Below are 72,089 nucleotides of genomic sequence, written 5' to 3' on the forward strand. Positions count from 1 at the left end.
CAGTCTAACACTTGCTTATTGCTCATGGGTCATTAGCCTTGCATCTTCCACTGGCTGGCCTCTTGCTTTGAAAGGAAGGCTTGTGATCAAATGAATGTGTTTGCTGTGCTACTCCATTAGAGGAGGTCTAGTGCCATTGTTTTTATTATGGGAAGAAAGGCAACGAGTGTGTAAACTGCACTTGTGTCCCTTATTAGATTACTTCCTGGTGCAATTGCTTTTGGTAAAAGCCAGGGAATTCTTGTAAGAGGACTCGACATCAAGGAAGAGTAAAAACATTTATCAAATGATAAAGGCCACGGCCGAGACGCAGCGCACGTTCCCCAGTTATAGCTTGGACGCCACGGAAAATCTGCATCAATGAGAGTCAAATGGAGAAGAGTGAAACAACACAGAGGGCTTGTTGTATGTCAGGGCGAAGCTTTTAACATAATGAAGCGAGAGCTTATTTATCATCATGTAGCAAATACATAACATGACACCTTAACTCCAATTTTACAGCTATTTGAAAACACTGTGCTTTCCATTGCACCAATACCTGAAATATATAATACACATACGCACAAAAAAAAAAAAATTATAATGCTGCTCAATCAAAATAGGTGAAATTGATGATGATATATATTGAAGAGCTATATTCCCACTAGCAGATATCTGCAATCATACACAAAATAAGCAAGGCAGCAGAATAAATAAGCATATTCAGGTTCAAAAAATAAAAAATAAAAATGACTGTTTTAATTCAAATTTGAGAATGTCAGGATAGAGAGAGCTTACAAAACAGGAGGAGGGTGGAGGCACGGGTGCAGTTTGGAGTTGTAGTCAAGGCCAGCACCTTTTATTTCTTCTTGAGTTAGCTGTAATTCCAAAAGTACCTATAAGAAAATATTGTCATTCACCTGCAACCTGTGTTTTAGCCTACTCACACTCGGTTCCAACTCTTGACCTTTTGAAAGGGCACTAGATTCCAAAACCATTTCCGGCAATCACATTTTTGTCAGCCAGCTCATCATTATTCAATGAACCTGGGCTGTGAATGAGCCCATTAACCTGGGCATTTTCCTTTGCTAAAAAGGAGGACGCGACGTCGAATCTGCAGAATATGTTCATGTTCTGATGCTTCCTTAATGAGCGCAGTGACGTCACGAGTTCCAAGTGGCGGAAAGGACGGCGTTCTCGCTGAAATCTTCGGGAAATCTCTGACAACTCTGCCACAGCTGCACGTGCCTTCCCGCTGTCTGTTATGGATGAGAGGGCCCGAGCTTTCAGTGGCTGAGAAAACTAGCGGTATTGTAATAAAATAAAACCTTAGCACCATTCTGCCTTGATCTCCTTGTTATATTTGCACATGCATCAGAGAAATTGATGTTAATTAAAGGTGAAAACTGTATAACTATGGCAAAGTTACTGTTATGTTCAAAGCGGTGGGAGGACCTTTGCACTTCCTGACAACAGGGGGGGGCAAATAATGTCCTTTTAAAGAGAAATGTGTTGTGACATTGTCGGACCTAATCTGCAGCACTGTTAAAATGTTTAGTTTTATAAATTAGAGAAGAAAATTAGGCCAGGGAGATTTATGGAAGCAAGGTTTTGCTTTCAAAGGTAGAACACATTGTCCCCCAGAGTTTATTTTTGCAGCTTTTTCTATTTTTTTTAACTTCTTGCCTCCGATTTTCTATTCGTCTTCCCACTTGTATTTTGTTGTATTTTCTGTTGTTAACAACTTGTCTTAATTCATTTGTAAAACTAATGATTAACCTGGGCTGGTTATTAAGTGAACTTCCATGTGTGAACAGCAACATATTGACAGGTTTCATCATCAGTTGCCTAAATTTGAATGAAGGGAGACAGGTCTATCTGGGCTTGAATCCAGAATTACTGACAATGTGTTGGCTGTGAAATTTTAAATTCTAAATTCTAGTTTCAATAATCACACATCAACCTTTAAAAGGCAAAGGGTCACTCTGTCATTGGCAACTCACAATAATTCTCTTTTAAATAAATTGAGGCGATGGGGTGTCAGCTAGAATCACAGACAACATCCATTTAAAAGGGCACACTTATCTGATTAGTGGCCATGATGGGAAGGCCCAGAGAGGGCAAGACATCTTTGATGAAAAGGGTAGAACTGGCAGAAATAATGAAATATCCTCCTCTCTGCCTCCACTGTGTCCAGGTAAGCCAAGTAATGCAATTATGGTTACAAATAAAAACTGCAAACTCTGTAAAAAAAAAAAAAAAAGAGAGAGAGAGAGAGAGAGATTCTGGAGTGGCTTTCATTCACTTCCAAAATTAAAAAGTAATTTAAAAATAAATTACAGAATAATTGTGACCTTTGAAAATTGAAAATAAGTGATCGATCAGTCTTTATTTATATAGCGTCTTTTACATTTAAAATTGTTTCAAGGCCCTTTCCAGAATCCCAGGGCCTGACCCCCAACAAGCAACAGTGGCAAGGAAAAACTCCCCTTTAACAGGAAGAAACCTTGAGCAGGACCAGGCTCATATAGGGGATGCAGATCAAACAAAGTCATTAAACATAACCTGCAAAAAATGATCTTATTTTAAGTGTCACTTCTCCAACTCTTAACACTAATTGTGCAGTATTGTATTGCTGTGAACGTGCATCAGAATACACCATTTTAGATCATTAAATTCTGTAAAATTACAGCCTTATCACAGGTCACATGATTAACACTGATTAACATAAAGTGGAAGAATTCATTTGCTTAACATTTTAATGCAACGTTAATGGTTCCAACATGATGCTCATTGACCTTTTAACCTTTAACCTTTTAATTTGTGGCTGGGCAGCTTTATTGGCACAAGATGATCTACAGTTCTGGTGATTAAACCTGTTGAAGCTGGTTACGTGTCATGGTACAATGTTTGCTATAAGAGATTCTTTTTTTCTTCTAAAAACTGGGCAGAAGACATACGTAATTCAGTTGTAATTGATTTTGATAGAGAACAGAGCTCTATACTAGGCACCTTTTGACAGCTCTCCATCTGATCAACATGACTCCAAGAGAGAGTCGATCATACTGTCTATGACCTTGGATTCATTTCTAAAGATACAGTCGTATTAATGGAATTATGGCTAAAGCACAAAGTTTTGCAAAAAGAGGAAGAAAAAAAACACCATCTGTTGAAGAGAACTGTAATAAAATGACATTTAAGGCTAAATTGAATCATCTCTGGGTAGTTATTGACCAAGAACGATTATTCACATTCCAACAAATTTCCCTCAGTAATTCAGACAATACTTCTTTGCTTTCCTCCTTTTATTCTTCCTCTCTGTTGTTCACAACAATGACAACCAGGTCAAAGATGGCTCCACAGCATCAAAAAATATCTATCCCACGCTAGCATCTGCAGGGGGTTCCATAGCAGGGGGTTCCATAGCATAGGTAGCTCATACAATAACCACCTATGTTACATAGGGGGGGTTCCTTGAGCTCTTAAGTGTGTGCTTGCATTTGCAAAACAATTTTGTTCTACAGATCCTTGGAGCAAAAACTCCAGTGACCACAACCAGACTGTGGTTGTACATTCCCTGCATGTGCACCATTTTCAGCTGCGTTCCTGTTGGCACAGACTTACATCACAACTACTCATCTCTCACTTGATGTCCCTGACATGGACAGTGTTGTGAAGATGCAGTATGTTAATATGGAGAGCATTATTTTGTCCTTCATGTGGCGAACCTCTACAGGCCTGAGCTGCAGGCTCCACCCCTCCACCCCTTTGTGCCAACATGTCAATCAATGGTAATTGCCATCCTGAAGGAACAATATCAGGCTGCGGAGTTCTAACCACACAGATTCATTGCAACACCTAATCTGCTAATGAGCTCAGTGTGGCTATTTTGAGCATTGCCGCAGACATCGTAGCCACTGCCGAGGAGGCTTGGCACGGCTTCCAGTGACAGCAGAGGACAGTTGGCCTGTTGGAGGATACAAAGCAGACCTCAGCCTGCATGCTTAAGGACAGCGTAGTCACTTAAGATCCTGTTCAAAGCAATGTCTGTGGTCCCAGGGCGTCTCATTTGGTGCTTATTAATTACACAGACTTTCAAACTGTCTTCAAATGATGTGTAGTTATGAAGCAGAAAATCAACCTCGGTGTAAAATGTATCATCGACATAAATGATCACATAGCATAAATAAGCCTCGAATAATTAACCCAAAACTATGGGCCGTTTTGCAGCTTTCAGTAAGTTGTGCTGTTCAAGAACAAGAACAAAGTTTTAAAAAAAAAACAACAACACACAAACAATCCTTAATGGAACTGATACAAGAGGCTTTTTAATTATCTAACTCAATCAGCTAAAGACCAGTGGATCAATGAATCCCCATTACGCTCCAGCTCTGTGCCCAGACAGCAGCAGTTTACATCAGTTCAAATAGCGAGGCATGCTACGTCTAAGTGACAGATTACAGGTTGTAGCTAATCTAATGCAGCTGTAGCATTTGTACAGAAAGCTTCTTTCATTCAGACTGCATGCTTTCCTCATTGTGACCATGTCACTTACTAATAGAAACCTTCTAAAATATTTATTGTCCCCTTGGAGGAGATGGACATTTGCGAGTTTGCTGGGAAATTTTTGTCTCTGGAGTCCAACAGCTCAGTTGAGGTGCGCACAGTATAGCATGTTTTGGAATGATGGGTATTAATTTGACATAATTGCAAAGGTTGTGTCAGGTATATAGGCAACAGGACATCATTGTAGAGAAGAGTGACTCAAATGAAGAAGATACAAGGCTAACATGCTAATATTATTATAAAATTAGACCCACTCACATCTACCAATTTGTTTTAATAACGTCAGGCTGTTCTTCGTAGCGGGGCACCAAAAAGTGAACTTTCAATAAAAAGTAGTGTATAACATTATAAAATCTCTTTTAAAATGTGTTTTTTATCCAGCTCAGGAGGTTTTTTTGAAGCACCAATTGTAAAAATCCTTCTCTTTATTGGAATAGTGGTGACTAGATAATGAATGCATTTGAGTATTAGAGTGAAATATCCATTTAAAGCATTCCCCACTCATCAAATAAAGAAACTTTTGACAAGCCACTTGAGATTTCAAGCGTGCCTGAAAAAAACACACACTTTGACACTCCCAACAGATGGAGGAAGGACAGGTTATAAAATTACAGTAAAATATGTCTTTCAGAAGACCATTAGCTGTGGTTAGCATGACTATCAGTGGATACACATTACCAGTGACAACATCAATGTCTGGAGACCTGTTTGGTCCAGAATGTTCTTTGCTGAGGCCCACTGAGCAGCAAATATTTGCACATATAAGCTCATTTATAGAGTATGTTTGGAAGTTAGCTGTAATAAGCTGCTGCTTCAAATGACCCCTGGAGTCTGTTAAATTGAAGGACACGCTTATATTGGAAAGCATCTTTTCGAAATTCAGCCAGTATGTACAACGAGGTGAGCACAAGCATGTCAAACACACAACATGTGCAAGTGAACGCATCACACACTGTCAGGAATGTAAGCTTTGGTTGAAAAGTGAAGCTACATGGGACCGCGGTTAGCGCTGTCTGACATGCTAGGATCTCAACGTGCTTTATTATTCAGTGAGTTCAGAGTGAGAAAGGGCTCCTAATCTAGTTGATTATTGATGGTAGAGGGGCCCAACGGGTTTTATTAGTCTTGAATTTCATTATAAAGTGCTGAGCAGCTACATTGAAGGGGCCTGACCCATCAGTCATGCGTTCCTTTTCAGTGGTAACAGCTTATCGTCCAACCCTTAACTCACTGGTATTAGCGATCAAATCGACTGTTTGGTTTAAATCAGTGACTTTTGATTTCAGAGGATTAAAAAAAAAGATTCCAAAGCCAAACACGAATGTTGCTTTTGTCATTTCTCTTTGTCAACGCAAAATGTGTTCCTCATTTGCAGACATCTGCACATTATTTCGGGCAGCGCCAATTGAATATCTGATTGGGGTTATGAATTCAGGGGATTCATTTCACTGCAACAATGCATCAATTGTTTCCAGTAAGAGACGCAGCGGCTGCGCTGTTCAGTAAACTGATCATACCCTCACAGAGTACTAATGCCTCTGTGGTGGAATCCATTGATCTGCTGTCCCACTGCACACTACTTTCCTAATGATATCTGAGATGCCACTGTTAAAGAAACAGAGAGGAGCATTTCCCCAGCTTTCCAGAGCAATTTATTGTGGGAAGGTAATAATATGTCTATATTTGAAAAAAAAAAAAAATGGACTGGCTGAGCCCCTGTCTGAACGTGGGCTCGGAGCCTGAAACCACAGAGGCTCTTGGTGGCACTGGGAGTCATTATCAATTTTTCTTCAAAAGGAGACGTTCCCAGTAAGACAGCTGTTGTGGTGTTTTATTTTATTCTGCTCTGTTTTCGATTGGAAGTTAAACATTGTCTTTCAAGACATCTGTTTTAAAAAATGACCTTGTTGAATACGATGAAAAAGAATCTTTGTGGTGTACTGCAATTACATGTGTATTTTCTGTCCATTTTGACTGCTCAAAATGTAAATTGTATGCATGAAGTAAAGGTTAAATTAAAATATCATACAGATTGATGTAGATTTTCTGTTTTCCTCCACATCTTGTTAATATCCCGTCTGGATCTTGTCCTGTTAGGGCACCGATATATTTAATTAAACAACTGAAACCACGATGAGTAGATGTATTTCCACCGCCTGGTTTTGTCTCCCCGGGGTGAAGCGTGTCAAGGCTGCAGCATCAGCCACTTTGTGGTAAACATAACACTGAAACAAACCACAGCCAAGTTTCTGGACATTGATCTTCAGTCATTAGCGATGAGCTCATGGCGCCACTCAATGGCCAGCAGGGCTCTCAGGGTAACATAAGCATGAACCTCAATTATTGATCCTCGTTTCGTGTCAAAAACCTTAATACAGGGTGTTGAAAGACAAACAGGTGAAGCAAAGAAAAGCAGGAAAAAACTTGTTTAGTGTCAAATTGTAGCGTTGCTTTTTTGTTTTTAATCTTTATTTTTCTATGAAGTTAAAGAACAAATAAAGAATCTAAATGGCATTTTGGTCAGTTGAGGATTGTTCTTACTGAATCTGTCAAATAGAGTGTTGCAGGCTCAATTATTTCTATTCACTATATGAAGAATAGACATCATTTGTTTTAGTTTAACCTTTAAATCTTTCACTTTTGATGCAGGTCTGACCTACCTGATCGCTCCTCAGCAGGAAAGTTGAGGCTCTCAAAAGGTCGAGAGATGTCAGATGGGCTGAAGTTTTCCAACCTCACAACTGTCAGTGAAAAAGAAAACTAAAGCGAGCTGACAATGCAGTTCAGTTCCAGCAGCAGCTATTAATGTTTGAATTTCTGCTTCACTATCATCTGGTGAACATGAAGCTTGTCCCACTATAAATGATACAATAATACAAACCTTCTTCTAAACGTTGGTTCGCCGTGAAGCCGAAACCCTCCAGAATTTGTGGGGAAAGTAAAACTTAGAGAAATGATGCTTTCAATTAAACACCTACATTAAATTATTTGGGGTTCATCTCACTCAACATTTGGTTCATATAAACAAAAGTCAAATGTGCTAAAAGCAAACTCGTGAATCCTTTTATGGTGATAACTTTCTACCCTTCTCTTCAGATATCTTCATCATTTTAACAGTTGTTGTTATCAAGTAACAAAATGGAATTGTTGTCGGCGCTATATGGACAGGTTGTGTAATTGATAGCAATTTCAGTTCATTAATCTGGTGGAAAATATTATTGGAAAAAGTACAGTTTGGTTTAAATGAGGCCTATATTATTGGGAATTTTTATAGTGTTAATTAAATGCATGATTGTGCTGCTGTTGTGCTCTTAGTGATTTCCTAAATGGAGTTGTGATTTTAACCTCTTTTCATTTTAAATTTAAGTGACCTAAATTGTTACAGTTCAGGCAATTAGTGCCGATCTACCAGTGGAGATCATCTGAGAGCAGCTAATGTGTTTTAGATGATGGGCATAAAGATTTTTTTCTTCTGGAAGGTTCCGACTCTACTTAATCTATTGCTGCTCTAATTCTCACAATTATGAAGACAAAGGAAGCAAAGCAGGGAAAAAAAAGCTCGAGCAGATCATTTCACAAGCCAAACAAGTGAGGGGGGGCGACAAAACCTACAATTACTCTAAAGCTAATAGGGTTCTGCAGCAGCAACTGTTGCTCAAGTCGTTAAAAACATTTTTGTTAAAGCGACAAAGAGAAAGTACAGTGGGACCTCTACTTACGAAATTAATTGGTTCCGGAAGTTGTTTCGTAACCTGAAAATTACGTAAGTAGAGACACGTTTTCCATGTAAATGCCCTAATACGTTCCAAGCCCCCAGAAATTCGGACATATTTTTTTTTTATAAATTATAAAAATGCATCAAAACATGTAACAAATACACGTTACGATTAGATTACCGCACAATAAATGTAGGAATTCAGTGCAAGGCTTCTCCAGGAACAAAATGAACTTTATTACAGGTTAATCTTACATTAGCCGTCATTACTAGCAACGAACGTTAACACTTGTGGTAACACCGCCATCTAATGGACAAACATACAAACACCCACAATAAATCCCGAAGACAACGAAGAAAACGCTGGGATACACACAAACTTGTACATATTGACATCCCTCCTAGCCAATGGGATGACAGGAAAATGCTAGGCGATAGCCAATGGCCCGAGCAGCTACTATCATGTGTGCGTTCGCTAAACTCCGCGAGCTGCGAGTAGCAGCGGTAGCGTATTTTTGCCTTTCGTATCCTGAAATTTCTTTCGCAACAACAGGAAATATTTTCCCGTTGAGACGTTTCGTAACCTGAAAACTTCGCATGTAGAGACGTTCGTAAGTAGAGGTCCCACTGTAAATCTGTTCCAGTCCATCCACTCCGAGATCAAACCCAACTGATGATTGGGAGAAAGCGAGCTTTTGCTTGTGGGGCTGGTAGCGGACTTCAAATGACCACAAACGCACCGTCCCAATTGCAAATCATAGTGGCTGCAACCTTCTATTGGTGGATGTTTCCCAGCAGAGGCGCCTGCATGTCTTATAGAGGTAGACGGAGAACTCTTAAAGAACCTTATACACTTGATCTGGGTTGGTTTGGTTTCATGCTGCATTTATTTTTGCAAGCTTAAAGCTCCATATTTGATACGACACGTGACAACTGCCTACAGATCTGTAAACGTTGGCAGTAACTTGTCCCATTTGAGGGTTTGTTTGTTCTATTTTCTCTCCTATGCCGATGTCTCGTTTCCCTTTTTCCCTGTCTTATTTTTTACTTTTATGTCTACCAAACTGCCATTAAACATTTGGTCTGTGTCTAATGGCTCATTTTCTTTTCCTCGGATTTTTTTGGGCCAGGAAATAAGTTAACTTTCTTGTGTTTGTTAACTTACAGTCACACAAAATCATAGACAGACACACTAATCTAATGCACATAACTGTTTTTATTATTTTAAGAACAAGATTTAGAAGAGGGGGGAAAGCCTAATTGCACCAGTTGTGAAAAACGTTATTTCATGTTTTATAGTTTTAGAAAAATATCTGGAATGGAGACATATCCTGTGGCCTCTTATACCTAGCAAAAGTGTCTTTTGTCACAAAGAGTAGCCTGAGTCTGCATGGGGAGGGAGGGGGGGCACATTCTAAGTATTGTCTCTCCAGAGGACGCTAATGGATTCTGGTGTCATGTGTTTTTCGCTCAACACTTGACACACAGAGCTGTTCAGCTTCAATCACTCCACTTTAATGCCCATTATGATGAGATATGCCAAAGTAGCACACTGACTATTGGTCTCTTAGATTGTCCAAAATGAGAAGCCATTTTTTTAAGATGTCTGGGGGTTTTCTTTCTAAACACTCCACGTTGTACTTCCCTCCACTGGCACTATAAAGTGCTAACATGATAACACTGCACCTAATGTATACTGCATGTTCCCTTTATGACACCTGCACATTGTCAAGACTAAAGAATTGCTACTTTTTCTTCTTCCAAGACCCCAAAAATTGTGGAATGAATCCATTAACAATGTGGGGGGAAGGGAAAGGAGGGACTTTACGGTATTTGGGGCAATAAAAGACCGTCTCCTGAAATACAACTTCTCCTTGTCCGCACCTGGCATAGTTTAAATTATTGCAGCATCCCGGCTAAGTAGGACATACCACACCGCCTAATCCATTAGGCAATTAATTTGGGAACTTAAAACATTGCTGCAGATTTGTGCCGAGTATAGTTCTGCTCAACGGAGAGCACTCGGGGTTAGTACCTGAAACTTGAGTAGATGATTAAGTGCATTTCAGCTCCGGAAAAGAGATTTTGTCTTGTGCAGCAGTTGGAGGATGGTGGGCGATGGTGGAAGTTGGCAGTGGTCGAGCTACATTGAGATAATGATGTACCTGTCCTCAACAATAACGCTAATCATATCTCACCTCCGGGGTGCTGCTTTAAGGTCATAACAAATTCACTACCATACATTAGGCGTTTTAATGAAGGTGCATGGATTTCTGCCACTTCACATTGCTCTTACACCTCCAATACATTGTGTGTATAAATCCCTGCGAATCCTAATTCTCTTCTCAGAGACGAATAACAGAAAACAGCAGACCTCGGCGCTCCCGACATTATGAGTCAGGAGAGTGTGACATATAAGACCACAGGCTAGTTTTTAATGAATGTGAAACCAAGTTTTCTAAAATTAAAGCAGCACCTTTCCTCTCTGTGAGCTCATAACAAGGGCATTTTTCCAAATCCACAGGGCAGCTGAAATGTGCATCTGTGTAGATGCCATGGCCTGATGGGACTTCTGTATAGTCATAGAGATATATTTATGCCCCCCCCCCTCCTCCCCCCATTACCAGAGCTTTAAATAATAAAGTAAAATAAATAGCATCCATTAAACTGATCACATTGTGCTAACTCAAATTGTGTTTATTATGCTAATGGTACATGAAATTAAGAAAAAGACCTTGATGCCAGTGGATTTAATTAATGGGCTCTGGGAAAGGCACTGAGACATAATTCATTTCTGAGTAAGTAAGTCTCATTTGCAGTTCCGTGGATCCTCGTGCTGCTGATTGCCTGAGTTATTCTTGCAGATGTGCTGCTCACAGCATGTCCCTCCATTAGAAATGAACACCTCATTATATAAACTACCTAATTAAACATAATACAGCTCCGTATTGACTCATTAATGCGTAGCCCACTTTTTTTTCTCCCAAGGAAAGATTGTGACGGGAGAAAAGGGGAAACAGTAGCAAAGCAAGCCAATGATGTGCAGAAAAAGAGGGGAAATGCAGCTAATTGTGCAGTCACATCCAAAACAGGACCTCCCCATTTCCAAAAAGTGCTTTCATTGTTAAAATCCCAATAAAATATGCAAGAAAAAATGTACTGCTGGATAGTTTTCCCCGAGTTGCTCCATTCGGGGAACAGTAGAAATCCATTTATTTATTTATTTTAAGTTTTCTAATCAATTTCTGAAAATGAGTGAACGGCGCTGTAAAAATGGATGTCGAAAATATCAAAGCAATATCAGTCAGTAAAAATGAGGCCACCCCCCTCTGCCCTTCAATCAACCCCTAACCCTAAAGCAAACACTGCCTGTGTTAGCATTAATAATTCAGCGTTATTATAAAGACAGCACAATTCTGTAAGTAGTGACTGCTGAGTCATCAGTATTTGCAGCCCTGCATTCATCCTCTTACTTCCAGCTCACATATAAAAGATCAAACTAAAATTTTGATGCTGGAGTTGCTGTCATGTACAGATTCATTTCTTTGAAGAAAATGAGGGTTAAGACATCATCTCAAGCTTAATTTGAAACAGGAAGTGTAACTGAAAATAGGGTGCAGACTAAATTTTAGTTTACTTTTTTAGACGTTCTGCTTTGTACCAAATCGTTGTAAAAGAAAGAAAACATTGCTCAGAAAGGATTAAAAAAGAGCAGGATGAGAAGAACAACAAAACAAATGCTGGTTAAACTGCAGGCGAGCTTAATACAGTAAAACAGATTAATACAATAATAATATAGTGTTTTGTTTTTCCAGTTATCCCGGACGTGTCCAAACCCAGTCCTCATGGGCCATAATCCATCCGGGTTTTCTGTCCTGCCGAGCAGAAAATTCCAGGGTGAAAGCTTTGCCCGCCTGGTAGGATGGAAAACCTGGCTTGCTCGCGCCCTGGAGGACTGGGTCTGGATACTTCTGAAAAGATTTTGACTTTTATCCTTGAATTCTATTGACATCTCTCCTGAGTTCCAGCAGGTCCAGCTCTCCTGACACTGGAACCAATGAAAAGTGGCTGAGTGCTGTGTCACTTTGGGTGCATTGAGTGCTTTGGATGCCTGACCTCTGCTGTCTGTGCCTCATAACTCACACATGTTCTGGCCAGAAATGAGAAAAATATCATGAAACCCTTGATGTGCGTTACAGCTCTTACATATAGAAAAAACTGATGTCTTAGATCGTCTCTCCTTCGACTCCAGAATGAGCTGGGCTGATCTGGAGCGGCATCAGCGCTTCCAGCCTTCATTAAAATACATTATAGACAGATTAAGATCTGAAACATGATGTTTGAATGGCCTGAAATGGTTCAATAGTTCATCCTTCAGTACACTCATAGCAAGCAGGATAAACACATTTTTAGTCTACACTTAAAAATCCAACCAAACACTTGTAACTTGCTAAAACACAAATGATTCTGCTCTCTAACATCACAATGGTTTCTCTGTAACAAAAAGCCCAGCTCTGGCTCTCATATTGCCTGAATGGAGACATACAAAGTCCAAATGTAGGCATTCGTCTTCTTTTTCCCACTTTCCACGCTGTCATACTGTATGTTGCCATTATTAATGATCAGAGTCATTTATCTACTGTCTTTTAGTACAAGGACTTTTTGTTTCGCTAAAATGTCCCTCTGACTGTCCAAATGCTGGAATGATCATGTGAATAATATTTATTAGGGTGTCTTTAATGGCAAATGATGGACGAGCTTGTTATCCGCATGTTTGTGCTCTATAGGAGGTGTTGAGCCCGGGGTGCCTCTGGTCATCGCATGCCAGCCTTTTTAATGTAACGCAAGACCTTCTTGAAACTTTTGAAAGCTGACAGTTCTTGACATGAGCTGTGTTAATTACAGTAATGGCACGCATACTCATTAAGTCATTGTTTACGTATCCCGGGGCCTCGCGGAGTCTGATTGGTCCTCTCGTTTGCTCAGGCACCGCTGCCTCGCTGGTCCGTGTGGCTACGGCCTCGTTATCACAGACAGCTGTTCCTTCCAGCCACGGCCACGGCCGACATGACAAGTGGCGCCGGACACGCGGCTGAACACACCCACAACTGTCAGAAATAGAAATGTCCTACCAGGCAGAAAAATGTCAATGAGTAATCAGTGGGAAAGTGCTCTTTAGGTTCTGATTTTCATCCCCTCATGAAACAGCGTACCCCGTCACGAGATATTGTCCTCTATAAACTGGCGCGGTAGGAGCAGCAGATCTCCACACGATCTGTGGGGTTGGGCTTGAAGCAAGGAAAAGCTAAGGAGGCTGAAAAGACAGGAGATAAAATTGTTCAGGGCCCTTTGACTTCTTTGCCCAATTTAATTTTGAATTTATGCATGAAATTCTGGAGGAGAGTGGGCGAGTGCAGGAGCGTTAAGGCGTCGGATATGTAAGTTGTTGAAGCTGCTTCTTTACTAGCAGTGCTCCTCCCCTCTGCTGTCGAGATTCACTCTCGTTTCTGATTCTTTGGATTATAGATGACTTCAGGTGGAGCGTAATTCAGCCTGCAAAGCCCAGCGATGATGAGAAGGAGAAGGTAGAGGAGAGGGAGCATCATGAAGGAGCAACCCTCTGCACAGCGTGAAGGCTGATAGTGAGAACATCTGTGCTAACTCTGGACCTTCCTGGATCAAAATGGAAGATAGATCTGAGTGTCCTGGAGAATTAATAAGCTGGGATTCTGTGGGACCTTCACCATGACAGCATCATTGGGAGCAAAAAAAAACCAAACAAGCATGAGAAGCATTGAACGTGCGCTCATGAGCAACTCGTTTGAGAATTCTGCCACCGGACTTGCAACTCTTTTTTCCAGATTTTCATTCGAGAACCGTAATATCCCATCAGCTTTAGAGCGTTTATTCAGGAGATAATTTAATTATCAAAAGAGTCGGTGCTTTATCTTCTGTCATTAATCCCTCCGTATGGCTCTGGACTGCTGTAGAGTCGGTGTGACATGTGGACAGCTGGTCATTTAGAACCGGTTTGCCGATGCAGGATGTCAGCATCAGGCCTAATCCTGCTTCCCGGCTCCATTTGCAATCATTTCCCACACAGATTCGACGGACGTGTCTCCAGCCATCACTTTCATTTGGAAAAGTATTCAACGTTTTGAACCCATCAGCATGATCAAGCAGGCTAATCCTGTCCGATTCCCCCCAAAACTAAATGTAACGGTATCAAACAAGAGTTTAGAGAAGCGCATCAATGCATGCTCATTATAGGAATATTAAAAAAGTTCCAATCTCTAATGTCAGAGGAATGTGATGGTTTTAAGACGTGGGGAATGAAATGTCCAGGAAGGCAGCCTTGTCTCTCCTCTGTGTGAACTATAAAAGCTTTAATTTTGCTATCAATGTGAGGATCTACTACCAATCTGTATTCTTTATTCAGGCCATCTGTGTTGCTGCCAGGCAAAGCCTTTGAAAAGCCAGTTCCTGGAAATTAAAGAAAAGAGATTAAAATACCATTAGCGGCTATATAATTGAATGTCAATTTTGAATAAACTTGAAGTTGAGTCCTAGTCTTTAAGAACTGAATCTGAGCTAGTTTTGGAGCCTACAGATGGGAGAAGGAACTTCTAACTCATTAAACTGCGGCGAGTTTGTCTGGCTGCGGCCTGTCACTCCGCTTTGATTCGGGCTCAGAGCGAGAAGATGAGCAGCTGGAGGGAGATCCAATTGAAACAAAGCTGCGGAGAATTGAAGGAAACACGGGCATAATAATATTTATTAATTAAATTCTCAGAAACAATGGCAGCCGAATGAAGTAATCTGCAAAAGTGTGCAAAATCATTTGCATAATTGACAGAGTGTCCCCCCCATTGCACACACACACACACACACGCACGCACACACGCTCCCTCCTGTAAATGAATGATGAAGACAATAAAAGATGTTGCTAAAATTGGGAACAATAACAGCAAAATTTCATCAAGGCCCCCGTGCTCTGATTAATCTGCGTGTGCAAATCAGTGCAGGGCACTGAGAAAGAACCCCAGAAAGGAGGGGGTGGGGGGGGGGGGGTGAGGAGCTGGGGGTGAGGCAGGTGATTAACAACAGCGGGGGCCGCCACAATGGACAACGTGCCCCGGTTTGCTCAGCTCATGGGGCCCCGTGCGAACCCCTCGTACGCAGCTGCTCCAGGCAGTGGCCACTTCCTCCATCGCCTGAAACGGGCCTGAAGGAGCACGGGCGTTTGTGTTGTCGTTAACCCCCGCACTGCCACCACCTTTCAGCTCCACCACAAAAACACAGCGAAACGAGACAAATCTTGGATCAGAGCTCCGTGGGACCCTGAGACAATGAGCGTTTCATTGTTTTACGTCACCTTCCTGAACGATTCTGGTCCAGCTCAGCTAATTATTTGCTATCGCCTATTGTGCCGTTTTTAATTACTCAGACTAAAGGAGAAATATTAAATGGAAGCACAAACAGGGAGAGACCCATTTTATATTCAGGACTTCTAATTAACGGCTTCTCTTCATACACATTTTCTATCTCTCTGATCATTTCGATAACAGCGTTCATCATTCCCGTTTGATGTTTACAAAATACAAAAAAAAGTGAACAGGCATCGTCGTCATCATCATCATCATCATCTAGATTAATGCTGCATAATTACATTTGCATGTACTAGTCAATTAACTTGATTAAATTCATCTTCCAAGTTGGATTCAAGTCCCGTGTTTGCAGGGGAGACAGTTATAGCGGGGGTAAATTAAAGAGCAACTCAGGCAAAGTGATGCAACAGAAAAATGGAGCAAGTGGTGTGTGTGTGTGTCTGTGAGTGTGTGTGTGTGTTGGGGGGGGGGGGGGTTCTATGCGTCAGGTTCCATTATGCTGTAAAACAACAGCAAAGGACAAACAGAAACAACACATTACAGTTTATAGGATGCAGGAGGAACAGGGTCACGACTTTTATGTTGATATTCTATTAGTTCCAATTTTTCAAGACAAGTAATATTTCTGGGATTGTGTCATTTCCTCCACATCCTTCGACCCCTCAACTAATCTGCTCTTTTGGTCCCTTACATCAGCCCCAGAGCTCTCGCTAGCTTGGGAATGTTGCGCGATTACTAGCCTTAACATGCCCACAGACACTCATTTTACTTTAACCTCCGCCGTCCGCTGAACAAAATGTGGGTTGGAAAATGAATGGCAGCCGCTTAAGATAATTAATTATGCGTCCGCCAAGCTGCTGGCCCATGTGCACAGAGCAGGGCTGGCACTAAGAGCCGGGCACACACCGCCATATGGCATGTGTAAGACCGGACATCGTTCGGGGGTGCAGAGGTACACCCCTGAAATTCTCACAGATATTTATTTCTGCCTGGGTCACCGAAGATACACGACATATGTTGTGAAACGCTGCAGGACGAGTCGATTGCGCTGTTCAGATGATTGTTGTTGGGAGATTAGCGCTGCATTTTGATCCATCTGTTATCCCTTGACACACAGCTATTGGAAATGAAAGTGTACTTTTGCCAGATTTGAATGGAAGTGTGACTGCTGTTCAAAATAAAGCCTTTAATTTCATTCTTTTAAGTACTCAGGGCTGCATCAGCATCAATTACAGGTCATTCTGCACAAAGTCCAATGTGTCTGAGTATAATTTATAATCTAACATGTATAATTAAATCTTCAGCATGCACATGGAGCTAATAGGAGGACATTGTGTTCAGGGCATTATTAATATCGCCACCTAGAGGTCAAACAAAACACAACAAGTATTACCTTTGATTAGGGGCACCAATAACCTCAATCCTCCCAAGGGATCAGGACATTACAATATTGGTAGAATGATTATGATCAGCATGAATTATGATGTTATTATACGAACAGACCTCTAAACCGCAGGACTGCATGTGTCCAATAATAGAAAAATGACTGTAATAATCCCGTTTAGGGTTTCCACCGCAGTTATTGTGTCGCCACATTTCCTTTGTTGGCACAGATTTGCACACGCCCACGTGACGGAAACTGAATTTTCAAACAATCAAATGCAAACCATCGTCACAAAGAATGCTTTTTTTTAAAGAATCTTTAATAATGCGGGATGGAGCAGATTTACCGACGCTCGGTGCCACGTCCACAAAGGTCAATTGGGTCTGATGGGAGACAAATGACAACATTTGCACTGCCAATATGTTGCACCAAATCTCCATTACAAGAATATCCCCAGCTGTTTTAGACAACTGTTATGGCTGCACTTCAATCCATTAAAGAAAATATTATCTGAGGAAATTCCCTTATCTTAGCGGCGTCCTGTGGCCCGTGCCATGAAGCTAAGCTGTGGAGGAAAAGAGCTGCTCTCGGAGGAAAACAGAGCAAAGGTGAAGAGGGTTGATGTTGGCCCTCTCCAACCCCCACATTAACACACACATACTGCGTCAGTGTCAAACCCTACAATTATGTAGACTGATAAAGTCGTGGAAAGCAGGTCAAAGTTATTGGATAACAAGAGAAAAAGTAGATCCGCCTGATGGTAGGAAAGATCCATTTTCCTTACATCAAATCCTTGCTGCCACCATGCCCACTGACTTATAGATTTTTAATCCCAACAGAAAGTTGATCCGGCTTGTTGAGCCGCTCTTCTGGTCAACAAGAAAACATCAAATCAGGCCGTTAGTCTCAAAGTGGTTTATTGTGATTTGATTTGATTTGATTTGATTAAATGCTGCTCTTTTATTGAATGCTGGTCTTTCTATCGTTTTAAATGTTTTATTTCTTTCATCAGGTTTTTGTGTGATGGAAGGGGTTTAAGATATGTCTTTGTGTGTGCTTAAATATTTCCTTCAGTCAGAGACAATAAAACTATGTTGTTTCATGTTAGTAATGTAAGATTGTGAGGTCCCAAACACATATCTAGATATGACAAAATTCTAATGATATGGATTCTCCACCTTCATGAAAAACAACAATCATCCCTTTAAATACAATCAAATAACAACATTTAATAAAAAGTTAAAGTTGTACTGGTTTTTGGAAAACACATGTAGACTTTACATGTAGTTATGTTTCTTGTACTTTGCTTCCCCCAAGTGGCCAAATTGGTAAATTACAACCAAATAAATACAAGCGGATCTGAGAATAAAGAATTTTCAAGGTCACACATTAATGCACAGATGGATGTATGTACTGTATCGCCCCCTACTGGAAACAGGAATCACCCATGTGCAGTAACATGAGTTACTCTCTCTCTCTCTATGCTCTCCCTCTGTCACTCAAACCTCATTAAAGTTCAGAGAACCAGGCTGATTAGTGGGTCAACAGCATCTTTTTGGCAATCTTCATGCTAACCAGCTACTATCCTGGTCCTCTTGCCGGTCCCAGCTTTTTACACAAACTCCTGGTGCACCTGCTGATTAAAAGTGCCTCTGGAATTCTATTTCCAGCAGCTGGAGACAAGAGTGGCCTGGTCAGTGAGGCTGCACACGAACAGAAACCAAAACCGTCTTAATGCGATGCGACAACCACCTGCACCTCCACCTCGCTACCCTTCTAAATGACATGGCGGTCTATCGGTTGCTGTCTTTCATCAGGGGCCATGGGAAAAACACCCACCTCATGTCACTTGATGCAGTTTGAAATTCTTCAAAGCTCAGATCGTTATTCCTGATGAATGAAGACACAGATGCTTTCACTTTCCTCCTTCTTGCACCAGTCCAAGAATTTCACCTCTCATGGCACGATACGAATGCCCCCAAATGTCCCTTTTGATCGTGGTCCCAGCTTGGGCTGGACACTCTCCTGGAGTTACAGAGGCTGCTGGCACCGGACTTCAATGGATCCTCGTTAAGGGATCCCATTTAAGAATAGCAATTTGGTCACTAGAGGACTTTGGAACTCTCTTGTATTTTTAATTCAGACCAAACGCCACCTCCGCCAGATGACCAGGGATTGTCTCATGGTCATCTAGAGTTACTGAAGCAGCCTGGGAGCGCAGACTCGTGGGTGAGGGGACAGCCTGGCTGGGTTATGGGTCTGATAATTGAACCCATCCCTGGAGTCCAGCGCTTGGTTGCATAAATTAGCTCTAGAATTATCACAGTAAGTAGAGTGATCAAAGATCCTGTTTGGATTTAATGAGTCGTTTGCAGTTTCCCTTTACTTCCTATGCATGTATGCATGCCTTCACCTTTCAGACAAGCATGTGCTACTGGCACCATCCACCAGGGGGCCTGTGGAGGGCTTTTTGCTGACTCCAACAAGCAAGTGAGGATCCACTTTCCCATCCATCCATCCATCAATTGCAGACAGCAGCAAGGTGGTGAAGTTGGGTATATCTTTAAGAAACGGGCAGCAAGAGGCGTCTCCATTCATGGCACGCTTTACCATTTTAGGCATCCCCTTACATAAGACTCATCTGCACCAGTAAAAAGAGCAGTTAAAAAAAGCACTAAATATGTTGATGGCAGCGATCAAATATGAATAATTTGAAAATATTTTTACATTTAAATTACAAGTTTTTTGAGGTGATGCAGCTCAATTATTAGGTTCTAAAAAAAAAACACTACAACAAATGAATTGTGTTCAATATTCTTTATGTAAATTCGATTATTTCTGCTCTGATTAGTGCGGCCTGGTACATGTGAAAGATTAGCAGCAACATTTGTTTTCATGCATTAGCATTCTTTGCTCTATCAGATATTCCTGTGAAGCACCATAAAAATCAGCCCTAATCATCGCCATCAAATATTTATTGTTACCGTATAGAAGTAATGGATATTTGAAGTCCCATTACGCAGAGATTTGAGACCTTTCTGTTGGAGCGGGACCAAAACTAGTGATTCGAATGAGATTTAATGAGCACGTTTTTGTGCGCAGGGTCTTTAATGCTAGAATGTTAGTTTTTATTTATTTACAATAGGCTAAAAAGCAAAAAAAAAACCACAAATTGTTAGCACCCAAAAAGCCCACAACCTTGCATGTTATCAATGTGCATGAAAAATTCAAAAATATACTAAAAATAAAAAGCCAGAAAGGCACGCATGGACCCATTAATGCACTATTTAACGAGCCCCCGAAGCAACAATAAGAAATACAGGTTTAATAATTAAGAGATCTAGAGCTGCTTTTGCAATGAGGTTTTTTTAATTAGCGATGTTTCACTAAAATAAAATAACAATGGGAAAAAATATGTTTTTAAGAAACAAATTTTAAAAAAACAAAGAAACTTGGAAGGACGAAATGAAGGCGGCTCAAAATGAAAACACAGAACGACTTCAGAAGAGGCACCAATGATTTATTCTCTCCATCCCACAAAGATGCACAAAAACACTTCCTGGTTAAAACAGGGCGCTCGCCGTAGATCTTCTCATAATGAGACGACGCTCCACTGAAAAGGCTGCAGAATCTTAAATCTTCCTCCAGTTTTTCAAGATGTTCTCCGCTGCGTCCAGAGTGCTGTCTTGCTGTTGAGACCCAAAGAAGTGGAGATTCTCACACTCTTTTTACACCACACAAAAGCACCCGACCGCGCCGGGAACATTTTCATCTTAACACTTTCATCTTTACCTTAATGAAGCAAAGCCGAATGTACTTCTCAAACTGCTTCCTGGAGTCTTCACCAACGAATGCCGTGACGGGGATGGCTGCCAGTTTCTACCACACGGAAAAGAGCGCGTAAACACGTAAAACAATAGAGTGGCCGCGGTACGTGTGTGTGTTATCCTGAACATAGATGCAGCTTAAATGTGCAGGTTATACTGGATGTGGGCTGGTTGGTCACATTTGCCAGAATTCTCCCACCCAATTAAAACCGTCACTATTATAAATGCAACTCTTCCAAATACATCGATTCATCAGAATAAATAACAATATATGTTGTCTGAAATCCGTTTTAGAGCCAAACCGCCATGTGAATGACCTTTTCTTTAATCATCCACTTCACAAACTTGTAGTCATATGCCTCATCATCCTCATCGCCCCCGTGGGACAGGTCCACATCTGTAAGGAACACACAAAATGTTGGAATATTACCAGACCATTCTGGGAACACCGTGGAAAACTGGGACATTGCAAATCCCGAGTCATATTAAGACTCACTGAGAGATGAAACATCCACTAGCATGAAGTAGCCTCCCTCTGGGATGACGGGAGTCATTCCCACGTCCTTCAGGATGGCGGCCAAGCGGTCCCTCTTGCCTTCCAGCTCCTCCGGCAGGGAGGAGAAATAGCACTCGGGCTGACCCATCAGATCCAAGTTCTGGAACAAACCTTGGGCCACGGCTTCCTAAACGCTCACAGGTTTTAGACTCAAAGCAGATCGTCGTGGTGAACGAGCCCACGGCGGCGCACACTTGCCTGGATGGGCGTGGGACAGGTGTACAGGGTGTTCTGCATGACGGTCTGAAGGTGCTTGATCAGGTGTTCGGGTCCAATAGACCAGCCAAGCTAGGTGAGCCAACGCACAGCAAACATAACCAGGAGGGAACTGTTGGATATCAGCCGCTACGTCCACGCGCTTCTCACCTTCCAACCGGTGACGCTGAAGGTTTTCCCGGCGCTGCCGATAGTGACCGTTCTGTCCCACATTCCCGGGAGAGTGGCTGAAGGAACGAGAGATCACAATCTGCCTCGACGGGAATCGAGATGTCACCTGAGCAAACTCCGAGGAGGGTCGATCCGTTTCCTAGCTTACAGCTGCCAAGTCACACACTGCTTTGTTTACAAGGTAGTTGAAGTAGCCAGAGGGAACGTGCTAAAGCCCCGCCATGATTACGGTAGTTTAATTTTAGCAACTGGACTGTTGGAGTTTCCTGGAGACTCACGTCTCATCTAGGAGGCTTCATCAGTTCTAAAGGGCTGTCTGGAACTCCAGAATTACAGAACCTTTAAACAACATTAGCATTAACATTAGCATACCGATTTTGACGTGTTGGTGTCCCCTGTAGATGAGCCACTCATAAACCTCGTCACTGAAGCAGAGCGCGTCGTGTTCGATGCAGAGATCCGCGACCATCTGCAGCTCGTCTCGGGTGAAAATCTGCAGGAGGAGGACGGGAATGACTGCAACACCACGTCAGCGGTCCCCCCCCCCATACGTCCACCAGAGGCTGGAGAGACGTCTGCGGCTGTACACTCACCTTTCCGATAGGGTTGTTGGGGGTGTTGATGATTATGGCCTTTGTCTTGGAGTTGAATTTACTGGCGAGCTCATCTGGGTCAAGAACCCAGTCGGCGCTGGTGTTGGAACTTTTTCCAGACTTCTAAAAGTTTTATGAGGGTTCTTAATATCCTCAGGATTTACACTAGTTAGTACAGCATTTGTGAAACACTTACTCGGCGTAGTGGTATTAACACTGGCTTGGCCCCCGCCATCCGTACCATAGGCACATAGCAATCAAAGAAAGGCTCTATGATGATGACCTAGAGGACATTTAATGATGCGGACACTGGTTAAAGCATCTTTTTACTGTCTAAACAGCAGCATTAACCCACCTCGTCCCCTTCCTCCACCAGAGCTTGTATGGTGCTGAAGAGGGAACCGTAACCTCCCACCGTGACCAGGATTTCTTTCAGTGGATCGATCTCCCGTCCATAAATCTTCCCATACACCTGAGAAAGGGCCTTCACCAGATTGGGGTGACCCTTGCAAACCAGGAGAGTTAACTAGTTAGAACACGATGGTGTATTTTTTGGTTTTAGGACATATCGTGGTTAATCAACAGATTCGGGACGTCATTATTTTTAATCATAAACGGAACTCCTGGTCGCTCTTCTACAGTTAATCTGATATAACTACTTAGTTGGTAAGAAATCCTTATTTTTTGGTTGAGGCCAGCCTGGATTTTCTCCATTTGGACTAGAAACTTTATAAAACCTTAAATGAGTCAGTAAAAAGCCTTCAAGTAAGGCTGCAGTGGTTGTGCCACCTGGCTAAAGACAGCAACATGTACTATTGCAGCGTACATTAGTTCTCCTTTAATGAGGGATATTTTTTAAAGCTCCCTTTAGCCGTCAAGCAAACTGCATTTTTTTGTACTTCCTGGGTTCACTCTCTACCCTACCCATCTATTTGGAGTCTTAGGATTTGGACTTGTTAGGTCGTGAGTGTATCTACAGCAGGGGTCACCGGCACAGTGCCCGTGGGCACCAAGTCGCCCGCAATGACCACATGAGTCGCCCGCAAGCCTGTTCTAAAAATAGCAAAACTCGCAAGTGAGGTGAGTCGGAGAAATGTTTTTCTACCGCTATTTTTTTTAAAATCACACCTGCATTTACATAGATTTTAAAATGACAATGTCTTAAAAATAAATAAAAATATGAATAAAGTGAAGGTGAACTCTGGCCTAGTTCAAAGATCAGGTTGTGCACATGAAAGAACCTTTGCGCTTGTGGAGAATTAACTAGCAGGCAGTGAAGTGCAATTTTCGACCCCAAAAACACGGCAAAAAGAAGACATCATTTTCAGAGTGAATGGGAGGAAGAGTCATTTTTTACTACTGTGAAAGGAAGGTGTGTGTGTGTTGCATCTGTGGGGCGACTGTGATGACGGCGAAGCAGCACAATGTGGAGCGACGCTTCACTACGCGTCATGAAAGCTACAATGCTAATGCTAACTACCCACCAGGAAGCATTCTACAGTCAGAGAAGGCCCAGGAGCTAAAATGTGTGTTTATAAAATGGAACAGATTTGGAGCAGAATTGTAGTAGATTTGTTCAGTTAAGATTTATTAAAATGAAAGTTATTTTTTTTAAATGTTTAGTTTCTTATGGTTGAAAGGGTCAGGTGAAAACTCGACATTTTCTTTTCTGATCAAATGTAGAAGTGATCATCTAAACAATTGCTGAGATTAATAATAATAAAGTGTTGAATATTGATCTTTTCTGTTACCCACTCTAAGTTATTGATACACACCCATGACGTAGCTCTTGGTTTCAAAAAGGTCGGTGACCCCTGGTCTACATGTTTAAGGAATCAGGTGACCACAGAGGTCTGACGCTTACAGATGCATTTACAGTTGGTAAAATGTCAATTTTCTATCATTCCACTTGTCTACGAAGGCTGCTAGATTTTTAAGTAACCCACTGATCTAAAGGACGACCACAGGAAGGGAAATAAGATATTTTAGGAGTCTTACAAATCCTCGGGTGTACTGGTTGAGCTTGTCCACCGATGCAGCCTTCGCTAGCGCCTCCTTGACATACGAAGGTGGAGGGATGTCAGGGTAGCCTTGGCCGAGGTTCACGACCGATGGGTCTGCTGCCAGCGCTGTAAAAGAGACCCTAAATTGAAAGAGCGTCAAAACAAAGTGGAAAAAACTGTTTTAGCAACACTGGCGATATTTCCTTGTTTGGCAAATATGTTGTGAAAGTAGGTTTGATCCACTCACAGCAAATGTTAAGAACAAGAATATCAGGTTTTCAAAACATACAAACGTCTTAATTGTTATAATGTTAATGGGAAAAGAAGAACAGTCAGCTCACTGCATCGAGTTCAGAGGAAAAGTCCAGCAGCGTGTGTGCTGGCGCTCCTCTGGCCACCTTGATTATTAGCTTATTATTAGCTTACTTACCAAACATTCTTGTCCAGGCCCTCGATTCTTCTTGTGTTTCTGTGTTGAGACGTCATTGTACGCTGGAAACAAAAACCCAGGATGGGTCACTCCTGTGTTATTGTGTCTGACTAGAACTGGCAGCTGAAACAGCTTCACCTCTGGACGAGGCCAATAATAGTTTTGGAACTGTTCACTCTACACTGTAGTGAACATTTTAAATCAGCCATAAAACTTTTACGACAATAGCTGTAAATCAACATAAGCATTGGCCAATTTAGGATTTTCAATTTCTCTATATCAACTATTAGTAATGCCTATACTTTTATTCTCACACTATTTTAAATAGAATGAAGTATTGATATATTACAGATGCTTATTTTTTAGTTTTCTAATATAATGCCATCCAGTTTTATCAGTACACTCACCTTACAATAACCTATTTATAATAAGTTAAATTAAAAAATATATATTTAGTGAAACGAGACTGAGTAAAACAGAACCACAACCACATAATAACCTATAAAGACATACATTTACAGCAACGTGCTCAAACATTTTTGTGGACTTTTAAACCGCACAAAACAAATACAGGATTATGCAATAACCACTGGATTCAAGTTAAGATTAGCGCACAACAGCATATTATAGAGCAGCCACATTTAGGAATAATTAAGTGGACTCACCTTTCTGCAGTTTATACTCACTGAATGCCGAATTACTTTGAGGCCGTTCACTACTCGCACGATGCTCATACTGCAGAGAGAGAGAGACACGTGTTCCTCATGATCGATGTTTACCTCTGTCTTGTTATTTTCACATTTGGCATTGGTCCGAATAATCGGAACTGACTAAAATAAGTCAGTTATGATATGTAATATAAATGATATCAAGTACAAAACTAGTAACCTTAATCATTTTAAATTATGACTACTTTACTTGCCTTGCCAAACAATGATTTTTAATTGTTTATAAAGTGGATTGATTGGTAATGACCTCTTTCTTTGACCAAGAGTGTGAATTGTATGAGCATGCAAATCAAAACAACGGTTTGGGGCTGTTTAATTGTCCCCGATGATAAATAATTAAAAGTGTTAATTATACTGTATATTGCAGGATATTCTCCTTTAAGCGCTATGCACAATGTCAACGGTAGATGGCGCCATTGTAATACACCACAGACCGTTTATTCCCTATAATTGACCTTGCTCGCTAATATGATGAATTTTGTCGCAGAAAGTTTCTATGTTAATGCCTGTAAGCGACTATCATTTCATCATCTTTATTGTACGCTATGTAACGTCCACACTGTTAGTGTAGATAGTTGGGCGATTATTATAAATGACATGTGCATTACGTGGTCCCGTTTTAGCTAGCTTGGCCTGGAGTGACAACACTGGATAGAGCTGCAGCATGATATATTCACATGAGCTATTGGTTCTTTTTTTTCTACATAAGGACACGTAACGCTGGACGTAAAGATGCCAAAAAGTCAACTTACGTTCAGAGAAAATAAACAACCACGACCAAAATCTTACAGGCATTTCGGGTGAGCCATAACAAGGGGCGGTGCTACGGTGAGTGATTTCATTGTTGTCGGAATTTTTCAACTCTATACTTTTTTCTTACGCTAAACTGTATATGTTGTTTGTGCATCATTTTCATTCTCAATCACAACATTTTTTTAGACAAAGTACAATCACATAACCTGAAAAGAGAATTGGTTTCAATATTCACCTGTTGAGTTTGTTTTGTTTTTATTTTTAAATCGGTGATCTGACAAACATCTGGGGTAAAACAACGTGAACGTAAACGTAGCTCAGCAGCTCATAGCGCCTGGCTTTAAAATGTAATTTACAGAAACAAGACCAAGTCAGCAGTTGATATGGTTTGATCACTAAATGCACAAGAGAAATCATATCTGTAAGAAATTCTGAGGATAATTAACCAAAAATGTTTTGAATGATAGGATTTTACTTGGGGCCTCTGCTCAAGTAACCACTGTCAGATTTGGCTCCCTTCTGGAATATTCATAATTTAAACACTCTATACTATACTACAGATGACTAGAGACTGAAGAAGGGATCAAAATCACAGTGGGAATGAACGACCATATAGAAACCACGAGAGTAACATAGACTCATTTTCAGGATTCTTAATGGAAAGTGGATATCAAAGTTGGCTGCTGTGTCCTCACTTTTAACCAGGACCTATTTCATTAAGGGGGAGGAAGAAATCAGAATTGGAAGTTTTTTTTCTGGGTATCAAGAGAATATTAGGAGTGTGGATTTCATGTACAGATACTGTGGAATTAACAAAAATCAGTATCTCCCCACCACCAAAAAAAAATAAAAAAAAATCCAATGTGTGGATTAATAAAATAAATACCAAACTCATAAATATTTAGTGCATTATAGGAGTAAAATGGAAGTGTTTTTCTGATCGTACCCCCCCTCCCCAACACACACACACACACAGAATAACACACACTTAAAAAATTAAATACCCTGTAATGCTGCTACACTCCATAATTACATGATTGTGTGTTAATATTCCAGTTTTTCTGAATGCTATTATCCTTCTGGTAATAGTCCATTTGATATCACTGTAGTTTTTCTTTCCTTACAGAAACACAGGATGATTTTTTTGTCCCTCACTAACCCTTCCTTCCTTTCTGATTCAGCCTCCTGCCTTATAAAGTACCTTCACCTCGCTCCCTCAGAAGAATGTCTTGTAATAAAACGTTACTGTTATTGTCGACTGAGTTCCTGTGGAGAGCTGTGTGACCATTGTTTTTAAATAGCAGAGGTGTTTAGTTTAGTTCTGTCTCTTATGATAAGCCTACAAGATGCCATCCATAGTGGGAAGTGTCCAGGTACTGTAGTCAAATGTCACTTAGGAAGAATCCTTAAATGTTAAATTAGTGGTTGTTTATTGTGTCAGCTGGTGACACCTTCTAAACAGCGAGCATGTGCTCATGATAGGATAAGAAGCCTCTTTTTTTGTGTGTAAAGGAGATTCTTGTGGCAAGGTTGAACCACCGTCGTGGCCAATCAAACCAAACCCCAAAACATTTTCACTTAAAATAAAGTGGTTAAACTAAAGGAGAGAATGAATGTCTCTGGCCAGCCTCCACAGAGTTTGACAGTTCCCCGTTGAAATGCTGGAAAGATCATGGAAGATTCAAACTTCCAAGATCAAAACCTCAACAATTAAAACTATTAAAATTTTAAAATGGGCGGGGCTGGGGGAGGAGCCACTGACCATGGGCAAATCCGCTGTCATTTACACTACTTGACAAAACACAGTAGGTTGTTTATTGAGTGAAAACAAGGGAGTAAATATTATTTTCTGGCGCTTTGTTCTGAAGTCCCCGCCCCGTTGATGACAGACGGACGGCAGGACGCTGCAGAGAGCGGACAGGAGGACAGCTTCGGACTGGGCACGGAGACAGGCGGACTGGGCGCACCATGATCTGAGGGAATGAGAGATCTCCTCCTTTCGATCCGGCATTTGCTCTAACTCATCAGGTAATCCACAAGCACGCTTATCGGGACTGAACACAGTCTCACCAACTAGTTTAGAGTTATCTGAAAGGTTGGAGGAGAAGGGTGATGTCAGTAAAAGCCTTTAACTTCATCAGAGCATGCCCTCGGTCGTAAGTTAACTTCTAACCGAATGATTCACTGTTGATGCGTGTTGATGGTTTACAAATAGTGGCAGTGGAATCGGACTTTTTATCAGCCTCCGTTTTAAAACCAAGACAAGCTGCCTTCCTTAGAGCTTTTGTGTGTGTGTGTGTGTGTGTGTGTGTGCTTGGGTGTGTGTGTGTGTGTGTGCTTGGGTGTGTTCTGGGATTGTCTGGGATTCAGACAAATTTCCTGTCAGGAAGGGACAGGGATATGGCCTGGTCAGCTTAAATCAAAGGCTGACTCATCCAGTGGAAAGACAGGATTTTTCCTAATAAAATAAGAGTCTTGGAATCTTAAAGCAACCCACCACATCCGCTTCCCCAGGCTGTGTATTTGAAACTCTGCACTTGTATTTACATATTTTTAAAACATCGGTTTGTGCAACTTGATGGGAACTGTTTAGGATCCTGTCGGTAATGTTTGCTGGACTTTGCCGCTCATCAATGGACACATACACTATTTCCATCCCACTCACACCTATATGGACCCATATAGGCACAGGGACACAATAGGAAAGTCTGTATAGAAAGGCTAAAAGACAGAACCAAAGCCTGAAGGCTTTCAGGACACCGTACAAGTGCTTTAGGTTCTGTTTTGTGTTCTTATGCTGTGCTGAAATGTGGAGAAAATTATTTTAAATTTAAGAACACTTACACACAAACCATAGATCAATATTCTAATCATCATCATCATTTTGTTGTAAATGAATGTCAGTTAGAGAAGTGATTTAATAATAATGACACAGTAATAGCACAAACAATGAATAAGTGAGGAATTAAACACTTAAGTTAGTTTGAATGACTGATGCAAATTCAACATTGATCACCGCTCATTCTTTTCAGTGAATTATTTTCTTTAATGTGGATCAACTAACTTTGCTAATCAGCCTGATTTACTAAATATTGATGAGTATTTCTCCAAACAAGAAGCAACCACCACTGGCATGGGTAGCTAGAGAAAAGTGAGAAACATGCCACAATCCCTTGGCAGACTGAAGTTATGCTCCATAAAGTTCTGCCTGTCCACATTTCTACTCTCAATTCCTCCTGTTGTTATAACACTAAGAACCAATACAAGGTGTTATGTCTAGAAAAACTAAAGTGAGACCGTCCAAAGGCTTTCGGTGTTATATTTATCAATACAACACTGCTAAAGTCAAGAATATTGAAATAAAGTGTATGTATATATTATCACTATGTTTTATAGATCTGATGATGATAACTGTACATTATGTTCTGACTTATCTGTCAGTATTCATTATACATTCCTGGATTTTTTTATACGCACATTTTTGCCTTTGGATACATTTTTTCCAGTTTTATCATTCTAAATACTGTATATCTAAGAGCAAGCTGTAAAAACTCACGGATTCTTTCCCTCAGCCTTTATATTTTCCTTTCTACTGCAGATATTCTAATGTCAGACAGTTATTGGAAATAGGACACTTGGAACTTTAGAAAGCAGCTGACAAGGTGACCCCAGGGAGAGCAGTGTTGGAGCAACCTCACATTTCAGTGGGAAACTTTACTAAATGCTAATTTATTCCCTACTGTTCTTTACAGGCAACAAGGACAGCACAGATAGCAATGAGCTTCATAGTAAAATTCATAGTAATTAGAGGAAAAAAGTGACAGACAAAATGTTTTTATAGTTCATTGACAAACCACATTGGGAAATGTAAAAAGAAACAACAAAAGTTTTTTTTTGGGGGGGAAAATCTGAGGTTTGTGTCTCATGTCTGCATCTTCATAGCTTCAAGATGCTGTTGTCTGCTGCGTGTACCTTCACTATAGTGAAGAATGGCTTCAGACCTCGGTGCTGGACCTCTGTCACTCAGTGATGAGGCTCTGGCAGCTGCGTGGAAGGTGTCAGGACTGTTTCCAGCACACTCGAACATTTGTCCAGGGTGATCTGCTCACGTGCAGACAGCTTTCAATTGAATGGGCTCTTGTGATCAAATCTCAAATGCCTCTTTGGTGTGTTTTGGGTGTTTTGTGATCCTTTTGAACAAATGATCATCACGCACTTCGAGTGTGTCAGAGGAATTGAAGTTAAAAGTATATAGAGGTGTTTATTTTAACAGACTTCTATATATAATGTGTCTTAAACTCATTTATAAGGAGAGAGACGTTTCAGATTAAAGCTGATTTGTTGAAATAATGTTAAAGTCATCCTGTTCTACTTTGAAAACGTACTGTTTTTTTTTATTTATTGCTGGTAGTAGTGGGAAACATTCCTGATCCACAGAAATGTGTTTTACTCAGGAACAGGAACAAATGTAACATTTTATCCAAAACCTGTCGCACTTTTTTGAGCTGCTGAATTTTCAAGAGACGTGGTGGTAGTCATAAATAAGACCTACATGTATGCCAATTGCTTTGTCTCTGCTGGTTTTCTTCACCGCTCTGAGTATTATATGTTCTGAAAGTGACGTGACATCATTTTCCGTTGTTTTGCAACAGGCAGCATGATTCCTGTGATGGAATTTCGACAATTCTCTGAACAACAGCCAGCGTTCAGAGTTCTGAAGCCATGGTGGGATGTGTTTACTGACTATCTGTCTGTGATCATGCTTATGATTGGTGTCTTTGGATGCACGCTTCAGGTTAGTAACAATGTCTCAGCATCACATGTCTATATAAGGGAACAGACTGTGACCTCTTTTATAAGGTCGTGCAGCAATTCCTGTCTCTTGTTTTTCCAAATGTGACCGTCTTTGAAAATGCAAATGGAGAAGAACTCTGAAGTCTTCTCTTTAAAAGCTAATGTAGTTTCCAAAAGCAAGGCAGTTCTCTAATGCAGCACTATGGCCCTTCCTTCTTTTTTGGCACCAACTCAAAGCCTCATTTACCCCATTTTACGACGTGAACTGTGTGCAGCAAAGGAAGCATTCAGCCCGTCAGCTAACCAGTGGAAATATTTCCCCACCTAAACTCTCTTCATAAACATGAGACAATGACCCCCTTTGGTTCAACTTAGAGTTGAGCTTCTCTCTGCATGTGAAATAAGATATTTTAGGCCCCTTCTTTACCCTGTAGTGTAAATCCTGAAAATAGCGCCAAATTATTTACAGAACCTAATAGCAAGATGTGAATAAAGTTGTGAACTTTTTGCCACACTGCCATCAAGTGTGTAGGCTAATCTTAAACTGAGGTCATTAATTATACCTTCTCATCAGTAATGCAGTATGCACTTACTGTGGGGTCATATTGGAGCATGCAGGCGTGCAAACGGATGCTACCACTTGTGTTTTGATGCTCAGCAATTGGTTTGTGCTGGGAGAGAGAAGGGGGTCGTCTAGAGGGGTGGGTATAACCCTGCTGGATCAAAGGTCCCATGGGACTGGGTTCTTGACTCCTGCTCTGCACAATAACTAAAAATCAGGCTGTCTAGGGAGTCTTCAAATTTGTAAATCAAATCAATTTAGCAGTAACATCTTGTTTGTTCTTGGTATTTTTAAAAGGTCTGGCAACTCTAAGCAAGAGTCATTTGATGTAGTTTAAATATTTATCCTTCTGGACACTCTACAGAGATTACAAGGTGAACGTTTTAAGCCTGCATTAAATGATGAACTGTTGTTGATGGCAAGATATTTAAGTAGTTGCAGGGTTTACAAATACTTTGTTATTATTATTGTTGTTATTATTAATCATCCTTGTCTGGAATGGTAGGAATGGCTGTTTGATCTAATTATATTGTTTTGCTTTGTTTTTGTAGGTAATGCAAGATAAAATCATCTGCCTTCCTCAGAGAGTAGCGCCGGCAGCAAACAAAAGCGACCTGGAAGTGGCATTGTTTCCAGAGCCTCAGTCCAATGTTCCAGTGGGCACAAAAGAATTGACTGGCTTGAAAACGGATCTGGATCTCCAGCAGTACAGCTTCATCAATCAGATGTGTTATGAGAAGGCTATCCATCCATATGCAAAGTACTTCCCGTACTTGGTTCTGATACATACGCTCATCTTCATGGTGTGCAGCAACTTTTGGTTCAAATTCCCTGGCTCCAGCTCGAAAATAGAGCATTTTATCTCAATGCTCGGTAAGTGTTTCGACTCTCCGTGGACCACTCGAGCCTTGTCGGAGGTGTCCGGAGAAAATCCCGAAGAAAAAGTCCCAAAGAAGAGCACCACCGCTAGGTCCAATGTCGTCATGTCTCCCGAGGAAGAAACTTTGGAGAACACACAGTCGCTACGATCAATCCCAGAAAAAATCCTTGTCGTTGACAAACCGTCTGCAAGCGTGCTGGACAAAAAAGAAGGCGAGCAAGCTAAAGCCCTATTCGAAAAGGTAAAGAAGTTCCGTCTGCATGTTGAGGAAGGAGACATTCTTTACCTCATGTATGTTCGGCAGACGGTGTTTAAGGTGTTTAAATTCCTTCTCATTATTGGCTATAACAGCTCGTTTGTGAATAAAGTTCAGAACAGTGTGCAATGCAAAGTTGATATCCAGGACATGACAGGCTATAACGACTTTGAATGTAATCACACGATGGCTCATCTGTTTTCTAAACTGTCGTACTGCTACTTGTGTTTGGTGGCGGTCTATGGATTAACCAGTCTTTACACCTCTTACTGGCTGTTTTACCGCTCCCTCAAGGAATATTCTTTTGAGTACGTGCGCCAGGAAACAGGCATCAACGATATCCCCGATGTCAAGAATGACTTTGCCTTCATGCTGCACATGATTGATCAGTACGACCCGTTGTATTCTAAACGATTTGCGGTTTTTCTCTCAGAAGTAAGCGAGAACAAACTGAAGCAGCTCAATCTCAATCACGAGTGGACTGCAGAGAAGCTCCGACAAAAGCTCCAGACTAACACCAACAACAGACTTGAACTTCAGCTGTTCATGCTTCCCGGGTTGCCAGACACTGTGTTTGAGCTGACGGAACTGCAGTCTCTCAAACTAGAGATCATCAACAATGTTACCATCCCTGCCTCGATCTCTCAGCTTGAGAATCTTCAGGAGTTGTCGCTTTGCCAGTGCTCTTTGAAGCTACACACCACAGCCGTCTCCTTCCTTAAAGAGAACCTCAAAGTGCTGAGGGTGAAGTTTGATGATAACAGGGAACTTCCAAACTGGTTGTATGGGTTGCGGAACTTGGAGGAGCTGTATCTTACGGGATCCCTCAGCCCAGATGCCTCCAAAAATATTGTTTTTGAGTCACTGCGGGAGATGAAGTGTTTGAAAACCCTCTGCCTTAAAAGTAATTTGACCAAGATCCCCCAGTCTATTGTGGATGTATCCAGCCATCTGCAGCGACTGTACCTGCGTAATGATGGCACCAAGCTAGTCATGCTCAACAACCTGAAGAAGATGTCCAATCTGATTGAGCTAGAGTTGCTGCGGTGCGATCTGGAGCGCATCCCACACGCAATCTTCAGCCTCTCCAATCTGCAAGAGCTTGACCTGAAAGAGAATAACCTTCGCTCGATAGAGGAGATCATCAGCTTCCAGCATCTTCGAAAACTTACCTGTCTCAAATTGTGGTACAACAGCATCATGTATATCCCCGAGCACATCAAGAAGCTGGGTAGCCTAGAGCGCCTTTACTTCAGCCACAATAAGATTGAAATATTGCCTTCGCATTTGTTCCTGTGCAACAAACTGCGCTACCTAGACCTCTCCAACAATGACATCCGATTCATCCCTCCAGAAATTGGAGTCCTTCAGAGTCTGCAGTACTTCTCCGTCACATGTAATAAAATTGAAAATCTACCCGACGAGCTCTTCTTTTGCAAGAAGCTCAAGACGCTAAAACTTGGTAAAAACTCACTGTCCATACTGTCACCAAAGATTTCCTATCTTGCACAGTTGTCATGTTTGGAACTAAGAGGAAACCACTTTGAGGTCCTCCCCCAGGAGCTCGGTTGTTGTCGTGCTTTGAAGCGCAGTGGCCTTATAGTGGAAGAAACACTGTTTGAAACGCTGCCGTCAGACATCAGAAACCAAATGAAGGTTGAGTAAAAGGCCTTGTTGTTGGCAGAATGTTGCCTTTTTGTTCTGCAAAACCAATTAAGAAAGAAATGTTTCATTTGAATGAACTTATAACTACATGCTATTCCAATACTGTACACTTTAAATGTAGCACTGAGCATTAGTCCTTTGATGAAGGCCAAAAGTGCATATTGAAGTATTATCACCAAATGTGTGACATATCAGGGATGCGCCATCAGTTTTGTTGTATTAACGGTTTGTAACAGATATTATACAATGACAAATTCACTTTCTAGGTGATAAAAATACTATCTGTCTCCTATGTGAAAATGCATACTTATAAGCAAAAAACTGAAGGCTACTGAATATGAAAAACCTCATGTTTAGGCCAGTAGTATTATATATGCGATACTACAGGTTATACATGTTTATTTGTTGTCTTTTATACGTGTTTGTATTATCTTCCTGATACAGTTACATAAATGTAATTGCACAAAACAAGTGATGAACTTTCTCGATATCAATATTTGTAGGTATAAATATATATTTTCAAGTGTATAAAACGTGTTTGGCTTTATAAATGTATACCAAAAGACATTTTTTGAAAATCACATTAAGGAGACCAAATAAAGAGTGATGTGGTATTAAGGCAGAGCTTATGTTTTTATCAAAATACTCTGAGCCTAACTTTATTTGAAATGTCAGATAACAAAGAATAAAGGGATATGCAATAAAGAATAATCCTATTAATAAATATACTGTATAGTATTCTTTGGATCACGGATCCATCTGCTATTTGTAAAGAGATTGATGGGCTCTGCAAAAAAAAAGACATCCTCAGTGTATAAAGCATTGAGTATAATGATCATTTTATGTAGCTCGTTTCTCAAGTTCAAATGGTTCTTGTTGTAAAGGCAACTTTAAGATTTACACAAAGAAAATATACAAAAAAAACTATACACAGCACTATTACAACATTCAATCAGTCTGCATGGTCATGGTCATTAGTCTGCATGCTACTTCTAATTATTGTTCCTTAAAAATAGCATCCCATATTAGTGTTAAATAATAACATTTGAAGAAGTTTTCTCCTCCATGGAAGAAGCGTGTTGTGAGCTGATGTTGATGCTGACCGGCTCTCCGGAGCCGACTCTCCCTCCAGCAGCTGGTGCTGCTGCGCTCCTCTCGGAGGCAGAGGACCCGACCATCTGGAGCGGCGTGGGGGTAGTCAGCTAAGTAGCTTACCAACCCGACCGGCAGGCCCCACCATCGGACACATACGAAGAACGCGTCTTTATACTTTCCTAACGAAACATGGCCTATAACCGGAGGAGTTCTCCAGGACAGCCGGCATCGACATAGCAGGATTCTACCCCGCGTAGGTGAGTGTGTCTTGGCGTCAGCGAGTGGAGCTCATCCGCTGGAGCTGCCGGTGTTACCACCGTGCTAGCCTTTATTTTCAAATATGTCAGCGGATTTGCTGATGTAGTGCCGTAACGGTGGGCTTAGAGCGAATGTTCGAATGGAGCCGCTACTCTTGACAGTGAAGGAGACTCCGTTTATTGCTGAACCGCCAGGGTTGAACCCTTCTTTCGTGTCCACGGATGCGTCTCGCCGCTGCCGCCAGCCGGTCTGAACCTGCTCTGGCTGCAGCCTGACTCGACACAACAGTGACCTTCATGTCTCTCATTCACTCTAGAGCTGCAGCCTCCAACACAAACATGATTCTAACTCTGTCCGCTGTCATTAAAAATGGCAGAAACACGCACAATTAACGGGCTATCCTATTATCCGCCCTTTATAATTGATGTTTGCGCTGACGCAGCTCCTCAGGAACCACAATGATGGAGGCGGCTGCTTGAACTGAGAGCGGCGGTTCTGGAGGACCTTATGTCTGCAAAAGTTGAATAAATGTTTGCCTTCTCTGTCACACATAAAGTGCTCCATGTCCCGGTTTGCAGGTTCAAATAAACTCCATAGAAATTGAACTATATATCTATATTGCATGTGGATTTTAGGCGACTCGAGTATCACTTGGGAAGGTAGATAGAGCTTCAATGATTTCATGCAACACCAAACAAAGACCACTGTGAACGCGTTTAATCAAATCCCATGTTCCAATGATATCCTCTTAGTTAAAATGTAAGGGGAATATAATGAATTGGAGCTATGATCGTAATATTTGGTCATGTTTTGGAAGGTATTTTTCCATGAAGAATACCAGATGACCTGTCTAGGACTTTATACAACTTTCTTCCACACATTAAAGGTGACATAGTGTGATATCCATTTCTTGTTTTATATTGGCCATGCACATTTCCTTCCTTCAAGTGACAGTGATATTTGTGCTGATCAGCAGTGCAGTGATGCGTCCATATCTGCCAGTGTTTACGTTCGGTTATTCATCCCCCTCTTGTGGCCGTATTTATAACTACACGCTAATTCACCTAAACCAGGGGTGTCCAAACTTTTTGCCAAGAGGGCCAGATTTGATAACGTGAAGATGCCCGGGGGCCAGTAGATCCTTCTGATGTTTTTTTAACCAGAAAAGTTACATGCAAATGTACACTATTATAAAACAATTTTCATTGTCACAATTCTCTTTATTTTTCAAATGGCAGTGTAACCAAATATAAGCCACTCAGGCAGACGTGAACAACTCTAAAAACACAAATCTGCCTTTAATTCATATCTGGAGAGTCAGATAACATTGAACACTGAACTGTATGGAATACCTTAAATTTCCATGAGTTTGATAAATGTAATGCAAAGTTGTCTGTTATCATTCAAGTTTAAAACAAGTAAATTTTGCTCTTGTCTTTTACAAGATCTACAAGAAAGGAGGAATTACATTTTAGTGATTTATTTAGTCTGTTAGTGCCAGCGGGCCATAAATAATACATTGTAAGACTGAAGTTGCGGGCCGTATGAAATCTTACCGCGGGCCGTGATTGGCCCCCGGGCCGGACTTTGGACATGCCTGACCTAAACCTAAGGATCTTTCTAGATCCTTAATACTCAATTGAATACGATTAAATTTTAAAAAAGTACGTAAAGAGTTAATGTCTGAAAGCTATTATTCTCTTGAAAACCAAGAAATGCTAACAAGCTTTTTTTGTATTTGGAGGAATTTGTTCTAAAATGTTGTGACAATTCCAATGTTTAAATATAATACACAAGAAATCTAACGCATCCATACATGCACGTTTTAACTGTAATCGTTGACGATTTTAAATTTAGCACGACTTTTTATTCATTACTTTGTATATCATGATGGCTTATTAAAAAGACCCCAAGGTTCAGCAGAATGCAGCAATTATCACTATTCCGATAATAATTTTTGCTCTTTTTTTTTTTGAATTTCAGGAATGTTCACCCTCACAGAAGTAGCATCTCTGAATGACATCCAGCCAACGTACCGAATATTAAAACCATGGTGGGATGTCTTCATGGATTATCTTGGCATCGTCATGTTGATGTTGGCTATATTCTCAGGAACCATGCAGTTAACCAAAGACCAAGTGGTTTGTCTTCCAGTTCTGGAACAAGCTCCTGAACCAGTCGGGGGTTTCTTAGAACCCCGACCACCAGCAACAGCTGATAGCTTATGGGACAAAGAAAGTATAATCGGAGAGCAAGCAGCTCCTTTAATGGCTAAAAGGCCTCCTGATAGCATCACCCCTGCAGTTCACCTCAGCTCACAGTCAGGGACCGTGGGCCCCCCTCAGCCCACTGGTGTGAGGACCAAGTTAGACTTTCAGCAGTATGTTTTTGTCAACCAGATGTGCTACCATGTTGCTCTTCCTTGGTATTCAAAATATTTCCCTTACCTCGCTCTAATCCACACCATTGTTTTGATGGTCAGTAGCAACTTCTGGTTCAAGTACCCAAAGACAAGTTCCAAAATCGAACATTTCGTTTCCATTCTGGGAAAATGTTTCGAGTCACCGTGGACCACCAAAGCTCTGTCTGAAACCGCATGTGAGGACTCCGAAGAGAACAAGCAGAGGCTGGCTGGTGCCTCCACCCTCCTGAAGCATCTGTCCACGAGCAGCGAGGAGGGGAGTCCGAACCAGTCCGCCCCGGTCTTGAATAAATCGGGAGTCACGTTTTCTGTGGAAAAGCTTGTAAGTGAAGTTCCCCCCATGACCATACTGGACAAAAAGGACGGCGAGCAAGCGAAAGCCTTGTTCGAAAAAGTCCGGAAATTCCGCGCCCACGTGGAAGACAGCGACCTGATTTACAGACTCTACGCTATTCAGACAGTCATCAAAACAGTCAAGTTCATTTTGATCCTGTGTTACATCATGACCTTTGTGGCATCCATAGACTTTGACCACGTGTGTGAGCCCGAGATAAAGCATTTGACTGGATATACGAAATTCCAATGCACGCACAACATGGCTTTCATGCTAAAGAAGCTCCTCGTCAGCTACATTGCTATCATGTGTGTTTATGGCACCATCTGCATCTACACCCTCTTCTGGCTTTTCCGGAGACCGCTGAAGGAGTACTCCTTCGAAAAAGTCAGAGAGGAGAGCAGCTTTAGCGACATTCCCGATGTCAAGAACGACTTTGCGTTCCTCCTCCACATGGTTGATCAGTACGATCAGCTGTATTCCAAGCGTTTCGGAGTTTTCCTCTCTGAGGTGAGTGAGAACAAACTGCGGGAGATCAGTCTGAACCACGAGTGGACCTTCGAGAAGCTGCGGCAGCACGTGACCCGCAGTCCGCAGGATAAGTCAGAACTCCACCTTTTTATGCTCTCTGGTGTTCCAGACGCTGTGTTTGACCTTACGGACTTGGAAATCCTTAAACTCGAGCTAATCCCAGAGGCCAGAATAACGGCCAAGATCTCCCAAATGACCAACCTCCAGGAGCTGCATTTCTATCACTGTCCCGCCAAAGTCGAGCAAACCGCGTTCATTTTTCTTCGCGATCACCTCCGGTGCCTTCTCGTCAAATTCACCGACGTTGCGGAGATTCCCAGCTGGGTTTATATGCTGAGAAATTTAAGGGAACTCTACTTAGTCGGTAATCTAAACTCGGAAAATAACAAAATGATCGGGCTGGAGTCCATGCGGGACCTCAGGCACTTGAAGGTTTTGCAGCTAAAGAGCAACCTCACAAAGATCCCCACCAACATCACGGATCTCTCCCCGCACCTGATTAAGCTGGTCGTTCACAACGACGGCACGAAGCTTCTGGTCCTGAACAGTCTGAAGAAAATGATGAATCTGGCTGTACTGGAGCTTCTCAACTGTGAGCTGGAGAGAATCCCGCACGCCATCTTCAGTCTGACCAACCTCCAAGATCTAGATCTTAAATCCAACAATATTTGTACCATTGAGGAGATCATCAGCTTCCAGCATTTGAAGCGACTGACTTGCCTCAAGCTGTGGCACAATAAGATCGTCACCATCCCAGTGTCCATAAGCCACGTCAAAAATCTGGAGTGTCTGTACCTCTCCCACAACAAACTGGAGGCTCTGCCCTCTTCGTTATTCACCCTCCTCAAACTGCGGTACCTCGATGTAAGCCACAACTCCGTCGTGGTGATCCCACTAGAAGTAGGCTTTCTGCAGAACCTCCAACATTTCGCAATCAACGGCAACAAAGTGGAGGTGGTTCCGAAGCAACTGTTCAAGTGCGGCAAACTGAAGAGCTTGTGTCTCAGCCACAACTGCATCGCATCCATTCCCGAAAAGATCGGCCAGCTTTCCCAGCTGACCCACCTGGAACTGAAGGGGAACTGCCTGGATCGCCTCCCCCCTCAGCTCAGCCTCTGCCGACTCCTGCGCAGAAGCTGCCTGATAGTGGAGGACCATCTCTTCGACTCGCTGCCCCTAGAGGTGAAAGACAGTATCAATCAGGAAAACACCCTTTCTTTTCCCAATGGGTGCAAGTGTCTGAGTGATGGACGATAATCCGGCAGCGAATGCCGGGCACTTCCCCCCTGGAGTGATTTTATTATCAAACCATGATATTAGCAGCAATAGTTCAGGGTTCACTATTGATGAAATGATACTTCTACAGTATTGATGTATAAAATGAATAGGTCACAGCACATGCACTGGTTAGCACCACTGGGGAATAGAACTGTGAACTGAACAAAACCTATAACACATCTTTACTTTTGTTCTGTCTGTCTCAGTATTTGTGTCACGTTCATTAGATTTGCTACGTAATGCATTGACTTGTGCATTTAAAATCATTTTAGTCGGTATTCCGACAGGAATCTCTGATCTAGACATCTACCAAAAGCCAATTATGTTTGAATGGTTCAATTAAAACCTCAGGGTTTTGACGAGAGCGGACCACGAAAGCTCCACGGAAAACAGTGTAACACCAACTCGAATGCAAATTTCACTGCGAGAGTAAAGGCCGATTATATTTGCTGCACAATTAAACGTAGGGGGAATGTAGGATCAGCCTTGTTTACTCTAAACCATTCCAGTTTGAGGATACACAGGATACAGCCTGTTATCCATACACTCTTCCTAATGTTTTCCACTTCAAAAATCACAATGCCTATTCGTCTGTTATTTATATATTGTTGTTTTCCACGAGTACAAAAATTAAGCGTTAAAGAATGCATATTTTTGTTTGCTGCGTATTCATTTACTGTTTAATTATTCTATTATCATGCTGTTGATGGTACATTTATGATGTGTTTTTGTTCCTTGTATGTATTTATTATGTCTTGTATTATGTGTTCTCTTTGCACAGCACTTTGTCAGTCTAGTTATAAATAAAGATATGAATTAGTAAAAAAAAGGATTTTTATAATTAATAGTAGTAATAAAAGTTGACATCTTGGTCATCGTACACACACACACACACACACACATACATACATGCATTCATATCCGGTATCCAAATTATATGATCATTAATCATATGATACCAGTTTTTCATAACATTTAGTAGAACATTAAGCTCATCATGGGTGTTTCGTGTTTATGTAGAATAGAATAGAATATTACTTTCCAAACTTTGTTTTTAGCTCCTTTATGCAGAGCTATTCTGTTTGTTCTGAATGTCAACATCAATGAGATTTAAAGATTCTTTAGATATTATTAGTTAAGATCATAAAAAAGAAAGAGGTCAAGGTGCATTTACAGTGTTTTAGTATACATTGTTTGGCCTGTAGTGTACACTGAACCCTCCTCATTATAAAAAAGCTACAACAACACCAACAAAATGGTGAATATACATGTACTTACATGTGCACGAGGCTTTCCGAGGACACAGTTGTTAATCTGATGCGATTTCCTGTTTACCTGATAAGTGAAATTCGCAGTAAACATCCTCCGTTCTGAAGAGCAGCTGTAAACATTTATCTATTCCCGGGAGTTCCTTCATTTTTTAGGGACAGATGTGTTTTTCAAACGTATTTCTTGTTTCAGTCCTAAAGTAACTATTATTGGATATAAAGAAAAATAGATAGTGATTTTCTACAGCAAGATTATATATACACATATCAAAAGAATGAAGTGGACACTGAAAAACTAGTTTGTAATGATAATTGGCATCTTTGGAACAATGAATAAAAAGATATCCTTGGCCAAAATATACTAGTGCCATGCTTTGAGGGTTTTAGATAATCACATCTTTTTTTAAAGGTATTACATGACTATAATGGAAGAGTGAATGCTGGAAAACATTTAAATATCAGAAACGAATAGAAATGTAAAGCAGCAGAAATTGGAATAAGTCAAATCAGGTATAACAGCTTTAGCACTCCTAGTGACCTTAACTGTTGGACATTGAGCAGACCAAACGCTAAACAATCCTACGGTTTAAAGATTATTACGCTTGCATTCTGGACTATGGGAGGAAAAGACATGGAGAGTGTAGAGAAAGGATGTTTGAATCTAAGGCAGTCTGACACTGGGATTGTTACAGGAATGCTCTCAGGTGGATAAAATAATCACATTGCCTACAGGAAGTAATTCCTTGGAATCAAGCAACGTCCTGCGCACTCGTCACAAACCCTTTACCCTCGCGGGATGACACTGCCAGCTCCATTTCTATGGAAGGGTCATTGGAAAATCAATGACTGCCAAGAAGAACTACAACCTGGAGACAGGACAAACATCATGTCAATTTAAAGTTTGATTGGCTCTGAAATCTGTGTCTGTGCTTCAGACAGCAGAAGATGAGAGAAGTAATTGCTTTAATGGCCTGCAGACAGCCTGACAATGCTGGACTTGTTAAAGTGCCACAGCAGCATGGGACAGTCAAGGTTGCGACCACTAGGTGGCGCCAAAGTACCCGAGAAAAAGACCGTTGTCAGTAGAGATGTAGGGACGCGTGTTTGTGTGTGTGTGTGTTCACGCACACGTCTGTAAAAATAACAGATAGATATCTTAGATATCTTACATTAAACTCTCGATGGCAGCAAGATTAAAGGCTTGTTTTGATAATCCTCAAATGACAAGAGTCCCATAAAATAACCAGAGACTTTAACAGTGATTTGGCTCCAATCTAAAAACATCAGCTTGCCCCATTGCTACAACAAAAGAACAAGCGTTTGCAGCCATGTTTTTACCCTGGTACTCCGTGGCTGCGACTCTGCGGACGCCCCGAGGACAGCAGCAGAGCTTCAGCAGCAGCACTTTGTGAACACTTGCGCAGCTGATGAGCTGTAATTATGTTTTAATTATTCCTGTAGGGCATCATTCTGTTCACTGCTCGTCCCCAAATGAAGACATTTTGAAAACATTTGATTCACTTATCATCACACGACATTATGTCAGCACCCACAGCTTTGATGACGATCTAGAGTATATATCCTCTAAATATAGAACATTTATAATTTATTGCTAACCTTTAACATTTAATATTTATTTAACATTGATTGTTAACATTATTATATGTTCTAAGTATACACACACACAGGCGCGCGCACACACACACACACACATGTATATACAGTGTGTGTGTGTGTGTGTGTGTGTGTGTGTGTGTGTGTGTGTGTATACTCGGCACCCATCTTTTCTTGTGCCCATGGGTGAAGCCTTGTCACCTAATATGCAGGCTGTTGCAACAAAGTGACAGATGTCCTGATGTGATCCGTCTGCATTTTTGGCCTCCATCTGTGTTGTTAGTACAAATGGTTGTGGATAGTCCGAGGAGAGAGCTGCAGCTTTTCCATATATGTTAAATGTATTAGAAGTTCTTATTTCTGGGAGCTGATTCCAGATCCCTTGGCAGTCCCTCCACAGCAATCTGCCAAATCTTTTTTTTTTTCTTTGCACCACTTGTCTATCAACATCTCTGCCTCCTTCACTGCTTCTGAGGGCCCCGATGTTTAGGGTTCAATGCCACTGAACTGCATCTCAATCTCCATTTTTTTCCCCTCAGCTTTGGTCCTTGCTTGGCAAGAGAAAGATTAGGGGCTAGGGTCCTGAGGTGAGTATCCCACCCTTCTCCTTGGTCCTCACACCCTCCTTCTCCTCTCTCATCCTTAGAGATTCAAATCCTTTTAGCTTCTTCCTCAGGTAAAATTGCCAAGGACCTTGTGAGCCCTAGGTTCCCCTGGAGGTAAAATCTATAATGGAGTTTTGATTTGAGCAAGAACAGCCTTGAAAATGGACTGCTTTAACCAGGTAGCTGCCTCACAGAAGGTCAGCGGTACTCCAGGTGGACACAACATGCCACAAACTGTGTTAGGAAAAGAACAGAACAAAGGAACAGTTTTAATCTCAGGAAAGGTGACCTGTAGACACTGTCATAAATAAATCAAAGGAGATTTTGGTCAAATTATTCGGCATCGGTTGCTGTCTCTGCAGCAAGTCAGGAAACGACTATTTTATCCTTGGAATCCCGTCTTTAGAAATGGTTTGAAACCAGAGCTGCAAACAACAGAAATGAGTGAGAAACTATTTGAGGTTTATTTTTGATTCCACAAATGTTGTTTTGCGTTGCCACCCTAACTTGAAGATAGAGGGCACTAAAGCCTCAGTTTTGGAACACCTCCAGCACAGAAGATTCCCTGTGCTTTCTCTAGTTAGCATTCCATTTGGAATACTTACCTCAGCATTACCAGAAGGTCAGAGCAAAGGTCAGGATGAGGTACAGAAAGGCCATGCGCTCTGGTCCTGGATGGCAAAAGTGTAAAATAAAATAAAATAAATGACAAAATTATTATTGTTTTTAGCTTACAAACATGTGTATTAGTTTCTTTTTTTTAAATGTACACAGCAGTAAAATAAAAGTTAATTTAAAGGTATCAGCAACCTTAAGAATAAGAAGTGAGCCTGATACAGGATTTTTACCATGGGATGTGACAGGTTTGTAAAAGAGTGAGATTAGGATTTGGAATTCTAGACAAATATGCTTCATTACCAGTTTATTGATGTACCCTCTGCTGACTTTCAATTTTTAATCAGCCACTCAAAGGGAAAAAACAAACAAACTGTTTGCTCTGCCCAAGTTTCTGCTTGGTATCAAAAGACAAATCACATCCCTGCTGCAGCTATAATCTCAGTTAATCAGCATCATTTACTGCACTTAGCAGCGCTGTTTCAAATTCAAATGACACACTTGTGCGAAAAGCAATCGCCATCTGCCCCAGTTCTCATCGATGGCGGGTTGTTTTTTTTTTTTTTCGCTTTTTTTAAATGATGAAATTGGTCGTTGCCTCCCATCAAATGTCTCACAGACATAATTCTTCCTGACAGTTGGATCCAAGCTTTGACAGCCTGGAACTTGTTGAGTTTTCTCTAAATACTTGCCATTGCAATGAGTTAAACATCCCCCGGAGGCACCGCAGAGTTTTCCTTTTGAACAGGCACCCAAGGGATGCCAAGCTGGGACGGCACGAGGAACTGGAGGTCTTATGGAGAGGGCTGTTTGGGTTTATCTAATGGTACCATGGGCAATTTCTTCTGCCACTGCAGAGGGAGGGGAATAAAAGAGGGATGAAAAGAGAGAGGAGAGTGCATTTAAGAGAGAATCTTTATCTGGGCTTAATATGCCATGCTCAAGCAGAGTGGAGGATTTTTTTGTTGTACAGATCTCTTTTGTCAGATCCTACCTATCCATGGAAGACCCAGGGGCACTCTAAGAACATACGCATCACCTAGATTTGCCTTCCAGCCCATTCCTCTCCAGCTACCGCACCCTCTTCCCGCTGGCTTCTTTGTGTAGCGCAGCCGAGTGAGCATTTTGGAAATCAAATCTCAGTTTGTCAGAGTAAAACTGGAGCAGGCTTCATTTTGAAAAGACTTATTTCTACATAATTGTTCTGAGCACATAAGCGCGGAAGCCTTTTCTCCAGCGCCTCGCCTGCTGCGATGCAAAATGGGGCAAAACGAGAGCTGCTGGGAAAAACAGAGCGACTCCGTGGCTGCACCATTGGATCTCCCTCCGGAACGGCACATTTATTTATCCAGTCGTGATATGCCTGATCAAATCTGACATCTTCTGTAAATATCATCACACGGCAGAGGAACTTTTCTTGATTCAGAACTTGTGTATCTGTGTAGAAGTACAAATTAGGATGGATACTTATATGTGACACATTTTCCAAATGGTTCTTTGGTTCTGTGGAACATGTAGAAATAAACCTGATCTGGGGACGTTGACAATATCTTACTGGTAATAAATACTGGTATATAAAAGTTTAAGTGAAATCATTAAGACCTATTAACTTCCAACACACCACAGAGTGAATGTTAATCAGGCACGGGTATTAGATTAATCAATCATTCTGTCCAAACAGTCATTTTTAACTTGGTAAATATACTAAATACCTGTTAAAATAAGTCCTGCCTTAATATGTTCAATTTAAACTTTTATGAACTTGGCATTAGTACACATTTATGTCCACTGACGGTTCATGTTTTCTATTAATTAAGGCTATATTACAACCAAAAGCAAACCTAATCAAGCAAAAAACACGGTATTTGTAGGGCCTTTGGCTGCTTTCTGTTAAACTTTGGTTGCGAGCATGACAAAAGAGTTTATATACATAAAATGGAGATTTATTCCCACATTAGAAGTCAGTACATGGCATCCTGACAAAGCCTTTATCTACATTTTATTTCCATTTTAAATGGACAAAGGGAGTTAAGTTTGTTAAAAAGAAATATTTAAATGTGCATCCTCAACGAGTAGAAACAAATATTTTTATGAAACTTGACTAAGTTACAATGTGTTGTCCACTGATTTTAAATTGTAGTTTTTGAATTATAAGAAACAATTACAATTAGTCAAATACATTTTTAGAATTGTTTTCCAACAACAGCAAGACTCTTTTTACAATTTGCAACAACTCATTTGAATCCAAAAGCAGAGGGATGATGACAAAATAGTCCCGCTGGGCCAAGTACGCACGAGTATGAAGTAAGGGGAAATGAAGGAGGTGTGTCAAAACTTAAGTCTGGAGCGTGAAGACTGCTGGGCCCGTGTCGTCGAAAACGGGAGATGAGTGAAATAAGCCGAGGGCGGGGGGGGGTGCATGGAGATGGGGGTGGAAGACAGTCCCAAAGCTCCCTGCCAAGTGATGACCAGAGTGTCCATCAGAGAAGTCTCCCGGGTGCCCGCCGAAACAGCAGCGCTGGCAGAACTTAAAAAACACCCACCTTGGGAAAGTGCTTTTTCTCCCGCCAGATGCCGATGATGGATTGGGTCGGCCAGTGCACACAATGCATTTGTGAAGACCAGAGGAGGGTATGTGTGTGTGTGGGGGGGAGGGACGGGGGGTGTAAGGTCAGAAAAACACTTCCATTTTACTCCTAGAATGCACTAAAATATTTACGAGTTTGATATTTATTTTATTATTCCACACATTGGATGTGAGAATGGACACACACACAAATGGGAGCGTACAACAAAAGGTTTAAAGAAGGCACACACTGTATTGTACAGCAGACTGAAGTGGTGCAGGTAAAGACAAGGAAACGGGCATGAATATTTCAACAGGGCTGCCATATTTCTTAAGAGAAATATCAGAAATTAAACATGTGGAAAGTTGGGGGTAGACTTCCTGTTTGGCCATCCTGACATTTTCTCCCTGATTGATGGAAATGCCTCTACTGAGATCCACCTGCCAACCTCCAGAGTCAACAGTATTGATTAAACAGCAGCATCCTCTCAAATTCCTCCCCGTTTCCTTTGAAGGCGAAAATCATCTGCGATATCTGCCAACAGCTTACTTACTTAGGGATTTCTTCCCTTCCATCTAGGTTATCTTAATTAATGCATGCTTTTCTTAAATGAGCTCTCTGAGGGGCTATAACTCAAATTCCTGTATTTATGAAAGTAATAGTTTGGGAAAAAATTGCTAAACTGAAATAATTATGCAGTCCAACGCTTTGCTTGGAGAATAAACTGCAAGAAACCTGATGAAATATGAATGTGCATTGGGTGCTAAGATAGTTAAATATTTACAATCCTGTTAGTCCACAACCCCAGTAAATATGCTAGTCAACTGCAATAACTGCTGTACCGCAAAACTTTCTAGTTGATTGGGTCTTAGACACTATATATATGTACACACAAACACACACACACACACACACACACACACACACACACACACATACTTACTTACATACACAAATGCATTTGTATGTATGTGTTTATATATAGACTGTGTCATTGAAAATGGGAGGTGTGATAAGATGTAAATAAGCTGCGTATATATATATATATATATATATATATATATATACACACACACATATATATATACACACACACATATATATAAACACACATACTTACTTACATACACATACACACACATGCATTTGTATATATGTATGTATATCTTATATTTCTGCTTAATATCATCAGGCAGGTTGTTGCATGTTAAGCAGCTGCTCGTACTGCAGAGAGTAGAGGAAGAGCAGGCTGCAGTCAGATGCTGAGTGAGCCCCCTGAGGGCCTGATCTTATATCAGGAGACTGTATATTTCTACGTTAAAGAGGCTATTCAAACTCACCGATGCTTGAATTATTAAAGACAGTATATGTTTTTCAAAGCCCAGATTTAGCGTTTTTCAAGGGATGGGCTGTGTGCTGTGTTGGCAGTGGTGCGGCCAGTGTGTGTGTGTGTGCGTGTGTGTGTGGAAGGAGTGGTGATCAGAGGCTGTTTTTTTTTAGTTTTCACCCATCCCCTGATGGTCCAGGCTGCTGAAATGGCCTTTACCTCTGGAAGCTTGCTTTTCCTACCTTTGAAGTCTTATTTTTGTTGATGAAAAGAATATGCCACCTGGGTTAAAGTAAACCTCGGCTATTACTAATACTGATACTTCCCCTCGGTTTGTCTCATAAATTTATCATCAGGGAAGCGAATCTGCTGTCTCATACCCTGATACAGGCTTCACGCTAAGTGCTGAGCTTTAACAAGTGAGCGAAGGACAGCGAACGGGAGAGGCAGCAAAACCCACCGCGTTCAGCACCCAACAAAACCACTTTAACGGCGGTTGATCCCGTTCAGCGCGTTTATTCAAGGTTTTAAGACATTAAAAGTCTTAAAATGGCTTTATCGATGAGCGTCTTGATTCCAAGATACAGTACAGAGGCTTCAGTTGTTAACAGCTTGTATGTTAATGACTTGTATTAGAAGTGATCAATGTATGCAAGTGTTTCCCATGGCTTTGAAGTCAGAGCATTGATTGGTAAGAATATAACAGAATTAAACAATCGTTAGTGTCGAGTCAAGCTGCGTGTTGTCGAGAGAAAACTACCTACATCTCTAAGTGGAACTAGAGTTGTAATGTTGTAGTTATTACTTTATAGGACTCCGTAAAGCAAGAAATGCAGTAACTTACAAATAGGTAGGTTCCAAAATGAGAGGAAGTCAATATATTTTGAGATGAACCTTTCAATGATTTATACAAAAAGGATTTCAAATAATTGCAAGTCAGGCTGGGTGGAATATTTCTTCATCATTTTCACACCATCATCTCTTATTGAATTCATTTGCAGGTCGGAGTGAATTATATTAATCCTCATCGAGTTTGTCGTCGAGTACGGCTGCAATTCCTATAGGACAACGTTCCGGGCTCCAAACATTCAAAGCATTCATTTCTTTTTCCAGCCGCTCTGTACTGAGGATAAAGTTTTTCCACATTTCTGGAGATGCTGTGCGATGATTCCCAAAGTCACACGATGGACATTGTAACCTGAACTGGAGGAAAAATGAATGGAAATATCTCAGACTCAGAGAACAGGAGCAGCTTTAAAAGAGGGATAGACTAAAGAAGGAGTCAGTTAATAAGTTCTTGTTATGGTTATTGTAATGTTGAATAAAATATCCAAAGAGGCGAATGTTTATCTTGTTTCACTGCTTAAAAGCTCTTCAGAAATTCCAGCAGATCCGACTATCAGTGATAATTACTGTGTTACTCCTCTTTACATTCAGCTAATTGGGATGTTGCTGGTAAATCAAAACCTGGCTCTGATAAAAAAAACTCTTCCTGTAAATAAATAAAAACAACTGTTGACCCCTCCTCACACTATTGTAACATGAGCCAAAAAAGAAGGGATTATGGATGCAATTCCAGGTGGAATATTGCTGATGCGCTGCCCGCCAAACAGATGCCTCTCTTGAATTTGTTACCTCAGGATCTTCCCAGAATACCAAATCAGGGGAAACGGACCAGTTGCACTGCAGGTTTGATTTATTCATGCAACCTCACGCGTAGACAACAACATGCAAATCAGTGGCATTTAGAGGCGTGATACACAGCAGCACGGTGGATTATTGTGATAATGTTACGCTTCATTCCACCGTAATGCATGAAGATGTTGTTGATGAATAAATGACGCAGACATGAGTGACAGGGGTTTGACACTCCTGATGGAATAAAGAGGCGTTCTGGACTTGTGTTCTCTTCAATATCGGTTGCATCATGTTCTTCTCGGTAGTGGGAGGTCACAAAAAAGGGTGGAACTGGTGATCTACCCCCCCTCCCCACCCCATCCTCCTCTTTGTCCTCCCTCTTGTCTTCCACCAGAGAGCCAAGTGCTTCTTTATCGATAGTGGAATACTTTACAAAGCAGGGTAATTAAAGCAATCGTGCCGGCTGGGGTTCATTGATAAAGATTGGAGCCGATGCGCCTCTCCGCAGCGTGTCAGCAGCCAGAGAGCTGCCGTCCCCTGAATCCCTCATTTGCCTTTCATCTCCCCCACTCAGCCATGAAAAATTCATCCAAGACCTCCAGAAATATTTATTGTAAAATCTTAAGGAGAAGTGGTAGCACTGAAAAATTCATGGCCGTATTCGTATCCAACAGCTGTGGACCCTTTAATTAATTTGATTGCTCACATTACACAATAAATTCCTTTATGCAATATTTATCTGTCTTTTCCCTTAGCTTAATCAAACACACATTCACTCTCTGCTTTTTTTAAAATTAGTACTATTTTCATTTTTGGAAACATACCCTACTGCAGAGAAACCTATTTAATTAATTTTAAACACTCTATTCTAGGTAGATTTATTTTTAAATGGTAAAGAAGAACTTGGAACAGTTCAGGTTTAGCTTCATTTCAGTTTTTTTTCTTGACATTCATGTTATATTTTTGGAAAAAAAACATCGTTTTGAATTTTGCTGAATATAAATGTTAACACGCTATCAAATGAGTAGCATGTAGCCTGTCACACAAGCATGTAGCATGTAGCCTGTCACACATAGCACGTAGCATGTAGCCTATTTATGCAAGCATGTAGCATGTAGCCTGTCACACTAGCATGTAGCATGTAGCCTATTCATGCAAGCATGTAGCATGTAGCCTGTCACACAAGGACATTTTTTAAGCTCTGGAGACCCTTTTCATTCTTTTCGAACTTTTTTTGAATTGTCTCCAAAAGTAAAACTTTCACTATTCACATAAGTAATGGAAATATTATTTTGGACATACTGTTTTTGGAATCTTTATATCGACCATACTGTTTCCTAGAGTCAGTTCCTATTGGTTTACATGGAGAAGATGTACGTTTTACATCCCAAAAGTGTGTACTGTGTAAAACTTGACACACATCATTGGCTCTGCCACATGTGGTGATGATGGGTGACAGTCATATTGCTTTATTAGTGTTTGAAATGTGTCATAACAACCAATTTAAAGCTGATGTGCACGGCTGGAGCCCCATTTCGTTTGACACTTTCAACTTGTAGCACATCTGTAACCCCAATAACAATATTTGGAATCCTTGGCACTAAAAATCACTGCATATTTTTGGGGGTGGTATTTTTTTTGTCTGTAATTCTTAATTTTGCATTTAAAAAAAAAATCTTTAAACAATCTTGCAAGCACCAATGGTCATTGTAGGAAGCCCTGACAGTCAAGAACAGCTGAATGTGACAGCTGTCATCGGCTCTATAAAGCAGAAACTGTGCAAAGCAGTTTCTAAAGTGACGATTATGTAGTAACTTAAAAGTGAAAATGCCTCAAATTCAAGCCAATGGCAGTGATTCAACTATCTTTAAGGTTGGCATTATTAATGAATCCGGGTGGCATCGGGGTAATGAGGGACAATTCATTACGTGTTGACCCAGGTGTTCAGTCTTGCTGCCCGCTGAGATTTGGTTCTGGCCCAGTCGTAAGCCTGTAGGGTGTAGGGTCAGGGTTAATGGCTAACCCTACTTTGTTCTGTGCTGTAGAAATTCAATTTTTGAGTCTGCCAAGAGAAATCAGAGTCCAACACGGACATTAATATTAGCCTATTCTTCATTAGCCTTGCTAATTAGAAGGCTCCTCTAAAACAATGGCAGCTCGTGCTCCTCTCTATTTTTTTTATTTTTTTTTTACTTTGGGCCCTGCCATATGTTGTGCTTTGGTCTGCTTGTACAGTCTTAAACTACTTCTTCATCTACATTAGACATATGTCAAGTCACCACAGAGCCTCTACCAAGATCCCTTGCTAAACTTCCATCTCTGACATAAAGCCCTAGAATTTCCTGACATGAGAAACCTCCTTACAGGTCCTTTGCACTGTTATTGATAGAGGGGTGGCCTGTGACATTGCCGTTGGCCTCTATTCCCTGATGCTGTTCTGTGTAAGACAGCTCTTCCTGCTCCCTTTGGTGAATACCATCGCTGCCTGCTGGGCAAGGTGTCAGTGTGATGATTACATCCTGACCTTGTTTAGCTCTCAATAACATCCGCAATGAAACCTTCACTGCCTCCACAGATGCCTCCAAATGGTAAAAGGTTCCTCACTGTATGTCACCTTCTTTGATTCCTCCTGGTTGTTGGTATTTGATCCCTGACGTGTTTCATGTTTTGCTGACCTGTCATCATGGCACAATATTTTGACCTGTGTGGAGGTCTTTGATTTGAAGCTGGGACCCTTCACAATCATTTCCTAGGAACTGAAGAGGAACCTTGTCATTTCTTACCTGTTTGATGGACATTGGTGCGATTGCAATTGATTGCGTGAATGCTGGAGTATCCTATCTTTTGAGACCGTGGTAACAACCAGGAGCGCGCTGACACCATGATCACACTAACCCAGCCCCACAAGAGCTCAGCATGGAATGGTTTGGTTTGGTTTGGAATGAAAGAGGTGCTGTTCCACTGCAGGTTCTTCAGGCCGCTATAAAGGGACATTACAGTAGAGTAACACACCAATCAATCACTCTTTATTTATATAGCGTCTTTTACTTTGCTTGATGAGTAGAACCCAAGTGTGTTTAAAATTATTATAACAATTACAAGTTAAGTAGAATGACGTGATGTCATATAAAATTACAAGTATGTGCACATTTCACTGTTGGAAAAGATCAAGAATCAAATATTTATATATCCCGTCTTTTACAATCAAAATTGTTTCAAGGCGCTTTCCAGAATCCCAGGGCCTGACCCCAGACAAGCAACAGTGGCAAGGAAAAACTCCCCTTTAACAGGAAGAAACCTTGAGCAGGACCAGGCTCATGTAGGGGGACCCTCCTGCTGATGGGGGGCTGGGTAGAGAGAGAGGAGAGGAGAGGAGAGAGGAGAGGAGAGGAGAGGAGAGGAGAGGAGAGGAGAGGAGAGGAGAGGAGAGGAGAGGAGAGGAGAGGAGAGGAGAGGAGAGACAGTGTGGCCTTCCACAAACGTGCATGTGTATCAGCAGCCATGTGCTTGATGAGTAGAACCCAAGTGTGTTTAAAATTATTATAACAATTACAAGTTAAGTAGAATGACGTGATGTCATATAAAATTACAAGTATGTGCACATTTCACTGTTGGAAAAGATCAAGAATCAATCTATATTTATATATCCCGTCTTTTACAATCAAAATTGTTTCAAGGCGCTTTCCAGAATCCCAGGGCCTGACCCCAGACAAGCAACAGTGGCAAGGAAAAACTCCCCTTTAACAGGAAGAAACCTTGAGCAGGACCAGGCTCATGTAGGGGGACCCTCCTGCTGATGGGGGGCTGGGTAGAGAGAGAGGAGAGGAGAGGAGAGGAGAGAGAGAGGAGAGGAGAGGAGAGGAGAGGAGAGGAGAGGAGAGAGAGGAGAGGAGAGGAGAGGAGAGGAGAGGAGAGGAGAGACAGTGTGGCCTTCCACAAACGTGCATGTGTATCAGCAGCCATGTGCTTGATGAGTAGAACCCAAGTGTGTTTAAAAGTATTATAACAATTACAAGTTAAGTAGAATGACGTGATGTCATATAAAATTACAAGTGTTGGAAGAAATGTGTGCACATTTCACTGTTGTAAAAGAAATTAAAATGCCAGAGGTTTTCTGTTTGTTGTTGTTGGTTTTTTTTTACCCCAACTCATTAATGTGTCTCGCCATTAACAAGCCTTTTAACTGACTCTGTCCCTTTCCACTGGAGAATGGCTATTCTTGTTCTTCCCTGTTAATCACCCTGCGAGGGCACAGCAGGTCATTTCCCAGCGCTGCAGCACACCAACGTCTTCACGTCTTGTGCTTTCGGAGAGAAAAGAAAAAGTGATGAGTTGTTATTAATAAGAGCAAAAGTGGGAAGGGAGCCTTTGAGCCGCGCCGAGGTGCCATCCCATAACTTCTGCGCACATAGGCCTGTCTAAAAATTGTCACTGATCAGCTCGCAGTCACTTGTTCAGCACTAACCGCCATCCCTCATCCCAAACTGTCACAAAGCCATCAAGATCAAATCCCACTTCCACATGTCAGGCCCGGGTGCAGCTCCCTCTGATACCGTACAACCCCAAAAGACAGGGGAGCAACGCAACCAGCCCAGTAGAAAAACCCCAACTGCTGCCACGTCTTTGCCAGCCATTACTGCCTTTTCTTGTGACACCATTTTTGATTTGACACCTTCTGATCTGGCGCAGGTTTCTGCTGGTCTTGCCTCAAGGGGGTCGGGATGTGGGGGGGGGGGGCAGGAGGGTTGGGGTGCAGGCTGCGCTTGCAGAAAAGTCGGAAAGAAAACGAGCACTTTAGATTCAATTGTTCCCCTTTCGGTGATTCTTTCCCTGCCAGATCTGAGAAAGATAGCAGGCAAACAGATATTGCAGGAGTTTTGTCCCCTTTTTTGCCCCCCTGTTGTCGAGTTTATTTGCAGCTGGATCGTCCTGGATGCAGCATGGCGTGTGAGTTATTGATTATTTTCCTCCCGCTCTGAGAACAGTCATCCTGAGCCTTGATGGAACAATGAGGGAGGGTTGCAGCCCCTTAGGAGTGGTATGTACAACTCTGTCCACGCCATTTTACACTTGTAGTCGGTGTCGGGAACATACAGCAGAGTTCAAGTTACACTGCTTTTAGACAAATGTAAACAGTGCCCCAGTTCAAATCTCAGTAGTCTGAGGTCATCAGAGGCGAGCAGGCAGAAATGTGGATTCCTCTAAAGGATTGATAAAAAACAATGATAAATAAATGAATCCCAACATGTAATTTTTGAAATTCTCAGCACCAATTCAGCATAACAGGAACAAACAATAGAATGCAACATTCAGAAAGATCATTTTAATTTCTGGGGTTTGTAATTTGGAGATGAGGTGTGTTCAGGGATGATAAAGTGCAAGAACCTAAATAGGAGTGACCGAAAAAAGCCTCCTTAACTCTCTTAATCCCATCGTCTTTGAAATACTCTTTCTTGTGATTAGGGGTCTAATGAGCATGCACACAGACAGCAATGAAATAGGTCAGAATATTGCTTCCTAGGCAGTTTGATAAGACTTTTGTCCTGTGATGTGCAAAAGATTTAGAAAAAATCTATGGCCATTCACCCCGGAACCAAACCTTTAACTAAAAGATTAAGCTAACGCTTGGATGTCGCTAATGGCCTCAATTAAACTGTAATTTCAATGAAAAACAAGTATATTAAGATGATGATGCATTCTACTGGATAATGAAGTTAATGTTTTCCTGTTATGCTAAGTCTGTATTTTAGATCAGCGCTAACAATGCTAACAGGGCTAACATTTGGCTCAATTGGGTTCTTTTTTTTTACTGTCATGAAAAGAAAATCAAACAGGGGGATTGTTGCTTGTGATGTGAACAGATTAAACCATCAAAGATTTTAATTGTTTCTAAAACGCCTTCAGATCTTAAGTATCCCCTGTGCTGAGTCTTCCATCTGTCCCCCACCACACACACACACACACACACACACACCACACACACACACACACACACACACACACACACACACTAGGATAATTGTTCCCCCCTTCAGTTATTAAGGAGTAAAAGTTGTAGTATTTCTTGTAAATTCATTCACTAATTATTTCAATAATGTATAATTGCATAGCAGTTACAAGATTTTTGATTGTTGCCACATGCAGCACTTCATAAATAATTAATTTCAGGATTTCAGAATGTAACCTCATAAAAAGAAATGTAGAAAGCAGCAAATACGGTGAAAACCTCAGACAGTGTGTTTGTACATTTATTCTATTAGTTTAATAGGTTTTATTTTTATATTGAAGCTTTTATACAGTTATTCTAGACAGGCATGTTTGGATATACTGTATGTAGGCCTACACAAATTAGTTAAAATAAAGTTTACTTTATGTCTGTCTCCCAAATCGCCATTTTATTAGATTATTGTGTTACAGAACAGAGATAAGGTTTGTTATATATAATGAATATCAATGTAGAAAAATGGAAAAAAAGATAAGAAATAGAAGATCAGGGAAGAGCAGAATACATGCTGTAGATCTACTGGCTTAGCCACACTATAATTCACCATATTTGATGGACACACATTTGTTTCTAGCTAACTCACAAAACCACACTACAACAGGCAGGTATGAAAGACAAACACACCACAGAGATAATAGGAGGCGATGAAGAATGGTCTGATCAGTTGATGAACTTATTTTTATTTTACTTTTTTTTGCTTCATCGTTTCAAGGACACCTCAGGATTCTTATAAAGAAGACTGAAGTGTTGCTGCTTTTATTTATTTTTTGATGCTTGCATCTTGTTTATGGAATTGATGAATATTAGATTTTTTTTATGGGTTGAGGCTCAAAAAGGGACATTGTAGAATATTCTCAGACCATTTTAGTTTAATAATGCAACCTTATTATTATCATTAATTCAATACAACGACCAAAGTGGACACAAGCTGATGCTATATTTGGTAAAATAAGGGAAACATATACATTGAGATGTGACTAGATAATTGTAGTTATGAAGGGGTTAAAAGCACCTGTCTCCAAGTGTCTAAATTAAAGGATATTCTCTCTTTTTTGTTGAAATATTTCTCCAACTGAGCATCTAAATTCTCAAAATCTCTCTTTTTCATTGAACAAGAGCCAGTAAACTTTGGCATTTTGTTACTGAGTTTGGATTTCATGTGGCTGTCTGCCCGTTTATCCCTCATATCTCAGGTGATGAAGGTCCTGAGAGACGGGTCCTGGCCCAGATGAGGCCGGAGGTTCCTGGACCCTTTGCAGGTTGCCTTTCACCCTCATCTAGGAATCGATGATGCTGCTATAAATGCTGCGATATGCATCTGGGTGGCGGATCATATGCATCGCTGTGAGGATCGCATTCTTGGAGTCCCACAGTGCTTTCAACACCATTCAGCTTCTGCCACTGGGTGAGAAGCTGTGCGGACAATGCAATGATCTCTTGGATCCCTGACTACCTCACAGGTTGGTTGTCTGGGCAGTGTGACAGTGTCCTGTCTGATGTGGTGATCAATGACACAGGAGCTTCACTGCTTCCATTCCTCTTCAGTTTATACACCACCGAGGGAAGAAGATGCCTCCACAGCTACTATGGATCAAAGAGAAGGTGGTGGGGGATATGGAGGGCTACAAATACCTATGAGTGGTGAGAGGCAACAGAATGGACTGGACATCTAATCCTGAAACAGTGTACAAGACATGTAGACTTTCTGAAGAAGGTGAGATCCTTTAACACGTGCTGCAAGATTTTGGAGATATTTTTCCAGTCTGCCGTGCATACAGCATTTACTTTGTTGTGTGTGCTGGGGCCGTAGTATCATAGCCAATGACTCTACAGACTCAAGAAAACCATCAAGAAGCGTGGCTCTGTACTTGGTCTCCAGTTGGAGTCTTTTCAGCCCGTGGTGGAGTGGGGAACGCCCAATAAACTGTTATCCATCATGGACGGTGATCAGCACCCTCTCTAGCATCTATCTATCTATCTATCTATCTATCTATCTATCTATCTATCTATCTATCTATCTATCTATCTATCTATCTATCTATCTTCTATCTATCTATCTATCTATCCATCCATCCATCCATCCATCCATCCATCCATCCATCCATCATCCATCCATCCATCATCCATCCATCCATCCATCCATCCATCCATCTATCTATCCATCTATCTGCTGATAGGCTGCTGGAATGTTCAAACCCCTGAACAGCAGCAGTGATCTCTGCCTCCGTGGGCTTTGGCCTCAGCACCAGACTCCAGCTTTCATCTTGCTTTGTTGCCGAGGCTCCATTGAAACAGAGTTTTGGTGCGTCTCTTCCCTCCTCTGCTGTTGCTCTACAGCGGCGATGTCTTTCTAGTACCAAGTATCTCACATGAATCGTTGCTACTATCACCACCTCACCTCGCCGCTCCACCTCTGTCCCTCTTGTTCCCCCACTCTATGCTTAGCGTGAAACATCAAAGGGACTTATCAGACCCCAATAGCTTAAATCTTTTAACAGGGAATAACAGCCGGAGTACATTTAGACCCCTCACATCCCACAGTCATGTCACCATGTGTTCCCGCTATGATCGCCAGGGGAAAGGCTCTGGCCTGGTGGAGATCTTTTCTGGTGGTGCATGTTCTCTGTGCAGGACTGTGAGGGGGCCCAGGCACTGTGATCAGAGCCCAGGCTGAATTCTGTTTGAAATGTGAATGGGCTCATTTTCATCAGGCTCCATCATGCTAGGGGAGGTCCCAGGTGCCACAGCATGCCAAGGGTCATCATTAAAAGGCAGCTACCTTAAAAAAAATCCTATATATATATGCCATTGCTTCTTGGTCATACCATTATTTTCCCCTTTAATATTGTAGTACACTAATACATGCTGTCACTAGTTCTTTAAAATGATAAAATATGATAAACAAAATATATACAACCCATATTGCCCCTTTGAAAAGCTCCCACATCTTTTTCATCGTCTCATATTCTTTTTATTTCCCACTGTTTTCCCCCCATTGCTCATATATAAACAAACAAAACAGCGACTGAAAATCTGGAGACGACCTAGCTGAAAATATGGGTGGGGGTTCATGTCTGATTTGAAATTCAGATGGATTCTGTGATCAAAGAAGCTCAATATCTCTCAGCTGTTCAAAAGAACTGGTATAAGACAAATGGGATGTGACCAAGTGTAGGGGAGCACTCATTAGGCGCTAACGCAGCTAAAGACAGGTAAGACGGGGAGATGGTGGCGCGCTCTAATTCTCTCCCCCTACTGAACAGGCATTTGTTTGCTTTTGCGTATGTTTTTGTGTGTCTTCCCTCGCGCCTGCATTTTTGTTGCTTTTGATATTGATTAAGGAGGGAATAGGAGAATAGATACACGAGGGTTTCCGGCACCGCCACCGTGCTTCGTTTTGTTGGAGACAGCCCCGGAGTTCCCGCTGTTGTTCTCTGCCATGCGCCAGCTCAGGGAGCAGGGGTTGCTTTGCACACAAAGTCACAAGGAGCTAAATGCCTCCCTTTAGGATGCGCTGGGTAGAAACCAGGGCATTGTTTTTCTTTTGTGTCGCTGAAGAAGTGAGCAAGCGTGACGACTTTTAATGGTAAAGAACAAACCTGCATTTACAGCTTTGCACACAGTTAATGAAGCAACCCTGTTTCTGAGTCTCAATTGATATAATTCTCATTTTATTCCTAATGTCTCTCAAATCAGGTTTTTTTATACCCTTTTAGATGCATCTACACGCTGTATAAATACAGTTTTAAAGACAATAAGTATTTACTGTCAAGGCTGAGGTGGTTTTGGTTGATTACGCAGTTTCAGCAATTTCAGATGAGTTGTGTCAAATCTCCATGGATGGAATTTGTGGATGTTGGAGACCAGTGAGACGGAATCATTTCTATTTTTCCCAAACCCGTTTCAAACCTGTGCAGCTGAATTGCTGTAGAGTTCGACCCTGGGAATTTGGAGGGATACAGATCTTCTGGAGGATGACTTGGAAATCTTCTGAGCAATTAAAAAAGAGAGATAATAAAATTGAATCACCCTTTGAAATATGTTTGTATCGTTGGTCGATTTGTTTCTGCTTCCCTGTCTGTTTTTGCACCCTGACCTTCAGCGAGCACATGCGTCCAAATGAGCCAGGTCAGTTTTGTAGTCTTTTTGAGCTTGGAAGAGCCATAAAATATTCAGGATTAGTGCTTCCCTGAGAGCAGACTGGTGGCTGTGGCTGTATTATCATGCCTCACCCCGCTCTCTTGTCCACTGTCCACCATGAACCGTCGTCCTGAGGGTGTGATCTCAGGAGACTTCAGTCCCATCAAACACCATGTCCCATTTTCTTCTCCTCCTCTTTGCCATCATCTGGATCCTCATCTCATTACTTGATCGCCGTGCACACGTATGGCTATTTCTAGCAGGTAAGGGAATACAAATCTATGTGGACTTTGTCAATTCATGACCAATGGCGAGGTCCTGCATTATACACTAAGCTGAGCAGGAGAGCAGGTTTGTTTTATTCACAACCTTGTAGATTCAAACAGATTGCTTAGACTGGGGAATTGAAGCAGATACTATACAGGTCCAAGAAATGCAGAAAGAACAGGTAGGAATAAACTATGTACAAAAGGAATGGTAAGCTTCAGCCTTCGGCAAAGCAACATGGGCTACAATGTTACCCTCCCTAAAGCCACAATCAATTCTTGGCTTACTGTATCCAAATGTTTATTTTTTGCTGGTCTATAATATAATGACATGTCGTTCTAAGATTCAGTGGTACCCTTGGCACACATTGGTATTACAGAGCACCTTGGTAAGCTTTACCCTTGGTTTGGGATGAGTTCAACTTCTAAATAGTGTGTTTCTGCACCGTACATCGCAGATTTTGTGGGATTCTTTCTTTTTGCTGTTGCAGAGCATGCATTTTACAGATATGCTAACACCCACCGATTTCAACAATTCAAATCACTCCAGATGCTAAATCCTGCATGTCAGAGCTAACAGGTGTAACGTATTACTCGCCCACCCCTCCTCTATAAAATAATGCCCCATCGCCAAAAATATCCTCACCTGATTCAAATTCATGACACCAAAGGTTCAAGCATCATCTATATAATCCTACAATAATTTACCCATGCATCTGGAGTCATAAATAACAGTTCTGTGATCAAATCCTCTGTAAAAGGGCAGGATGTATGTGCGGCGTGTCCATCCGATGTGATATAAAAAACTGCTCCGTCTACCTTGACATGCTCTTAATCCACCCTGATGAAGGGATATGCTCTTTCCGTTAGCAGGGGCTTCGTTGATATGGCCAACCTCAAATCCCACCTCCACCCCAATCTTTCCCTCCACCAGCAAAAGAGTATCTGTAAGTATTCCATTAACCCCAAACATACCCGTGTGAAGAACTGAACAATGTTAAATCACTGTGTGTGTGTTGGCTCATATGTGCTTTGTCAATGCAAAAGTGTTGCATCTAAGAGTTTATTTTCTGTAATTATAGAAGTGTGCTGTTGTGTTTATCAGCCACAGACGTACAATACATTGATCCTTAACCCTGTAGACCCTCTGGAGTCTGCAGCCCTCCACAAAACAGCATGGGGTCCCAAGCCTGGTATGAGCCTTCCCCTACTCAGAGTTAGTATTGCTGTAGAGATGTTTGTGGGAATGCATCACTCTGCAAAATGCTCTCAATTGCTCAAAATCTCTCCCTCTATAATATGAAAGTACTTTAGCTCCATTCATTGTCATTAATCTCAGTAAAATGTTGCTAACACATTTGGCATTTATTAACATACTCTGTAGGTATTTGGGGGGTAACATTTTATATATCCTCAAAACCACGCAATGCTTTTTTGATATTCTCCTGTCGGATTCATACCTGCAATACATCACACTCACACTAGGGAGCAGTGTGTGACTTAAAAATCGGGAAACCGACGCTGTCGGGCCCATGTGCACACTCAATAAAACAAAATGAAAATTTAAAGTCAAATTGATGTTATCCCCTATAAAAGCAATCCTCACAGCACACATCAGCGGCCTCTTCTACAAGACTAGCATGTTGTATGTGAATTTAACAACCTGCAATGAGCCTCCTCGCACGGAGTTTTCCGCGAGAAAGCGCCCTTTTCTCAGTAGACAGTCGTACTTTATTACGATGTGAGATATTGACTTTGCGATACTGAAGCCATTCATATACAGTAAATTGTCATCAGATGTTAAATAAATGCTTTTAAAAATGCATGCGACCTCATGTCTTGTAACACTGTTTTTTGTTTAAAATGAAATGTAAAATTGGCGGGAGAATTGATTTATGTTTCCATTTAACATAGAGACGTGACAACGGTGCTGACACGTGTTCCGGTCTATGTTCCGAGTTTAACATAGAGACGTAACAACAGTGCTGACACGTGTTCCGGTCTATGTTCCGAGTCAATCAGCGCAGATTATTTCTTAATTAAATAGGGGCTACCTTAACCACAGAGGTACAGGCGCTCACACCTCACAGTGCAACACTAACAGCTGCCAGGCCTTGTTCTGTTGAGAGAGAGGGGGCTGTTCATTAAGCAGCGCAATCTCTCCTGGGTTTGTCCACCTGCCTTGATCACGTTTGCATTAATAATGCATCGCCGACTGCAGTAATACAACCATTACATTTGCTGCCCCTCTCAGCCGTTCGCTGGCAGCTCTGCCACCTCAATGGGTGTGTGTGTGTGTGTGTCCTTTGGGGTGGCAATATCAGAGGAGCCTTGGATAAAGAGAGGAAGATTACACACACACATACACACACACACAAATCAAAATGGCCTTACCTTGTTTCTTCTGGGTTCACTTGAAGGAGCGTCTCTTCCTCCAGATGTGGGGAGACCATTTGGAGTGATGGTATGAACACTGTTCACCCCCACCCCCCTGGTGTTTTTTTTTTTTTTAAACATTATTTCAAACAAATATAGCAGATTCATGTTTTAACAAGTAGAGAACAAGTGTTTATTTCTGGGATATAGGATTCTCCCCCCCGACATGGCTTTCAAGGTGACCATGGATTTGATTGGTTGCAGCAAGTGTTTTGAAAGCTCCCCTTCCATTATTGAGCTGGCCCGATGGGAATAGATTGGGAGAGATTTGCACTGATTCCCAACACCTGTAAGTAAATCTAAATGTGGCACGGCCTTTAACAAAAAGTGGGCTTTATATAGGTCAGCGTCCATAAGACACAATTTCACATTCTTTTCAAAATTCTGAGAAGAACTATCTTGATTTTTTTGTTTTTTTAAAGAGAACGGTACATCTGATATAACGGATCGGTCGGGAAAACGGAAGCTGCGGCAGCGCACCCATGGCTGGGTAAATACTACTTATTATTTTCTAATGTAATACTCCTAAGCCTGAGCTCAGATTTCCATTTGGAAGCAAACATTAAGAAGATTCAGCAGCCATCCAAACGGACAAGTAATTAATGTTACCACGCACGCTCAAGATATCAGGATGTTAACAGTGTTGGAGCCACGCGATACCGAATACAGAGTGAGGGCTTTATTACTACAGCCCAGACAGGGGGTGACATCCCTCCTAATTGGGGACATCAGAGTTCCTGCTGCTGCGTCTTATCCTCATTTCAGATCTCTCTCTTTTTTTAATTTATTCACTTTCCCTTCTCCCCCTTCATATTCTCTCTCTTTCGCTCGCTCTGTCCCTCTTGCTGGGATCTTCTCTCATTAGCAGTCTGCAGCGGCCCCCCTCTTTTGCATTTCAAGTGGTGGCCCTGTGCAGGAGCAGCCCCACATTTCCGTCAGGCAATGGAGAGAGAGAGAGAGAGAGAGGGAGAAAAAAAGAGAGATGGGAGAGGCGAGAGGAGCAAACGTCTTATCCAGTTGATGCTAAATCACGGCACCACATCCCGACATCTGGGCCCTTCTCTTTTTTCCCCCATGAGCACCAGCATGTCATTAACAGGATTAATCTAGGCCCTAATTTCCTAATGATCGCTGTTTTAATGTATGTGAACAAGTGCAGTCTCTTGACTCATTACCGCCAATTTGCCTGAGACACACATAATCAGACTCTCTTACACCCCACCAACATTTATTTTTGCTAATATGTTTTTTTTTCTCCACTGCGGATAGAGCAAACACAGTTTAGTTCTGGCTGAATGGATTCCCAATCAGTGCTGATTGCAGGCTTTATCAAATCTGGATGAGATGCAAATGAGGCAAATCTCATTTAGCCCTGTTTGGCTGAGCAGAGGCTTCTCTCCACAAGCTCACCTCTGATGTAAGCAAAGATGGACAACGGATAACCACTTACTGCCGTTGTATAAAAGTGAAGCTCCTGAATCCCCGGATTTATGCAGCCAGCCTGCTCACACAGTGACCTGAAATTGGATCTGTGGTATTTCATTCTTTTCAATAGGATGGCCCGATAAGGCCGGGATCATCAGGCTGGGATCAGCTGTCACTCATGATGTTTCAAGCCATATTTAAACGAAGCAATAACTAATACATCTTAACAGAATAGACAATAACAATGTGCATACATCTCACATATCTATCTATCTATCTATCTATCTATCTATCTATCTATCTATCTATCTATCTATCTATCTATCTATCTATCTATCTATCTATCTATCTATCTATCTATCTATCTATCTATCTTGTGTAATATTAGTAATAATACAGAAAAGGAACCTATATGTCCATGCAAACATGACCATGAGGGGACGGTTGGTGACAGGGCTCTGCGGCCCCGTGTGTTACCACCCCATTCAGTAACCTCCGATGTATTCAAGCCCCAGGGCAGCTGCAGGGCAGACCTGTGAAACCTGGCCACAGCGTCTTGGTTTCAGGGAAAAGTCTCAAGAATGTTCACCCAGGAGGATCCTTCTGTGGCAGTTGACCTTTAACCTCCCCTCTCTGCATGTATGAAAAGGCCCTAAAGCTGTTCAAGTCACATCTTTGCAGGTTATAGCTGAACCTATGAGCAACTGGGTCTGATCTTGTTTTTAATGTTGATATTGCTTTGAAGAAACCTTCATCCCCTAAATCATTTCTAATTAGTTAATTAACTTTATGACTGCAGCCATGCATCTTGCTCATTTTAGATTTGCCCAAACCTGCATGGAATATTTAGTCAAGCTAAAATTCGTGCTGGTATGCATGAAAATGCTTTTGAAAGATGTGTTAAATGTAGTAGAAAAAGAAATACTTTGATTTTTTTTTTCAAAACTTGACACAATAAAAAGAAGAAATGAAGATAAATAAATTTGCTTAAAGAAAATTGCATTTTGAGGGGCACACATTTTCAGACGGAAGACACAGAAATCTCCACATAAATCCACTTCCGGTGGATCTTTGCAAGTCTGCTGTGGGACACACCCAGCACATGTGAGGGAAATGTGAGGTGTCAACTGAGGAAAGCTAGATCCCCAACCTGCTGATGCACAGTGGAGAATGAGGCACTGAAGACAGGCATATTTGAAGTGTGGTCGGAAAGCAGACGTAAGACGTAATTGATATCAAATTTCACATGTGACAAAATATTAATTAAATTCCTTTAAATGCCAGTCTGCTAATTGGTTTGCACCTGCATATGAGAAGCAGATTTCATGATTAATATCACATCAACTCACCCCTCTATGCCTGGTAAAAACTCCTGGTACAAGTAGAGAAGTGAAGGGTAAATATTGAATCTGAGACTAAACTCCTGCCGTATGCGATGAGGCAGGGGAAGAAGATGTGTGAGAGTTGAGAAGTGGTCCTAATTAAGAAGCTGTAATCAGACTTGGAGGTAGGGGGTAACTCCCCGGGTGTCATTTGTGATATTAAACCATGCTGTCCTCCTGCTTCTGTTTGTTGTGCTTCACTGGCTGTAGTTAATCCCTTTTAATATAGCTGCAAATATGCAAATAGCCGTTTCAATATACCAAACCTCCAATAGCTATCCTCTTTTAATATAACACAAGTTAAGAGCATGACCTTGTCAGTCAAACTCCCTTTCCCCTCATAAAAATACTAATGTTTTTCCGTTAGGCACCGTCCAAATTAATTAAGGCAAAGCTTGTGTGGAGAAGGATTTGAGCTCCCCAGGAGAATGCAGGACATTTCCACTTCTGAGGGGCAGCTTCAGGTGGAGATGAGTGTTGTTTGCGTATATCTTAAGGATTTCATAACATAATGCAATAATCAGAAGCGCAGACAAAAGAAATCGGGTTTTTTGTCTTACCCACTCTCCTGGAAGATGTACTTACAGCACATTCAGTTGTGGAAACGAATAGCTCGGCATCGTTGTCTGTGACTAGATGGCACCATTTGTTGGGTTGCAACGGCCAAGTATCCCACAATGAGATTCCAGCCTTTATGTCCTTATGACACAATTCATAAATAATGGATGAATCTGTAGATCTTCAGCACCCCTTACATCTACATGTCACAACTGACTCAATGATGATACCATAAAGCAGAGCTAAAGTGGTTTAAGGTCTATTCTCTGGAAGTCTTGGGATAAAGAGGGCTAAGAGAAGCGAGGGATGTACTTCTGCCACCCGCTGCCTGTGGGGAATACTAGAAGAAAAACTGGTTTCAGCTGCTTAACCTCCACAGCTAAAAGCAGCCCAAGAACACTGACAGAGCCAGACGACATTGGGAGTTTAACACGGCATGAGTTGCTGTTCAGTTCACACCCAACTTAAGCAACAAAGTCCAAACTGTGGGTATTACCTGGCGAAAGATATATTGAAACAGAGAAAAGCTAAAACGCAGCAAGTCGGGAAGCATGATGTGTACAAAATTAAATCAATAAAATGGAGCAATTTAAGTTAAGTAATTTAGAGAAATTTAAAATAATGATTTAATTAAAATTAGAAGTAGAAATGTGGTAACTGGATATTTAACACATGTTTTGGTGCTGAAGCCTCATTCATAAGCAAATTTAGCAGCACATATCCTTTTCCTGCATTAGCCTCCGACCTGCATCTGAACAACTGTGCTTCTTTGTATTAACACTTACATTTAGAGTCTGTTATATGCTCTGCGTTTTATTATGTTTTTTGGACTGTTTTCTTTTACATGTGTTGGGATCTTTCTGTTAATCTCCGAGCTGGTTGAATAACCTATAAATCGCGTTTAAAACCTATAAAGATGTCTGAATTCTTGCTTTGTCTCAATCATTGTGAGATGTTAATAGGCATTGTGTTTGACTTGACAGCTGCTTGAGGGTGTTACTGCTATTGGGGTGTAAAGCTGGGCTCTGACCTGCTGGTAATAGTAGTCAGGTGCGTCTTTAAGTGTGAATGGGGTGAAAATGAGGATGGGATTAAAACGGCTGGGACCATTTGTTTGCTGTGGCTGTAAAGTACATTATGCACTACTAAAACGAGACCAAAGGAAGGAAAAAAAAAACTCAAATCCACTGCATTCAAGCTGGCAAATCCCTCCAAATTTGCCGTATACAGTAACTCGCCGGGTAAACCCAACCACCCTAGTGCCCCTTCAAATAGCTGTGGAAAGAACTCCTTCAGTGGCTGCTCAATTATTGATTGACAGTAAAAAGCTTGTGGGTTCATTAAGATCATAGATGTGCTGGGGGTAATGCTCCAAAACTGGGGTAACTGCATGGCACTTAGTCACAGATGGCCTGCTAACCGTGCTCAATAGCTGGGAGGAAGGTGCAGAGACAGAAGCCTCAGTATCACACTGAACCTGGTATTGGTGTACCATTAAACACTGAGCCAGACTGATTCTGCTAAGGATCTGTGTATCTGCTTGAGGGGAGCTCAAAGCAACAGCCACAGACAGCCTCCTCAAGGATGCCACAGAAACGTCACCTCTTACTCTAGTTAGAAAGGAACCCTCTTGTCTGGCGATGCTGCATGTGAATTAAGGCTGCCGTCTCCTGCAGCACATGAATATCCATGTGGCTCATCAAGTCAAAGCCACGCTGAAATCTTTCTAGGGGAGCAGAATTGGGTATGTGCCACAACCAACACGCTTCTACCCTCATCTGTACTGAGCAGCACCGGCATGGGATGACGTTATCTGTCAATCTTGTCTGATAGGCAGAGACAATGCACCTCCAGAGTCAATTTAGTGAAAGAGTTTAGATTTCGGGGAGTCTAGGTGAAGGCTGGCGGTGACAAGATGAAGCCAGGTAATGGTCCCTGTATGGGAGCAAGTGGAATAAAAAACTAGACCCCCTTGCACCCTTGGCTTTATATGGAATGATAATTTGGATATTGTTTAGACAACAACCATCCCTTATTTTTACTGATTACAGAGCTACAATCAAGGGAATAAGAGGTTTAGAGCGTTTGACTTGCAGGGTTGTATGTTCATAATTAAGTCAGAGAGAAACACACAGACCCTCCCCGTGGTAGACCAGGTTAAATTGAGTTGAAAATGAGATTTTAGCATCTCCTGCAATAATAGCGGGAAGCTGAACTTGGGTATGATCTCTGTTAATAGAGTGAGAGCACAGGAGAATTCGGTGTTACACTGCAAATGGAGGCAGAGCAGGTGGAAACCAGGATTCTTTTCGTGAACAGGCATGAAGTCAATTAAACATGAGAGGGGGAGTGTGAAGAGACCTATGTGGTGAAGCAGAACCCGCAACTACACTTAGTGAGGATTGGTTTGGAAACCATGTGACAGCAGATAATATCAAAATGATAATGACAAAACTCCAGAAGTAATATACATATCCTGATAGTTTGATTACTTCAAAATAGATCATCAATGATTAGTAAACACTATGACCTTATTTAGTTGATTTTTGTTTTTTATTAACCCCTCTTGTTGCTAACACGCGATAGCTGAACCAGCTGTTATTGCTCATTCCTAAACTGTAATACCAAAACACCAAATTAATTGAAATAAATTGAGGAGGCAGTATTTTTTCATGATGAAAACATCAGCGTTGACTTGTAAAGATTTTCAATTAGGTTTTGTTAAATGTGCATAAGGACATCATGGCATTGTCATATTATCACCACGGCAGGGGCTCCATGGTATTTTTTTTTTGTTCAATTAAACCTGTTGTCGTTAACATTCCAAATATGCACTTGAAGTAATTGGTATGATGACTCTTTGTGATCTGTTGAGGAGGATGATGAGGGGCAGACCTCATCAGTCACCTTCCAGCCTAATTCATTGGCCTTTCGTTGTAATCTTCTTCAGTAGATGCACTCTTGCCCTCCCCATTAGGTCTATCCCCAGTGGAGAGCCTTTTCCTGCATTACACTGTAACAGCCTTGTTAATAATACATTAATGAAGAGCAGCTTCTCCAGATTAGGTGGTGGCCCCTTGATAATGGGGAGCTGGAGGAGGGCCAGAGAATCACCTCGCTGTTATAATCTAACCTTGGGTTAAATAATCCTTTGCCAGAGAGAGATAAAGAGAGAGAGAGAAGGAGATGGGGGGGGGGACAAGGAAAGCCGAGGATGAGACACACAATACCAGTAAAACCGCAAGGATACACATGTGGATCTTACTGTGGGTTCGATGCTTACGGCATCTGTAATTTTAAAGTGGAATCACAATTACCAGGTACCTTCACGGAAGACAGATGCGAGCACGCCAAGGTGCCGCACCATCAGCACGTATGTGGCAGCGATCATTGTTCCTCTGTCAAAATTCTCTGCTTTGCCACCAGTGACGGTGCTGTTGTATGAGATTCGCTGCCATGTCTCAGGACTGACTGTGTGGAAATGTGTTCTCATGCTAACAATCAGCAAACAATGAACACTAGTAAAAATGACAAAAGCCTGGCCTATATATTTGAGAAACCCTCTGCTTTTCTGAATGCTACGGCGTTCCCAAGGTACGTACTCTCTTTTGTGTGTTGTTTTGGCAGTCTTCTTCTCTGATCTGCCTCTTATCAGAAATTTTGATATCTTGATATTTAGACCTACCAGATTGAGATTTTAATCACAGAGGTGTTGTGCGTGGTAGTTACCTAAACGACAAAGGAAGAAGAAATCTCCAGTCGATGTCACCCAGCTCAGACTGTCAGGGAGAAATGTGCTATAAGACATGTCTGCTGTTGCCAAACTTCAGCAAACACAGCAACAGCTGAGAACAAACAGAATGAGAAAACACTGAGAAAGTAACCCTGAATGAAATGTTTCCAGGAGTCAAATATAGGATCTTTACAGAAGGTGAGAAGGTTAAACACTATTAGGTGGAAACATATTCCACTATATATAATATACTATTTCTATGTATGGTATTCGTTACATGTACATGTGACAGAAAAATGAGTTTATGTAAAAACTACATAACAAAGGTTGTACAGTAACCAAATAATCATATATATTACCAGAATTTACATTTTGAAGCATCTTCATACCTATAATTGTGCATAAAATATTTATCTAATCTTGATTTACATGCACATACAGTATGTCACATCTTATGCGAGACCTTTCCAACACCTCCAGTCTTTGTTATGTTTTATTCTTTGGTGGTCAGCATACATCATAAAACACAAATAAAGAAATGACTGAACTCCGCAGATTAAGTGTCAAATGAAGGGACATAAGAGGCTCTGACACGTCCTGTACCATTTTTCTTCAACACAAAATCTACCACGGTGACATCTGTAAACGTAATGTCCTCGATCTGTAAAGTTACTGCCAAGAAACCAGACTAAATCCAAGACGTGTCTTTTACTTTTGTCCGTAATAAATAAATAACGGCAAAAATAAAACTTTGGGGAGTGGATTAAAAATAAAGAAGAGCTGCTGGAGTAGAGTCAGTCATGTTCAATTAAGCCCTAACAACCAATGTTCTCTCTAAAGTTGGGGTAATTTGAAACTCCCTGATGTTTTCATACAGGCCTTTTCTACTTATCTCCACATAAAAAGGGCAGTTCAGAAATTGTTGTCCCAAAGTAAGTTCTAAAAGACCTTCAAATCATTAAGTATGAGTTTTCAAAGAGCTGCCGACTGAAAGCCAATGGGAAAGTCCTTACACTTTTATCTTGGGTGTTAAAGAAAAAGATGAGGATCTTGAGCCTGGGCCTTTCAGATAAGTGAATATATTTAATTTTTGAAAGAATCACAGAGTTTGTGTCTTTGGTCCTCATGCCTATTGGGACCAAGGCGTGAAGAAGTCAAAGCCCCCCCCTCCCAACACACACACACACACACACACACACACTCCATATCTCACCCTGCTGTACTCATAAAGAGGAATAGGCCCTGAAACCTCGATGGGCCTCTAAGTTGATTTATTTATCAGGTCTACTCTTCTCCCGAGTGATGGCTGCGTGTGATGGATACCCAGGGGTGGGTCTTCGGATAGCATCCCCCATCGTATCCTCCCACCCGTCTCACTCCCTTGTCGTGGCATCAGAGCTCACGCCCGCCACTCGCTTTCATCGCGGGGGCAAGGCTCAGGCCAGAGCTCCTAATGAATGCCGAGTGGAGCTGCTGCTGTTGCTAGCATGTGCAACAATAATAGTGACCAAGTAGACCAAAATCCTACTCCCAAAAGTCCCTAATCCCCTCTGCTGCTCCAATGCGATGCCGGGCTGTACGTCCTTCCCATATGCCACAGCTGTTTATTTAGCCCTCAGAGAGCTAAATGTCTCCCTGCCAAAACTGCACTCCTGGAAGCGGCACATGTTTGAGAACAAAAAGACACTCCCTTATCAACCTGGTAGTGAAAAAATAAATAAATCCAAGTGTGTGGAAAAACACTCGGAAAAGAAGAGTTTTAAGTCTCCTGCTGTCAGGAGTCCTGAAAAGTCCTTTTGTCAGTTGTTCCAAAATGGCTGCTGTTGGTAACAAAAAATGCATGTTTGTTGTTATTTGGTTTACGTCGCCGTGCTCCGGCGTGTTTACTGCACAGAGGCTCATTGATGGAGGGAACATCTGGCTTTTGTGCATAGCTCAAAGAGCCCACATATATTATACATGACATTCTGTACATCTGCCAGCAACCCAGCCTGCATGTTCCTCAATCACTGCAAACACAAGAACACACGATAAACACACTCTTTTTCTGCTGTTAGCAAGCAGCCAAGCAACACAAATGCCCTTTTACATATTTTTTGCAATATCAGATGAGAATTCTTTTTTAAA

General features: G+C 41.5%; 3 protein-coding genes across 9 annotated transcripts; 2 read left to right on the plus strand and 1 right to left on the minus strand.

Annotated features, from left to right (window-relative positions):
• Positions 1 to 20,541: 20,541 nt before the first annotated feature.
• On the minus strand, positions 20,542 to 26,403 carry LOC130528593 (kynurenine--oxoglutarate transaminase 3-like). 5 transcript variants are annotated; one of them, XM_057038151.1, is made up of 14 exons: positions 26,309 to 26,403; positions 25,494 to 25,563; positions 24,829 to 24,890; positions 24,394 to 24,538; positions 22,751 to 22,900; positions 22,592 to 22,678; positions 22,396 to 22,518; positions 22,175 to 22,295; positions 21,782 to 21,858; positions 21,614 to 21,703; positions 21,356 to 21,542; positions 21,177 to 21,256; positions 20,825 to 20,911; positions 20,542 to 20,721 (listed from the first exon to the last, which is right to left on the minus strand). In XM_057038151.1, the coding sequence occupies exons 2-14, from the start codon at positions 25,560 to 25,562 to the stop codon at positions 20,665 to 20,667; spliced, it is 1,335 nt and encodes a 444-aa protein (XP_056894131.1). In that variant the 5' UTR covers position 25,563; positions 26,309 to 26,403; the 3' UTR covers positions 20,542 to 20,664. The 5 variants fall into 5 exon arrangements, 3 of the variants coding, with proteins under 3 accessions (XP_056894131.1, XP_056894132.1, XP_056894133.1); XM_057038152.1 differs by having other exon boundaries at positions 21,356 to 21,538; positions 21,610 to 21,703; XM_057038153.1 differs by having other exon boundaries at positions 24,394 to 24,524; positions 26,309 to 26,326.
• On the plus strand, positions 25,986 to 35,085 carry lrrc8c (leucine rich repeat containing 8 VRAC subunit C). Of its 2 annotated transcripts, none has more exons than XM_057038149.1 (4): positions 25,986 to 26,384; positions 28,178 to 28,337; positions 30,962 to 31,104; positions 32,217 to 35,085. In XM_057038149.1, exons 3-4 carry the CDS (start codon positions 30,967 to 30,969, stop codon positions 34,464 to 34,466), a joined length of 2,388 nt encoding a protein of 795 aa, XP_056894129.1. In that variant the 5' UTR covers positions 25,986 to 26,384; positions 28,178 to 28,337; positions 30,962 to 30,966; the 3' UTR covers positions 34,467 to 35,085. The 2 variants fall into 2 exon arrangements, with proteins under 2 accessions (XP_056894129.1, XP_056894130.1); XM_057038150.1 differs by having other exon boundaries at positions 28,199 to 28,337.
• A 135-nt stretch (positions 35,086 to 35,220) lies between these two features.
• Positions 35,221 to 41,213, plus strand: lrrc8db (leucine rich repeat containing 8 VRAC subunit Db). 2 transcript variants are annotated; one of them, XM_057038147.1, is made up of 2 exons: positions 35,221 to 35,818; positions 37,803 to 41,213. In XM_057038147.1, exon 2 carries the CDS (start codon positions 37,805 to 37,807, stop codon positions 40,361 to 40,363), a length of 2,559 nt encoding a protein of 852 aa, XP_056894127.1. In that variant the 5' UTR covers positions 35,221 to 35,818; positions 37,803 to 37,804; the 3' UTR covers positions 40,364 to 41,213. The 2 variants fall into 2 exon arrangements, with proteins under 2 accessions (XP_056894127.1, XP_056894128.1); XM_057038148.1 differs by lacking the exon at positions 35,221 to 35,818 and adding an exon at positions 35,830 to 36,705.
• The last annotated feature ends 30,876 nt before the right edge of the window (positions 41,214 to 72,089 follow it).

Source organism: Takifugu flavidus, chromosome 7 (genome assembly GCF_003711565.1).
Source record: "Takifugu flavidus isolate HTHZ2018 chromosome 7, ASM371156v2, whole genome shotgun sequence".
NCBI classification, from domain to species: domain Eukaryota; kingdom Metazoa; phylum Chordata; class Actinopteri; order Tetraodontiformes; family Tetraodontidae; genus Takifugu; species Takifugu flavidus.

Bases quoted from the DNA above. Each gene is read 5' to 3' on its own strand.
- LOC130528593 (XM_057038151.1), bottom strand. From the start codon at position 25,562: ATGAGCATCGTGCGAGTAGTGAACGGCCTCAAAGTAATTCGGCATTCA. The intron at 24,891-25,493 runs GTGAGTCCACTT...TTTTGTTTCCAG, and splicing joins TGAGTATAAACTGCAGAAAG to CGTACAATGACGTCTCAACA. The intron at 21,704-21,781 runs GTGAGAAGCGCG...TGGCTCACCTAG, and splicing joins TCAGCGTCACCGGTTGGAAG to CTTGGCTGGTCTATTGGACC.
- lrrc8c (XM_057038149.1), top strand. From the start codon at position 30,967: ATGATTCCTGTGATGGAATTTCGACAATTCTCTGAACAACAGCCAGCG. The intron at 31,105-32,216 runs GTTAGTAACAAT...TTGTTTTTGTAG, and splicing joins TCTTTGGATGCACGCTTCAG to GTAATGCAAGATAAAATCAT.
- lrrc8db (XM_057038147.1), top strand. From the start codon at position 37,805: ATGTTCACCCTCACAGAAGTAGCATCTCTGAATGACATCCAGCCAACG.